Source organism: Hordeum vulgare, chromosome 2H, assembly GCF_904849725.1.
Source record: "Hordeum vulgare subsp. vulgare chromosome 2H, MorexV3_pseudomolecules_assembly, whole genome shotgun sequence".
Classification (NCBI taxonomy): Eukaryota; Viridiplantae; Streptophyta; class Magnoliopsida; order Poales; family Poaceae; genus Hordeum; species Hordeum vulgare.
This window is the reverse complement of record NC_058519.1, coordinates 308,848,702-308,920,790: the sequence shown is the minus strand read 5'-3', so window position 1 is coordinate 308,920,790 and position 72,089 is coordinate 308,848,702. Positions and strand designations below refer to the sequence as shown.

The following is a 72,089-nucleotide window of genomic DNA, read 5'->3' as shown; positions in this document are numbered from 1 at the left end:
TGTTTATACTTATTAAGTTTACAACTCTTGTTCTCTTTATTTTCCTTTTGGATCGTAGAACTTAAGTCCTCATGGACGTATGCACATTTCTTGTGTTTCCCATACTTTGGTGCTATGCTTAAAGTTCTATCTTACGCGCTCAAAGTCGTTATGCACACGCCCATTTTTTATTGTGCATTTCATTACCTTCATAACATCTACTAAATGCATTCTGATTGGATTCCTAGATATAGGGGGAGATCTCCACAATTAAAACATGCCATGTGCTATTGCATTCAAAGAAAAATCTTAAGAAGCACATCTTTAGAAGGGAGCTCTCTATATCTTGTAAACATCATCTCCAAGTTTTTATATTCAAATATTTTATCATCTTTGAAAACTTCAACCAGTTTGTCATGAATCACCAAAAAGGGGGAAGTTGTAAGTGCATCTGGTGCCACCCCTTGTTGGTTTTGGAGTATTGAAGACAAACGTGGTTGAGGGGCTAATGTTTTTGTGAGAGTTCACAGGATAACACTCATAGAAGTCCTCGGAGATTCGGTTTAATCGTCGAAGATGACCCCTAAAAAGTCTGAAGACATTGAATACAGTTGGAGATAATGGTGGTACGTGAAGATATCAACATGAAGATAATGAGACGTGAACACTTAGTCTTTTGGTAGTTTGGTTTCTTCTTTCCTAAGTCATAGGAACCACCGTACTCTTAAGTGGGTTCTAAGTGATAAAAGTCAGAAATTGACTACTGCTCAACCCAAAAACATATGTCTACAAGTGAAGACAATGAAAGAAAATCTCTTCTAGAGATGGTTTAGTCAGCATTGCTTGTATCCCAAGTAATGTTGTTGCGTGTATTATAAATATGACCATTGTGACATGTGTTGGTTGGCCATTAATTGAGGGTCATTTCATTCATATCATGTCGGGTTGCATGTCGGCTATAAATAGCCCACCCCCTGATGAGGACATCAACACCATTGTTACACCCACAGCCCCGGCTGCTATACATACTAGTCCAGTTACTAGAGCTCGCGCATGCCAATTGGAATCACCTTCAAGTTCGTCCGGAGCATGGAGATATCGACCAAACAATATGATGTTGCACCAGAATACGAGTCAAACAACAAGTCCAAAGGTGTTTCATCACCTCCACTTGGGCCCATAGGCCTTGTACGACCTAGGGTTAGTTTTAGGATGTCTTGGGACTTCCTCCCACCTCCTTGGCCGCCACCCCTTGCTCCTATATAAGTAGATCAACCTAGTAGCTTTTTGCTTGGGATGTGTTTAGTTAAAAGTTAGCCGTTGCAACTTTTTGTACTTCATTTGTGTCCAACGACCATACTAAGACCGCTTTCGGATCCCCACCCTTATCAATACTTCATCTATATTCGCAGTATTCAGATTGCAATATCATATTCTTGCTTGTTCTTCGATTGCTTGCATGAATAAACCTTTGTGGTCAGATTGATCGTGCTCCGGCGTCGTCAATAACCTCTTGGAGATTGGTTTACCGATTGCTAAGGCGCAACGTTGTGCACGTTTGTAGTCGGATCGTCGAAGTCGTCTCCACCAAATCGATAGTTATCATCTCATCGAAAGATCGGGACACCTTCACCTATATCAAGTGGTATCAAATTTCCAGGTTGCTCGGTGAGATTTTACCAATTTTTCGTAGTTAGATCGCATTTGTTCTTAATACCTATAGTCCATGAAAAAGCCATAAAAATGAGGGTTAGATCATCATATCTGAACCAATCTGAGACTTTGGATAGTCTTCTCAGTAGTTTGCTTTGTTGAATTTGCGGTTAAATCATCGTGTCGAGTTGCTCATCTTAGTGTCTAGTCCTTTAGAGTTTCGAGTTCTGTTCATAGGTTGTCACGTCGCCGCTGCACCGTCTTTCATCACTGCCATATACCACCTCCACGCTACCATCATCGATGCTGCCATATAACACCACCACGCCACCATTATACTTGCTGCCATATACCACCACCATATATCCACCACAATCCTAGTATATGTCCTTTCCGACTTAGGTTAATTTCGATATACTTTTGCTTTCGGTTTCGCGTTTCCTTACCTGAGTAGGTTTTGGAAAAAAGAGTCTGGCACGCTTTTCAGAGCACTTTTTAGGCCAAAATTTTGAGGGGTGAAAAAAAATTCCCTATCGATTTGTTAGGCTTTTTAGAGGGTTTTGAGACACTCGCCATCATAGTGATTTTTGTCGCAATTTTTGGTCCTTGCAGCCCCGAATTGCTCCAGGAAAAAAGTGTCAAAAAAATCATGTTTATCCTGTTTTTGGTCCTTCAGAAGAGTTTTGACACACTCGCCATTATAGTGATTTTCTGGAGAAAAAAAACGCAAAAAAAGAGCGCAAAAAAGAGGAAAATCTGAGTGGCTCTTCCCTTGATTACGTGTCGTTGTGACTTTGTTGGTGTTCTAGGCTCGCGTCTCTAGTACGGTCTAGCCTAGGACCAGCACGGTACCGTCGTTGAGCGTCTTTTCAACTTTGCTTCTCTGAACTGATTATTGCTGACCCTTCTTGCTACCATATTATAAGTCTTTCCAGCTCCACATACATCTACATCGTGTGTTTGACACCACCTCGCAATCGCTCTATCCAAGCTTTGAGAGTTTTGACTACACCGGTTGCCGATCGCCACCTGCTGCTGGGTAAGAATTGGTAAGAAAATGAGATTTGCTTGAAGGATTTCTGGCACACCACCACCGCCACCACCACTTCCTAGTATTATGTAGGTTCATTTTCTTGTGTGTTCCTATTGCTGCTAACCATGCCAGGATCACACAACGAGGAGATCAACTTGGAGAACCTGACCAACTGGGAGCTCCATGATAAATTTTAGCAAATGATGTCTGACCAGGTACAGGATTTCGTGACCACCTTTGGAGAGGCCATGGACAAGCTCGAAGGTATGGAGAAGAAATTCGACACCAAATGAATGCCAAGTTCAATGAGGTGCTTGCCCGTTTACCACCACCAGCTGCAGCTTTTGTCCCTCTTCAACCACAACAACAACGCCTACGAGCGCGACGTGTGCGTGTCGGCCAAGTGCAGAATTTTGGTGTTGTTGCTCCTCCTGCTACTGCAGGTCCTGCTGCTACTACCGAGGTTTCTATGGATGAGTAGAATGAGGATTATGATGGTGCTTACAATGATGAGGGAGAGGTTGCTCCAGTTCCGCACCAGGAACAACAACCACCACTACAAGTCGCCGGTCGTCCACATGGATACAATCGAAATGGTAGGGATGCACCACACCCTCAGGTACGGGATCATGACCATCTCCCTAAACTTAAATTGAATATTCCTACTTTTGATGGTCGATATGTTCTTCATATATATCTTACTTGGGAGTTAGACATAGAGAAACGTTTTACATGCTTGCAATTTCCTGACAATAGACGTGTTGCTACTGTTGTTTGTTCATTCACTAGTTTTGCTTGTGTTTGGTGGTCTGAATATTGTCGAATACAGCATGCTAATATTCCAACTACTTGGGCTGCTTTGAAAACTGCTATGCATACTCGTTGGGTTCCACCATATTATCAACGTGAATTACTTCAAAACTTGCAACGCTTAAGACAAGGAAAAAAAGTCTGTAGAAGAATATTATGAGGAATTACAAACTAGAATGATTAGATGTGGTATTGTTGAGGACAATGAAGCTATGCTTGCATCTTTTATGGGTGGATTAAATAGACATATTCAGACTATTCTACAATATAAGGATTATAACACTATCACTCGTTTATTCCATCTTGCTTGCTAAGCTGAACGTGAAGTGCAGGATCGACAGGCATTGGCGAGAACTAATTTTTTTGTAGGTCGCACTTCCTCATGGACACCATGACCCACATCTACTACCACACGTCCTCCTGCATCAGCATCTTCAGCCGTCAATTCCACCAGAGATACCAGGAAACAGGGCCCTACACCACCCTTCACCAAGAGCAAACCTTCCGGGGCCGCACAGAGCTCTTCTTCATCCATGGCATCCACAGGGCAAATACATGAGGTTATGTGTCGTCGTTGCAAGGGTGGAGGTCATTATGCGAGAGTGTGTCCATACAAGCGTGTGATGATTATTACTGAGGATGGTGGATATGAATCCGCTAGTGATTATGATGAGGAGACTCTGGCTCTTATTGCAAGTGAAGAACAGGGTGTAGATGATATTAAACAAGAGACACAATACATGGCTACTGACTACGCTGACAGGTATGAAAGCTTAGTGGCTCAACGTATTTTAAGTGTGCAGGTAACACAGGCTGAGCAAAATCAGAGGCACAACTTGTTCCATACCAAGGGAATGGTAAAGGAACTTTCTATTCGTGTAATCATCGATGGAGGGAGTTGCAACAACTTGGCTAGCACGGAGATGGTGGAGAAGTTGTCTCTCACCACCACACCACATCCTCATCCTTATTATATCCAGTGTTTCAACAGCAGTGGCAAGGTTAAGGTAACACGTACTGTTCGTGTGCATTTTAGCATTGCTACATATTCTGATTTTGTTGATTGTGATGTGGTACCCATGCAAGCATGCTCCGTCTTACTTGGTACACCATGGCAATTTGATTAAAATTATATACACCATGGTCGAACAAATCAGTATACTCTTATTCATAAGGATCAAAATATTACTTTGCTTCCTATGTCTCGTGAACAAATTATGAAAGACGACATTGCTAGAGCTAGTAAAGCAAAATAGGACCTACATAAGTGTAAAAATCATATTGTAGCAAAGGAATTTGAGCAACACAATAAGCCTAATAAACCATCATCTAGTGTTGCATCTGAAATAAAACTGATGAGTGGTTAGTTATGCCTTTTGGATTGACTAATGCACCTAGCACTTTCATGAGATTAATAAATGAGGTTTTATGTGCTTTCATTGGACGATTTGTGGTAGTCTACTTTGATGATATACTAATTTATAGTAAATATTTGGAGGAACACTTGGATCATTTGTGTGCTGTTTTTATTGCTCTATGTGATGCACGTTTGTTTGGTAACCTTGGGAAGTGCACCTTTTGCACTGACCGAGTATCTTTTCTTGGCTATGTTGTTACTCCACAGGGAATTGAAGTTGATAAAGCCAAGATTGAAGCTATTAAGAGTTGGCCGCAGCCCAAAACGGTCACACAAGTGAGGAGTTTCCTTGGACTCACCAGGTTTTATAGGCGTTTTGTGAGAGATTTCAGCACCATTGTTGCACCTCTCAATGAGCTTATAAAGAAGGACGTGCCTTATGCTTGGGGTACCACACAGGAAGAAGCCTTCGCGATTTTGAAAGATAAGTTAACACATGCTCCTTTACTACAACTTCATGATTCTAATAAGACTTTCGAGCTTGAATGTGATGCTAGTGGAATTGGGTTATTACAAGATGGTAAACCAGTTGCATACTTTTCTAAAAAATTAAGTGGGCCTAGTCTGAATTATTCTACTTATGATAAGGAATTATATGGTCTTGTTCGGACTTTGGAAACATGGCAACATTATTTATGGCCCAAAGGATTTGTTATACATTCTGATCATGAATCTTTGAAACATATTAAGCTCCAGCCAAGAAGATGAGCTTTCGTCAAGGACGACTTCAGTTCAAGAAGGGGAGGATGATGAGGACATCAACACCATTGTTACACCCACAGCCCCAGCTGCTATACATACTGGTCGAGTTACTAGAGCTCACGCACGCTAATTGGAATCACCTTCAAATTCGTCCGGAGCGTGGAGATATCGACCAAACAATATGATGTTGCACCAGAATCCGAGTCAAACAACAAGTCCAAAGGTGTTGCATCACCTCCACTTGGGCACATAGGCCTTGTACAACCTAGGGTTAATTTTAGGCTGCCTTGGGACGTCCTCCCACCTCCTTGGCCGCAACCCCTTGCTCCTATATAAGTAGATCAACCTAGTAGTTTTTTGCTTGGGATTTGTTTAGTTAAAAGTTAGCCATTGCAACTTCGTGTACTTCGTTTGTGTCCAACGACCAGACTAAGACCGCTTTCGGATCCCGCCCTTATCAGTACTTCATCTATATTCGCAATATTCAGATTGCAATATCATATTCTTGCTTGTTCTTCGATTGCTTGCAGGAATAGACCTTCATGGTCAGGTTGATCGTGCTCCGGCGTGGTCAATAACCTCTTGGAGATTGGTTTAGCGATTGCTAAGGCACAACGTCGTGCACGTTTGTAGTCGGATTGTCAAATTCGTCTCCACAAAATCGATAGTTATCATCTCATCGAAAGATCGGGACACCTTTGCCTATATCACCCCCTCCACCAAAATTGGTGGCTGATTAGAGTTATTATACGGCTTCTATCATTTTGGAGCAACTCGTCTCAAAGACATTGAGAGAGAGAGAGAGAGATCTTGGAGGATAAATCCAAAAACCTAGAGTCAGAGTGTTAGAGCATCACCAAAGTCATTCTGTTCTGAGAGAACCAAAGAGTTGTTACATTTGAAGATTGTGATCTTCCATACGGTTAGCCGTCGGGATCTAAAGCATCCAAGAGCCATTGTGGATTGTCGGGTGACCACGTTTGTGAAGATTTTGGAAATCTACCTTGAAGACTTACCAGAGTGATTGGGCGAGGTCCAAGTGACCTTGGCTCAAGGAGAATAAGGTGAATACTAGGCCTTCAGAGTTCAAGCTCAGCCTCCCCAACCATATGTAAAGTTGTCACACCAACTCGAACTAGTCCAACTAATCCATTGTCTTCGTCGAGCTTTTGGTTCTATCTTTACTCTCCTTTACATATTGTTTTGTATTGTGAGTGAAGTCATTGCTTGCTTGTCTTGTGTGAAGACATTCATCTAATTGTCATTTTTCTTCGTGTTGTCTAAGTTTATGTTTGATACATCTATAGTTGCATGATGATTATGCCTTTATTACCTGTTTGTCATCATTATGTTGCATGATTAGCATGGATCCTTGATTATAATCCCTACCTGATCCTGATTCGCTTTTGCATACTTCTAAGACATTTATTGTTTGAAAGCTTTTCATAAAAATCGCCTATTCCATAATAATCCCTTCCCTCTAGTCAATAACTAGCACTTTTAAAGTGCTTTAACGAGGCCTAGTCAGTAAGAATGCCGAGGAAAGCCTCACACAGTTTCACGAAGCCGGAGAGGTGAGCAATGGTGTTCGGCACGAGGTGGTGGAGCTGCAAGAAGCACGACACCTCGTAGAGAAAAGGATGGATGAGTAGGCTCAATCCTCGGTCCAGGTAAGATGTCAGGAGCACCCCGCCCGCACCCTAGGGGGCTCTCGCCCACGCCCGTATAGCACCCGCTAGCCGGTCTCCGGCAACCGATGATCCCATGTGTAAGCATGGAGGACACCCTCTGTGATGATGGACGGGGGCCAGTCCGCGCGCTCCTAGTCATCAGCAGTGGTCGCCATAGTGGTGTCCATGTAAAGCTCTCCAGCCATAGAGGAAAACGCACCACCGGCCGCCTTGGCTTCTCAAGTTTTTAACTCGAAGACATGGTGATCTGGAGGTTGGGGTGAGTAAGATGAACTACACCGGTGGTTGCGGAAGGTGTGGGGACATGCGCAATCCCCTCACAAATGGTGGAGTATTCATATCGGAGTCCACGTAGGATCTTCAGGCTGGTTGTAACGGGGAGTATCATATACTAATATGATGCATATGATACTAGTTTATGATACTACATCTGTAATGCATAGTATCATATGTCAGTATCATAGGATATGTTATTTATTATCATGCATGACACATAGTAGCACAACATTTAATATGATACTTAACACTTCCTTTCTTCATTTAATTCTATGACACCTCATGAAAATTACCTAGTTGGCATGCATGATAGTACCTATAATACAACCATTAGGTTGGTTGATACTATTATATGATACCACATCCGTAATGCATAGTATCATATGTTAGTATCATAGAGTAGTTCATTTATTGTCATGCAAGACACATAATAGCACATCATTTAATATGATACTCAACCCTCTCTTTCTTCATTTAATTTTATGTTACATCATCGAAATTGCCTAGTTGGCATGCATGATACTACCTATGATACTCCCCCATTACGGGCAGCCTTACGACTAGCCTCATAAGAATCCCGCATGACATGCAATAGAAGCAGAGGTTGTGGTGTCAATTCAGCGCGGAAATCCAGACGGGCAGGCATTTATAACCCACTATGCCCGGAATCGTCACTTGGATTTTAGACACACGATGCACGTGACCCGAAGAGCCCACTCACGCGAGTGGTCAGGCGGGAGCTTGCGTGACATGGAAAAGATATCGATGTGATGACTCACGAAGATCTACAATGATAATTGCTAACGTCCAGACTTCAAGTCAGCTGACGATCAACCTTCCGGTCGATTGGCGAACTGCCTTCTGATCTGCTGACGATTTAACTTTCGGTCGGCTCACGATTCATGTTCCAATTGGATGAGAAATACAAATCAAAGTGGGAAGGGGGGTTGCCCCAGGACAAGAAAACCCATGCCTAAGGTGTGGTAATTACTCGATTGCCCGTCACTCAAAGAAAAACGAGTGAATTGTTACTCGTAGCAGATCCACTATGTGTAAGACCAAGCGGCTCCCGAGATATCCCTTGTGGCTCGAGTTGGATTCCCCTTCGAGGGAGACGAATATTCGGGTGCGTGGACTTGGTTCCGCAGAAGATCTTGCGACGGGCGTTCCTCTCGAAGGATATTGACTAGTGACCCTTGATCCAATCAAGCCCACGCACCACGAACAACCACTCGGAATTTGATGATACGCCTACAATCGGACCACGAGCCATCCTCTCGAGAAGAGATTGAAAAAGACGGAAAACACTATTTGACACTCTTTGCGTCAAATAGTCGGCCAAACGCACAAGCGCCCGACCAACTGGGTCGGCCCATCTCCCTCTACACGTAGTTTCAGTTTTGCTTCTTTTTTCTCTTTTTTCTTTTTTCTGTTCAGGTTTCTTTTCTTTTTCTTTTTTATATGGTTATTTTTTAAAGTAAGTTCATGATTGAAAATTGTTCCTGAAATTCGGAAAACGTTCGTGGTTTAAAAAATTGTTCACGCTTCCAAAAGAATTCGGGTATTTTGAAAATTGTTCTCCATTACAAAATAAATCTTCCAATATTCAAAAAAAATTGTGCTTTAAGTAATTGTTCGCGTTTTCAAATTTGTTCAGCAATTCTCAAAATTGTTCACTTTTTCAAAAAAAACTCTCAAGATTCAAAAAATGTTTGTGCTTTCAAAAATTGTTCACGCTAACAAATTTGTTCAGGATTTATCAAAATTGTTCTCGGTTTCAAATTTTGTTCTCAAGATTCAAATAATGTTCCGTCTTTAAAAAATTGTTCACGCTACCAAATTTCTTCAGGATTTATCAAAATTGTTCTCGATTTCAAATTTTGTTCTCAAGATTCAAATAATGTTCCTGCTTCAAAATTTTGTTCGCGCTTTCAAATTTGTTCGTGTTTTTTTAAATTGTTCTCCTTTTTAAAATTTTGTTCTCAAAATTCAAAAAATGTTCATGCTTTCAAAAACTTGTTCATGCTATCAAATTTGTTCAGGATTTATCAAATTTTGTTCTCAAGATTTAAAAATGTTCCTGCTTTAAAAAATTATTCACGCTACCAAATTTGTTGAGGATTTATCAAAATTGTCCTCGGTTTCAAATTTTGTTCTCAAGATTCAAAAAATGTTCCTGCTTTAAAATTTGTTTGCGCTTTCAAATTTATTCGCGGTTTTCCAAAATTGTTCTCCTTTTCAAAATATTGTTCTCAAGATTCAAAAAATGATCGTGCTTTAGAAAATTGTTAGTGCTTCCAAATTTGTTCACACTTTTCAAAAAATCTCGGTTTCAAAATTCAAAAAATATTCGTTCTTTAAAAAGATTTTCGTGATTCCAAAAAATTTCAAGTCTTTTTAAAAATGTTCTCGGTTTCCAAATTTGTTCTCCAAATTCAAAAAATGTTTGTGCTTTAAAAATTTATTTGGACTTTCAAATTTGTTCGGGGTTTTTCAAAGTTCAAAAAATGTTCATGCTTTAAAAATTGTTCGCGCTTCTAAAAAATTTCATGTTTTCTAAAAAATGTTCTTGGTTTCAAAATTTGTTCTCGAAAGTCAAAAAATGTTTGTGCTTTAAAAATTTGTTCGGTTTTTTTCAAAATTGTTCTCCTTTTTAAAATTTTGTTCTCAAGATTCAAAAAAAATTCATGCTTTAGAAAATTGTTCGCGATTCCAAATTTGTTCACGATTTTTTCAAAAATTTCTTGGTTTCCAAATTTGTTCTTAAAATGCAAAAAATGTCCGTGCTTTAAAAAATTGTTCGGGGTTTTTCAAAATTATTCTCCTTTTTCACAATTTTGTTCTCAAGATTCAAAAAATGATCGTGCTTTAAGAAATTGTTTGCACTTCCAAATTTGTTCGCTTTTTAAAAAAATTGTTCTCAGTTTCAAAAAAAATCTCAAAATTCAAAAAATGTTCGTGCTTTAAAAATGTGTTCGCATTTTCTAATTTGGTCGGGGTATTTCAAAATATGTTCCTATTCTTTGAAAATTTGTTCACAATTGAAAAAAAATGTTCATACTTTTATAATTTTGTTCATGAATTTGGAATTTGTTCATGTTTTAAAATTTGTTCACAATTTGAGAAGTGTTTGCGGTTTCAAAATTTGTTCACTATTCAAAAAATGTTCACAATTTGATAATTTTGTCATGAATTTGTAATTTGTTTGCGTTTGTTAAAAATTGTTCATAAATTCAATAAAGTGTTCGAAATTTGAAACACTATTTGCAATTTTTGTAGTAATGTTCACTTTTCTCGGTTAAATTTAGTTCTTTAGAATTTTCTTTACGTCTTATGCAAACGATGCTTCATAGGTGGATTGGTTAGCCAGGTACATGCACTTGTATTTCGGCTGAGTTCGAATCCGAGGTCGGTTGTTGCTATTTTTCTCATTTTTCGACCGACAACTTTCTTCAAGCCAGTCTACCATGCCATATGCGACAGGTCTTCTATTTGTCGCAGAATGCAGCGAATAGGAGTATCACCAAGTCTTCTACCTAGTTGCTCGCTACAACGCCGGTCGAGGGCATGAACAGACGTCTGTCGAGATCCCTCAGTTGCACCTCAAGCTCGTCGATAAATCAAACATCTTGCTAGAAGAAAGCACTCCGTAATTCTCGAGCGAGACCTCAACTGGCTCGGAGGCTACTATCGGGTTTACAAATACGGGAGCCCAAGTATACGAGTAGCCCATCAATGACAGTAGCACGTACAGGACACGAACCATCAGACTATGGACGGGGGGCTCACTAGCGGCCCAACGGAGACAAGGAGGGTGGCATGGGACCGCACTAAGTCCTAACAGTCGTATACCAGGCGATTGTCGACCGCCAGCACTCTGCCGAAGACAAGGAGTACAGTCGGCTACCATCAGTCTGCGGCTACCTAGGTTGCCTCTTGGCCATGATGCCATAATGGCGACAGTTATCCAACGGATGTATAATGTAGTTAAATATGGTTGTTACTAGTAGTAAATGCTATGAAACAGTCGGACGCACCAAGGCCGTGAAAAGCATTGATACTTGCCCCTTATGTACCCCTACCTAGTGCACTCTATATAAGTCACGAGGGAAGCCGTGTGCAAGAGGTTGAACGGTCTCACATTGTATCCTATGCCAAGAGTAAAGAGCGCCACATGAGTAGGGCATTACCTCCACCACAGAGGGCCCGAACATGTGTAATTCCTTGAGCCTACTCCCAACCGCATCGTTCGTTAGATACGATTGCCTCTACATTCATATCCCCTGGTATTGTCAGGATTATATCAACGACAAGCTCCATGGATCCCTTTAAGAGTTTTAAAAATCTTATTTTGAAGTATCAAAAAATCTAAAAAATATCACATGCTTATGAGTTCATACGAATATATAGTACATGTATATAAAATTTGAAGAAGATATACATTCTGGTGAGACCTATACAAAAAAGAGAAAATCATGATTATGAAATGGTGAATGGTACATGCATGATTCATTAAAAAATGTACGAAATTGTTTTATTTGTGTAGCTCTCACCATAATCTATTTCATCGTCAGACCATATACACATGTAGAACACGTCAATATGAATGTGTGTGCTTTCTTTCAGAACTTTTTGAAACTTAAAATATGATTTTCATTTTTTTCAAAAGAAGTGCTCCATAGAGCTCATCCTCCAAAATGCCCTACTCATTCGAAACCCTCTATTAATTGATGATTGCAGCGAATCTTTTCCCTTTTCAAAAAATTATAACATGCACGTGGCACGACAATTTTCTTTCTTTCTTTCTTGTATGTAAGGCACGCATGATGTTGTACGAGCTGACAAACAACTGAAACTCATTTTTCATAACTATGGTACAGAATATATCTGATTTCATAGGCTTGAGTGCTTTTCTAATTCAGCCAATCCGAATACAGCAAGCTGCCATTAGTGTTCTTTTTTTTAACTGAAACACCTTGCATTCCAAATTTACGTCAGACCGACCAAATTGGCTGTCACTGCGACTGTTACATTGGGAGGGAGATCTGATAGCCAGATACGTTGGCCCATATGATCATCTTTAGTAACGTTGATGGCCTTCAAAAGGGCAATAGCTTCAGCGTGTAGAGCCACACCACCTCATCCTGAGGCTCCATCGATATTACTTTCTCTGTACCTAAATACTTGTAGTTGGGGAGAACTAGATTAGTTCTTTACAACTACAAGTATTTAGGTATATAGGGAGTTGTTTTTACCATGTCCACATTCAGTTTGGCCCACTAGGGTTGAGTGAGCAGCCTTACTTTCCCTGGACATGCATAGAATTCGCGACATTCAGGTGTGTCTCTATTCTGTAGTGTTCCCCACGACCAGAGTTATCTGAGCATGTGTCCACAGAATCTTTATAGACAAGTGTATAGATATTGTTGCTCTACTGCCTAGAGCGGTCAATTAAGTGCTTCCATTGTTTGACTCGATACAGCTGTGTTGCACAACTACAATGAAAAGATTTGTTGATGATGGTTATTTCCCCATTACAAACTGGAATACATCTGAAATGCTTGCTCATGGAAAAACAGAAACGGTTTCTAAGATCATAGCAGGGAAAGTGATTCGTGAGCCACAATGCAAAGAACGTAATCATGTTCAGGTTCAGGTTCATGACCAAGCTGCTGACAGCCTTTAGGGAGAAGAGACTGGATGCCGACCTACTCATGGAGGGCACCCAGTTGCTTCATATCCTCCAGGAATGCCATGTAGGAGTCATCAATGCTTTGTGGCTTAGAAGCTGAGGGTGAAGGCTGGGCTGCAGATTTTATGGGGGTTACTGAAGGCGTCAGAGCAGAATATGATGGTGCTGATGACTGCTGCTGCTGCTGCGCCTTTGGTTTTGGTTTAGGGAGAGCTGATTCTCTCTTAACTCGAACTGATGCAGGAACCTGCAATAGAAATTAATTTGAGCTCAGTTTTGATGCAACAGCTATTTATTACAAAACTCTGAAAGAACAAAAATTGACACGAATATACTAGGTACTGTTCAAACTTGAGTGCCCAATTTGTTTCGGGTAAGACAACATAATTCCTTTCCCCATGAGATACCTCGGCCTCCCAATCTTGTTTAGCAGCTCAGACGCATCGACTTTCAACACCTCAAGGACAAAATTGCGCCGATAGTTGTGCCTTGGGAGGGCTTACACATGACCAAGGGAGCCACGACACACTTGTGAAGTCGGTTCTCACCTCGCAAACTATTCAGTGTTAGGAAGTATTATTGTTAGTTTAGGAGTCCTTATTAGTCTATGTTTTACTTTCCTTGCACTTCAAGTCATGTGTAATATATACATTTCCCTTGGGCCTTCAATAGACATAAGTTGCTTTCATAACATGGTATCAGAGCATAGGTTATTTATTTTTCTCGCACGCCGCAACTCGTGCTTGTACAGATTGGTTACGTATCAATCTCGTATTTTTCTCTCATCCAATCTCCTCGCTGCCGTGATCTCCTCACGCCTGGCTGCTGCTAGCCTATCTGCTAGCTTATCTCTTCTTCTGGTCACGCCTTGGCTGCTCTTCTCCAGCTGCTCATGATGTTTGCCCGATTCCAATCAGCCGCCGGCCTGGCCTCTGCATCGGCCAATCTGCTGGTTCACGGGCTGCTCCACTCAGATCCATGGGCCTATTGTCCGGCTGTGCTTCCGATCTGGCCGCTGGGCTCAATCTGCTGCTCGGCCGCCGCTGCCTCCTTCCTGTGCGTGGGCTGAAGCAGCCGCCGCCCGCCGCTGCCTCCTTCCTGTGCGTGGGCTGAAGCAGCCGCCGCCTTGATTTGAGCCGCTGTTGATTCTCGCCTGCAGGTCCACGCGAGCCGCTGTTGATTCTCGCCTGCAGGTCCACGCGAGCCGCCGCTGATTGCGTTCGGCTGTTTGTTCCTTCGGTTGGGCTTCTTCGCTGTTTTGCTGCTGGACTAGTTTGTGGCTGCTTAGTTGTTCCAAAAAAAGAGAAAGAACAAAGAAACAGGTGCTATGTATTTGCCGTCGGGCTATATCGTCATCCCTCGCTGCGCGTTGATTTTTTATGATACTAACTACACCAAGTTTGTTGCATTCTTTCACATTCATGTGTGTGACATTCGTCTATGAGGCGTTCTATCTGGCAAGGTCTCTTGTCCGTCGTGTCTGGTTCCGCCTGCGGCTCTTGCTCCATCGACATCATCGGCTCTTGCTGCGGATGCTCCCTTGGCTGCTAAGGACACAGCTAAGCTTGCTGATGAGACTGCGACTCGTGCTTATGGGCAACAGGTTTTGATCTATGAGGAGTCTCTTCACTTATACCGTAATGCTCTCTCTGCTTACACTCAATGGTTTGATGAAGATGCTCGTGATGTGGCTGTTCTCACTTCCAGTGTTTTGCTTCAGTTTGCCTCTGAGTTTGTGGGCCTTGTTACCGCCTTTGTCATGTGGACATGTTTTTGTCTGCGCTATCAGCCCTCCGGTGATGCCTTATATCTATCTGTGGTTCGCCAGATGCTCTTCAACAGGGCGACTCCACTATTGATGATTTCTACACACAGAGTTATGCCATTTGGCGTTAGTTTGACTCTATTCACATTGCTGGTTGTCATACTTGCCAGTGTTGCCAGGCTATGCAGTCAGACTTGGAGTTTCATTGTGTCTACGAGTTCTTGTCTCAACTTCGTCCGGAGTTTGAGCCACGGCGTGCTCGGTTGTTTGCTCGTGGCCGTATTACTCTTATGGAGGCGCTTTCTGAGATTCGGGCTGAGGAAACTCGCCTTCGTGGTGCTGGTTTACTTGAGGTTCCCTCTGCTCTTGCTGCTCGAGCTCCTACTACGCCGTTTGCTGCACCGACTTTTCGCTCCAGCCCGCCACTCCTTCCCACTTCTTCTGGTGGTGGTAAGGATCGCTCTTGTACTCACTATGGCTACTGTAACACGGATGGTCACTCCGAGCCTGATTGCTACTTGAAGAAACGACATTTACACCAGGCGCGCTCATAGACTCCAGGGACCCGCACTTCCCCGACTCCTTCAGCAGTGTCTCTGACCGAGGAGGATATCATGCAACTTTAAGTGTCTGCTCTGCTTGCAGCTTCAATTTCTTTTTCAACGGGTTCTGTCGGTCTTGTTGTTGACTCGTCTAGCTCAGAGAGACCACTTTCAGGATCTTGGTTTTAGCCTTCACCGCCATGATTTTTTTCCTTCCGCTGCCACCATCTATAGTCTAGTGTGTTTTCTAGTTTTTCTTGCTTTCCGCTGCATCCACCAAATCCGTTGATATTTGTGCTTTTCTTGTGCCATGCAAGTCCACCATACCATGGTCCGTCAGCCTTTCTCCGGTCCTGATCCTTTCTATACAATATCTGTGGCCTACTTGCCCTTGTTGTTTTCTATAGGATTTTCTGGACTACTTTTGCATTGTCGATCTACGCCCATCGTGCCTTAACCGACAAGCTTCTTTCACCGTCGGTTGGCGTGGACTATGATTTTCTGTGCAATGCTTTATTCTCTTCTTTTGGCAACCCATCTTCTCTTGATACTTTTCTTGTACTCCCTCCGTCCCAAAATAAGTGACTCGAAAATGACTCAACTTTGTATTGAAGTTAGTGCAAAGTTGAGTCATTTTTGAGCCACTTATTTTGGTACGGAGGGAGTATCTTCTATTGATGCGGCGTCTTCCTCTGATGTGTCATCTCTTCGTTATCCCCTTTGGCGACTCGACAGGTTTTGAAGACCATTCATGCTACGAGGACACTCTCAAGATGCGGATTTGGATTATCATTTTTTTTCTAGTTTTACACTTTAGGGGGTTAGGAAGTATTAGTATTAGTCTAGGAGTCCTTAATAGTCTATGTTTACTTTCCTTGCACCTCAAGTCATGTGTAATATATATATATATATATGCCCCTTGGGCCTTCAATAGACATAAGTTGCCTTCATAACATTCATCACCTCACGCCACTTGTCATCGTCCCAACCGTCCTTAAGAGCATCAACAAGATTGGGCAGGCTTCCTTTGGGTCGGAACTAATAAGGTGACGGGTGGAAAGTGCAAGGTAAATTGGGAAATTGTATGTCGACCAACCCACCTCGAAGGGCTCAGTGTGTTGCACCTTGGGAAATTTGCTAGAGCTCTTCGCTTACGATGTCCTTGGTTTGAGTGGTGCGACCCGATGGAGATTTGGGTTGGTTCGGCAACCCTTGCGATGAAGCGGACATGGATCTTTTTTATGCCCTTACCATCATTACCATCGCCATGGTGTGAGAGGGCCCGGTTATGGGAAGCACCATGGCTAAATGGTTAAAAACCGAAGGATATCCCCCCCCCCTCTGGAAGGTTTCAAAGCACAAATCTTGGAAGGTCAGTGCAGCCATGCACCAGAATGCTTGCATTAAGGCAATTGACATGTGCTCCAGGCTATCTTGGGATCATGCCACCCAATTCATCGAGCTTTGGTCTCAACTTTCAAATGTTCTTCTTGATGACGCCCAAGACCTCATCATGTGGAAGCTATCTCCTAGCAGGGATTACTCGGTCAAGTCGGCTTATAAGGCTCAATTCATGGGAGAAATCCTCACGCCTATAAACGGTCAAGTTCTTTGCGTGGCTGGCCATTCAATATAGGGTGTGGACAGCCGATCGCCTTGACCGGCACGGAAGATAAAATTGTGGCCTTTGCCCGTCGTGCAAAAGAGAGTTTGAGTCCGCCACTCATCTCTTCTTCAAGTGTCGGTACACCTTGCGCGTGTGGAGGTTAATCAAAGCTTGGTTTGGTCTTGACAGAGCAAAGCAATGGCATTCCTCACAATGCTCGCCAATTAGGCTATTTATAACAAGATGAACTCGAGGATCTTCCGGAAGAAATCTACGCCACCTCAAATCATCTTGAACAATATGAAGAATGAGGCAAAGCTTTGGGTCCTTGAGTGGGCGAAGCGCTTGAGTAACTTGGGGGGTGTTTGGTTCGCTGCGTTGCATGTGGCTCGCATCCACATGGGCTTTTCAGCCTGCCCCGGTGGATGCAAAAAGGGGCCTCTCAGCCAGGCTGAGGGGAACGCAGAAATTAAGCGTAGCTCGCGTACAGGCACATTGCTTCGCTTTTTTCTCCCCTTTTTCTATCTCCTCTACCGCCGCGCCCTCTTGAGCCCCACCGCCGCGCCCTCTCGAGCCACACCGCCTCACCCTCTCGAGCCACACCGCCGCGCCCACATCAAGCTCCTCTGCCGCCGCGCCCTCTTGAGCCCCACCGCCGCGCCCTCTCGAGCCACACCGCCTCACCCTCTCGAGCCACACCGCCGCGCCCACATCAAGCTCCTCTGCCGCCGCGCCCTCTTGAGCCCCACCGCCGCGCCCTCTCGAGCTCCTCTGCCGCCGCGCCCTCTCGAGCCCCACCGCCGCACCCTCGTCAAGCTCCTCTGCCGTCGCGCCCTCGTCAAACTCCTCTGCCGCTGCGCCCTCGTCAAGCTCCTCTGCCGTCGCGCCCTCGTCAAGCTCCTCTGCCGCCGCGCCTTCTCGAGCCCCACCGCCGCCGCACCCTCGTCAAGCTCCGTCATCGCCGCACTCTCTCGAGTCTCACCGTCGCGCCCTCTCGAGCCTCACCGTCGCGCCCTCTTCGGGCTCTGCCGCGGCCGCGCCCTCGTCAAGCTCCGCTGCGGCCGCGCAATCGGCAAGCCTCGTCGCCTCCGGCCTGGTCAAGCACCGCCTCCGGCCTCGTTCACCCTTCCCCAAGCAAAGCGAGGATCCGCCATTTGCAGTCATTGAGCCCTGGATCCCGTCGCTCAACACTGCCCGCCTGATCCACGTTCCTTCGTGATTTCAGCTATATTCTAAAAACCTGCGCGTACAGCCAGCCATATCATACAAATTTTACCAAACACTCATCTCGGCTCACCGTTGCATCAGCTCAACCAGGCCACTCACCCAGCATCCCCCATGCCATGCAGCCTAAAGCTACCAGGGAACCAAACACGCCTTTGATGTCAGGAGAGTAACGGCCTTGTATCTTTTATTGGGTTTCGTTTTTTGGCTACCCCTTGTCATAACCTTCTCTTTATTAATGAATAAAGCAAGTCTTTTGCCTCGGTGTTTTAAAAATAACATCTCAGTAACATGTTATAGGAAAACGTTAAAATTCAGCCGATTGAAATCACGGAAGCATAAGTCGCCTCCTCCACATGAAACGTGGATACAGGCCTCACCGTGTTTCCTCCTCTCCCTAAAAACATTGTGAATCTTATTCTCTCCTTTATCTCTATCGTCTCGCTTACTTCTTGTTCTCTCCCGCAATGACGCCGCCACCAGTTGTAGCAGCCGCTGTGCTGTGCTAGCACGGCAACTCAAATCATGTCGCGGTGTCCATGGTCAAAACTGAATCCCTGAGGGGTCAAAACTGAATGCTTATCATCTCCGACGAATCAGTGTGACCACTACTATGCTGCAGTGTCGTTACACTGTGACACTAGAAGGCTCGTGTGTGACACAGACTGAATCGATGAAGGGCCAAAACTGAATGCTTATGCATCGACCATGCTGGAGTGCCAATTCAGTGTGACCACAACAACTCAAACCATGTTGAGCATCACCGGTGTTGCGATGAAGCATTCGTCGGACCACTGGAACATGGCTGGCGTTGTAATCGGGCATCACCAGCTCTGCGATGGAGCATCGTCATGCTGCCCCAGCATCGCCGATGCTGCAATGAAGCATTCGTCGAACCGCTGGAATATCGACGGAGCTGCAAAGGAGCATCATCGGTACTATAATAGAGCGTCGTCGGGCCGTCGAAACATCACCGGTGTTGCAAAGGAGCATCGTCTGGCTGTCGGGGCATCGACGGTGCTGCAATGGAGCATTCATCTGACCACTGGAACATCGACGACGCTGCAAGGGAGCATCACCGATGCTACGATGAAGTATCGTTGAGCCGTCGAAACATCACCGGCGCTGCATCAGAGCATCATCGGGCTGTCGGGGCATCGCCGGTGCTGTGATGGAGCATTCATCGGGCCGCTGTAACATCGATGATGCTGCAAGGGAGCATCACCTGATGATGCTGCAAGGGAGCATCACCTGCGCTACGACGGAGCATCGTCAGGCTGTCGGGGCATCGATGACGCTACTAGGGAGCATCAACGGTGCTATGACGGAACATCGTCGGGACGTTGAAACATCGTTGGTGTTGCAAAGGAGCATCGTCGGGCTACCGGGGCGTTGCCGGCGCTGCGATGGAGCATTCGTTGGACCGCCGGAACATCAATGGCGCTATAAGGGAGCATAACCGGTGCTACGATGGAGCATCATCGGGCCATTGAAACATTACCGGTCCTGCAACGAAGCATCGTCAAGCCGTCTGAGCATCACCAGACACCGCCGCTGTAATCGAGCATAGCCAGGTGGTCGGTGCATCCATGGTGCTTGAAAGATTGGTCGCGGTTGCTGCAACCCCAGAGATCATCGGCGTTGCTGCAACCCCAGAGATCATCGGCGTTGCTGCCGTGGCCGATGTATAGGCGACCGGGACCTGGCTGCTACCACATGCTCTAAGCCGGCTAACTGCTGCTCTCGCTGGAGTTATGCACCTGTGGGGATGTTGCATTGGTGGTTGAAGGATGTGAAGAGACATGTGCAAGTTGGGATGGAAGGCATGTCGTGGTCCGGTCATGTGCGAATCCATGGCTTGAAGCATGCCATATTGGGATAAATCGACGACGGGCAAGACCGCTTATTTTCTCCGGGCATCATCCGGATGACGCGTAGTAGGCGCCCATGTTATATGGACTACCTGATAGTCCAGAGCTAATTCTGCAATTAAGACTATCAAAAAGACACGTGCGTTGCAACGGGATAATAAAATCGTGGTCGTCAAATCAAGTTCCAAATATTCACACTCCATGTATATAAACATATTTGAATATTTGCGCACCAACCGACACGAATGCAGACGTAACACACATGCATTCTAACATGCTCACTATGGATCGATGTTGACTTGATCCTAAATGCGTGTTTCTCCGGTGCATGCTCAATGCTTATATGAGAAGAAAAAGAAAAGGTCAGTCCCACGATGGATTAAAAACTGGAGGGCCCTATGAAGTACGAATAATTCAGGGAAATGCTCTTCTTTTTTTTAACTTTTACGCGTGGCAAGGTGGGTAATTCACTTGAAATTTAGGGGTGGTTTCGATGACAGCCGAAAAATTCAGAGAAACAATAAATTAAGAGTTTTTTTTCACTTACGGGTGGCAGGCTGGGTAATTTACTTCAAATTTAGGGGCAATTTCGATAGCAGGCAAAAAATAAGAGAAACAATTAACGAAGAGCTTTCTAACTAACACGTGGCATGGTGGGTAATTTACTTCAACTTCATGGGTAGCTTAGGGTAGGTGGACAAACCAAAAAATCAGAGAAACACACCGTCTTTTAATATTATTAGGTATAGGTATAGGTATTAGGTATAGATAAGAACATATTCTAAAATTGTCTATTTGTTGGAAAGTTGTTCCCACATTTTGTAAATGGCAGATATAACAATAATCAAAACCCACAATTGAAAAGGCAAAATATATAGTCCAGTGATAGTAGATGATAGTCAGACGAGGGTCAATAGGAAGTTAGAGCTATGGAGACAAACCTTGAAATCGAAAGGTTTTAGACTTAGTAGAACTAAAACAGTACATAAGGTGCGGTTTCAGTACTACTAGGCACGAGGAGGAGCGCAGGTGATGCCTCAGACAGACACCTTTCGATATTTGGGGTCAATGCTGCATAAGGATGGGGATATTAATGAAGATGTGAACCATCGACTCAAAAGCCGGATGGATGAAGTGGCGCCAAGCTTCTTCCATTCTCTGTGACAAGAGAGTGCCACAAAAGCTAAAAAGTTATATAGAACGGTTGTTCGATCCGCAATGTTGCATGGCACTGAGTGTTGGCCGACTAAAAGGCGACGTGTGCAACAATTAGGTGTGGCGGAGATGCGCATGTTAAGACGGATGTGTAGCCACACAAGGAAGAACCGAGTTTGGAATGATGGTATACGAGAGAGTTGGAATAGCACCGATTGAAGAGAAGCTTGTCCGACATCGTCTAAAATGGTTTGGGCATATTCAACGCAAGCCTCCAAAAGCTCCAGTGTGTAGTGTACGGCTAAAACGTGATGATGATGCCAAAAGAGGTTGGGGTAAACCGAACTTGACATGGGAGGAGTCCGTAAAGAAGCATCTCAAGGACTGGAGTATCACCATAGAACTAGCCATGGACAGGGGTGCGTGGAAGCTTGCTATCCATGTGCCAGAACCATGAGTTGGTCGCAAGATCTTATGGGTTTCACCTCTAGCCTACCCCAACTTGTTTGAGGCTAAAGGCTTTGTTGTTGCATCAGGTCATCTTTGGTATATGTGTTTCCTTCGAATGTTATACTCAAGCCTTAGTTCATATCACCATTGTACACGGTTTTAATACTCTATTGTTGTATTTGAAAAAAAAATTGGAAAATAAGGAAGCGATGGCATTGATGCAGCAAGTTAATAGCCAGAGTAAAGAACACATACCATAGCTGTTAGTTCAGGAGTATGTTGTGCTAATGGCCTCTTTACAACTGTTGAAGCAGCAGATTTGACGTAAGATGGCTGCTGAGGTAACTGCGGCCTTGGGCCAAAAGCAGCAAATTCGGGTCCTGGAAAAAATGGAGGCCTAAGCATTGTTGGTGGACCAGGAAGCACACCAAAGGGTGCCATTGGCATTTGAGCTGGAGGTAATGCTGGAGGAGGTGGAGGGGGGCAGGCTGCAACACCAGTAACCATAAATGATGGCCTTGAATCTGGTGGTGAAGGTGGTGGAGGAAATCTGACCATTCCTGGACTTAGAATATCAGGCTGTACTGGAGGCATCATTGGAGGCCTTGGAGGCAAAGGCAGTAACTGTGACGGATGCGGTGGAGGTGGTGGTAAGAACCTTGAAATTTTGGCATCTTCTTTCACAACAGGAGTATCCATAGCAGCATTGTCAGTATCCTGCATTTCATTTGAGTTCGGTGGCAACCTAGGGGGAGGTGGAGGTGGAGGTAGAACAACTGGGGCCTGCAAAATGAAATTCAAAGTTGTAACAGGAACTAGCAGACAAACAATAAACCAAACGAGGAGCAACTTGGCAACTGAAATATTAATAAGGATTTTCAGGGAATGCATAAATAGTAACCCAAAGAACTAGCCATGGACAGGGCTGCATGGAAGCTTTCTATCCATGTGCCAAAACTATGAGTTGGTCGCAAGATCTGATGGGTTTCACCTCTAGCCTACCCCAAATTGTTTGGGACTAAAGGCTTTGGTGTTGCTGTTGTTGCATAAACACTTCGGGACTAAAGGCTTTGTTGTTGTTGTCGAATAAATTTGTACTAACTTAGTACTCCTCCGTCCCAAAATAAGTGACTCAAAAATGACTATCTTATTTTGGGACCGAGGGAGTACTAAATTTGCGTCACTTATTTTGGGACACAGGGAGTAGCAACATACTGGAACAGTCAGAAATATTTCAAATAAAATTTAAGTAGCACCTGTGTAGAATCTGCCGAGCTTGCACCCTCTCCAACAGCTTGTTTATTATTAAGCACATTTATACCAGGTAGAGGTGGTGGTTGCAAAGGCCGCTGTGGTGGAGGTGGAGGTGGTGGCAGTAATGTATGATCTAGCACAGGTTCTCTGGGAGGTGCACCAGGAGGAGGAGGTGGAGGTGGCAGCGGCAAGCCTGGTGCTATTGCAGAGCCAGCAGGCTTAGGTGGGGGTGGGGGTGGTGGTGGGGGTAAAGGTAAAGAAGGGGCAGATAAATCTGAAGGTTCTGAAGAGGCTGGCAGTGGAGGGGGCGGTGGAGGAGGGGGCATGGTGGAAGGACCTGCTTCTTCAGATTCTGTTATGGAAGATGGAGCCCCAACACCAGCTGTAGAAGGCAGTGGAATCCTTGGTCCTATTGTCAATCAAGAAACAAAAGTGAGCAAAAACATTTCAGCGAACTGTAAAAAATATTAAGAAAATATCCTACAAGTTATGCTGACCTATCGATGATTTGTACATAGGAGGTTTGCCAGGTGGTGGTGCCCCAGATGGATTCAAGGTTGGGTGATAGTAAACAGAATCCTGCAGTGCAAACCTAGTTAGTATCTATTCTGAACATGCTGTAACATATATCAACGCTCTCTGAACTGTAAATACCATACCTCAGGCATAGGGTTTTTAGCTCTATCGTCTTCGTCTGCTGCAGGCCGTCTCTTTGGTGGTCCAAGATGGCTGGTTGGAAATGAAATACAAATTTAATAAACAAAAACAACTGCATGAAAATTTAATGAATATGTATAACAAATAAAATCTCACCTGAACATAACTGGTTGCTCACCCTTTACTTTCATCTTTTCTTCATATTCCTGGCCAAGATATGAAAAGGCAACGAGGTACCATGTACCCAAAAAAACTAATTATAGCATGTCCCGTCAAGAAGTTGTACAGAGATTAGAAGATTAATTCAAAGATCCAAATAGGTTTACCAAGTACCAACACATCAAAAATCACTAGTACTGTGCCATAATGTGAGGGGTATATAACTCATGAATAAGATAATAACAGTCCTCAGTTAGATTGCATAACAGAGTCGATACAGATGATTCTATAAAACGAATGATCCCTTTTAGTTGTAACTTTCTGCTTGTTACCAAAACCAAATGTTTCTTGTGAACACATCAGAATACGCTATCATAATTCACTAACAGCATGAGACATTCAACAGAAATCCTCCAAATATCATGTTCCTGAATCTTGAAGAAATCGTAACAAGTTTTTTTTTCTTTCTTCTTAAGCTGCCATTGGAATTTCCTCTTAAAAAAAAGAGTTCCAGATAAACTTAAAAGAAAATACTAGCAAAAGATTGTACAAAAGAAAGAAAAATATGCAACCATAAATAGCAAACAAAACCTAGGGCCAGTTCTTCTGACTCAATTCTGAAGAATTACTGCCCGGAAAATTACAATCGCAAAAGAACTCGTTTCTTCCGAGGAATTATCTGAGAATTACCAGAATTACTAGTGCATTTCAGAATTGTGAGAACCTGGCAATTCTGGCAATTCTAGCCAGCCCCTCAAAAGAAAACCTTTCGTTTTGAACTGCTACCCCTATTGGATGACGATATTACGCTCAAATTGCCACTAGGGCCAAAACAGAGCCTCCCGTTTCGTTCCCCCACCCCAGTGTCGCCGCCGCCTCCCCGGACATGCCACCCTAGTCCTGTGCAGCCAGGCCGCCACCGTGCGCCGCCGCCGCCGCCCCTTCTACTCCTTTCCATCCCGCTGGGCCGCCACATCTCGACGCCTCCCCGCTCGGCCACCCTACTCCTGCGTCGTCGAGCCACCACCCTGTGCCGCCGGACCGCCACATCTCGACGCCTCCCCACCCGGGCACCCTACTCCTGCGCCGCGACCGCCCCTTCTCGTCCTCTCCATCCCGCCAAGCCGCCACATCTCGACGCCTCCCCACCCGGCCACCCTGCTCCTGCGTCGCCAGGCCGCCACCCTGCGCCCCCGCCGCCCCTTCTCCTCCTCTCCTTCCCGTCGGGCCGCCACATCTCGACACCTCCCCGCCCGACCACCCTGCTCTTGCGCCGCCAGGCCGCCACCCTGTGCCGCCGCCGCACCTTCTCCATTTCAATCTAGGGGCGTTTCGGACATTTCTGTTAGGAAGTATTACTATTAGTCTAGGAGTCCTTATTAGTCTATTAGTATTAGTCTAGGAGTCCTTATTAGTCTATGTGTACTTTCCTTGCACCTCAAGTCATGTGTAATATATATATGCCCCTTGGGCCTTCAATATAGATAAGTTGCTTTCCTAACATGGTATTAGAGCCTAGGTTTAGGTCTCCGGACGCTGCAACTCGTCCTTACGATCCAACTTTTTTTTCCTTCTCCCTCTAGATCGATCTCGTCTTCCACTGACGTTCTCAAAGCTGCACGAGGCACCTGCCGCCTAGCTGCTTCGCTCGATCCAAGCCGGTGACAAGTGCGCCCATGATGCACGTCCGCCCGTGACGTGCGCCTGCCCAGCCGTGATCGCCCGCACGGATGACAGCCCTGCCTCGGCCTGGTTGGCTACTGCGCTGCGTTCACACCCGTGCGCCGGATCGGGTTACCTCGTCCAGCTCCAAATCGAGGTCGCCTCGACCAGCTCAAGGCTGATGCCACCTCCACCTCCCTGGCCAGGATGTATGTGCTGCTCCACCCGTGTGTGCTCCACCTGGTTGGCTCCTGCTATGTTCCCGCACTTCCACGTGTGTGTTGCTGCGTTGATAGTTGATACAGCTCTGCATGGGCTCTTTACGTATTGATTGCATGGCTCCGTGTTGACCCATGTGTTGCTTGCCTACATGCCTGCTGGATCTTTTCTGTAGCTACTACCGCTGCTCACATGCTGATCCTTGCAATGCATCTTCGTTTTGTATGTGCTTTCTAGCTTTCTAGTTTTCTATAATTTCCGCTGCGTCCACCAAATCCGTTCATATTTTGTGTTTTCTCATGCCATGCGAGTCCACCATACCTTAGTCCGTCAGCCTTTCTTCGGTCCCGATCCTTTCTATGCAACTTTCGTGGCCTACTTGCCCTTGTTGTTTTCTATAGGATTTTCTGGACTTCTTTAGCATTGTCGATCTACGTCCATCTTGCCTTAACCGCCGAGCTTCTTTTACCGTCGGTTGTCGTGGACTATGATTTTCTGCACGATGCTTTATTCTCTTGATGTGCCATCTTCTTTTCACAACCCATCTTCTCTTGATACTTATGTTGTATCTTCAAGTGATGCGGTGTCTTCCTCTGATGTGCCATCTCTTCGGTGTCTTCCTCTGATGTGTCATCTTCTTTTGACAACCCATCTTCTCTTGATACTTATCTTGTATCTTCAAGTGATGCGGTGTCTACCACTGATGTGCCATCTCTTCGTTATCTCCTTCGGCGACTCGACAAGTTTTGAAGACTCTTCATGCTACGACAACACTCTCAAGACGCGGATTTGGATTATCATTGTTTTTTAGTATTACACTTCTTCAAATGCAATGCTATTGCATACGCTTTGCATTTGAGGGTGGGTGTTAGGAAGTATTAGTATTAGTCTAGGAGTCCTTATTAGTCTATTAGTATTAGTCTAGGAGTCCTTATTAGTCTATGTGTACTTTCCTTGCACCTCAAGTCATGTGTAATATATATATGCCCCTTGGGCCTTCAATATAGATAAGTTGCTTTCCTAAACAATTTCAACATACAACTCATACAACAATTACATGCTAGAATTACAGAAAAGGACTGGAGAATTGTCAATTCTGTGGCCAGACGATTCGGTGAGCAGTTTCCAGCATTATGATTCTGAAGAATTATGAGGTGAAAAGAACTGGCCCCTAATGTGCTGCCCAAAATGGTCCCGGGCCTGTTGCGTGCGTGGAGTTGGAGGTGGGAACAGGGATCTGATCAGAGGGAATAGCGAGGTTCACCATAGGCACACATAGGGGCTCGTCCCTTGCCGTGATGCTGGAGGCTCTGGACTCTCAGTTTGGGGCAATTTTCCCTGTTTATTTATTGATAACCCTAATGCAAACTATCCTCCCTTTATATAGATCAGAGAGACCACGTAACTTGGAAAGCAAACCAAATATGAACTGTTTGGAAAGTAAAGACAACTTCCAAATAGAGATATACTCCCTCCGTCTCAAAATAAGTGTCTTAAGCTTAGTACAAATTTGTATTAGAGCTTATACAAAGTTGAGACAGTTATTTTGGGACGGAGGGAGTATTTCCTAGGGATAAACTTGGGACTTCTTGGCTGCCAAGGATTAGTCATGTGCCTGCCTAAGGACCAACTGTTCGTATTGTGGTTACGAACTCTGCAGCAGGTTTGGGCCTGCGGCTATAGTGCTACCCCAGTACTCTTTGTAACACTTTCGCACGCCTAGAGAAATAGCTCGTCCTCAAGCTGGGAATCTGGACAGCGAAGTTTGAAGTCTTCCAGGGGCAGCCATGAAGTAGCGAGTCAGCGCCCTGCCACTAAACCAATACTTCAAGGACTCCCTTGAACAGACGTGAGCAAACTACAGCGGACGGACTTGGAACCACTCTGCCATGTAAAGTGTCCGGTAATGCAGGAGAGCTGTCTCGGGGCTGACCATGATTTTTTTTTAGGAACGCCACAAGTAATACATCATGAATCCATGCATGCGGTGGAAGTCGCAACCAGTATGCCACCTTACCAATGTGCTCAAGAATTTGATATGGTCCAAAGTACCATGGGGCGAGTTTGGCACTGCTGTGCGCGCCCAAGGATGCCACAGGCTGATGCTGAAGGCGAAGCCAGACCCATTTTCAAATGGTGAAGGCAATGTCGCGGTGCTACCCATCATGCTGGATCTTCATGGTATTCTGAGCTTGGAGAAGGCGATCACATATGTCAGCAGGGAACTCATCACGGTCTGAGACGGTCCACAGCTGATACTTTTGCAAGGCCTGGGTCATAAGACTAAGTGTCGGGGGTGAACGCAGTAGCTTTTAGGGACGATCGCCCACTAACATCGCAAGTACATGCCAATAAAGAGGTTCACCACTTCTTTTTGTCCGTCGGTCTGGGGGTGAAATGCAGAACTTAGTTGTAGTTTTGACACGAACGAGACGGAAAAGCTCGGTCCAAAAATTGCTGGTAAATACTGGATCAAGGTTGCTGACAATTGACATGAGAAATCCATGTAGATGGACTATGTTATCAATGAAGGACTTGGCGACAGAACAAGCTGAGTATGGATGTCCCAAAACAGCGAAGTGGCTACATGTCGAGAAACGGTCGACAACAATCAAGATGACGGGCGTGTTAGAGTTATAATACAAGTCATGTACCCTTTTGTATTTATCCCAATATATAAGGGGTTTCCTGCATATAGTCCATCACCTGTACATGTATATATACCGGCCTATGGCCTCATGGGAATACAAGTTGCTTATTCCTAACATGGTATTAGAGCCTAGGTTCTTTTTGCACGCGCAACTCGTGCTCTTCCCGATCTAATCTTCCCGTTCGTCTCGTCGTGGGTTCGCGATCACCACAGCCAGATCGAGGCGTCTCCTGGTTCCGCTCCTGTGTACGACGTCCGCTCCTGGGACGCGGTTCCCATCGCCAGCGCCAGCTCGAGGCCGCTCCCTCCCCTGGGACGCGGTTCACCAGATCGAGGCGGCTCCTGGTTTGATCTCCTGGTTCCGCTCCTGTGTACGTCGTCCGCTCCTAGGACGCAGTTCCCATCGGCAGCGCCAGCTCGAGGCCGCTCCCTGTCCTGGGAGGCGGTTCCCATCCCCAGCTCGAGGCTGCTCCCTCACGCGGCTCCTCTCAGATCGCGCCGCCCCTGGCCCAGATCGGTCTGAGGCTTTCCAGATCAAGGCAGGGGCCCTCCAGAGCGATTCCAGATCGAGGTCTCGTCGCTCTCCCAGATCGAGGCGGCTCCCCCATCGCCAGATCGAGTCCTGCTGTCTGACGCGGTTCGTTGACTAAAAAAAAAGTCAGCTTCATCCAGCTAAGTTGTTGTTCCTCGTTGTCCGGTGATCTTTGATGGTACTAATTACACCGAGTTTATTGGCTTCATGCGCATTCACATGCGTGGCATCCGCGTATGGGGTTTTCTTTCTGGCGAGGTCTGTTGTCCGCCATGCCCGGTTCCTCCCGTGGCTCCCACTCCGCCGACCCCACCGGCTCTTCCTGCGGATGCTTCTCAGGCCGCAAAGGATACGGCTAAGCTTGCTGATGAAGCCGTTGTCCGTACTTATGATGAGAAGGCTTTGGCTTATGAGGAGGCTCTTCAGACGTATCATGGTGCTCTGTCTGCTTACACCAAGTGGCTTGATGATGATGCTCGTGCTGCAGCTGTTCTCACTGCTAGCGTTCTGCCTCAGTTTGCCTCTTAGTTTCTGGGCCTTCCTACTGTGTTTGAGATGTGGACTAGCCTTCGTCAGCGCTATGAGCCCTCGGGTGATGCCTTATACCTCTCTATGGTCCGTCAGGAGCATGCTCTTCAGCAGGGTGACTCTACTGTTGATGACTTCTACGCACAGAGTTCTGCTATCTGGCGCCAGCTTGATTCTCTTCGCAGTGTTGGTTGTCGCACTTGCCCCTGTTGCCAGGCTGTCCACGCCGATTTGGAGTTTCATCGCGTCTACGAGTTCCTGTCTCGGCTCCGTAAGGAGTTTGAACCCCGACGTGCTCAGTTGTTTGCTCGTGGCCGTATTTCTCTCACGGAGGTGCTTTCTGAGATTCGTGCTGAGGAGACTCGCTTACGTGGTGCTGGTTTGCTGGAGGTTCCCTCGGTGCTCGCTGCTCGGTCTCCTTCTACGCTACCTGCTGCACCGACACCTTCTCGCTCGAGTGCTCCGCCGCTCTTGCCCACTCCTTCTGGAGGCTCAGGTCGCCCCCGTCCACATTGTGGCTACTGCAATAATGATGGTCATATTGAGTCCCACTGCTACACGAAGAAGAAACACTTGCGCAAGGCACGATCATCATCTACAGAGACTTCGTCATCTACCTCGACAGCTTCCGCCATCGCTTTGACTGAGCGGGATATTCTGAGACTTAAGCGTCTGCTCGCTGCTTCAGGTTCTTCCTCGACGGGTACTGCTGGTTCTGTGACTGAGGCTTCCCGCACTGAGCAACCACCTTCTACACAGTCAGGTACATCCCCATGGGTTCTGGACTCTGGAGCTTCCTTTCATATGACTTCTAATTCTTCCACTCTGTCCTCTCTTCGATCGCTTGATTCTCTTGTTCATGTCCTCACCGCTGATGGTACTCCCCTTCATGTTGTTAGTAGAGGCAATCTTACCACTCCTTATTCTGTTCCTGATGTTGCTCATGTTCCTCGACTTACCATGAATCTGTTTTCCGATGGTCAACTTGCTGATTCTGGTTGTCGTGTCATCCTTGACCTTGACTCTTGTTCTGTCCAGGACCGTCGCACGCACACTCTGGTTGGGGCTGGTCCTCGCCGCCGTGATTCTGAGGTTCTTTGGGGGTTGGACTGGCTTCATGTTCCACTCTGTCGCCAGTTCTTCTGCTTTGGTCGCCTCGGCTACTGGTTCCTTCCAGCAGTGGCATCATCGACTTGGTCATCTGTGTGGTTCTCGTTTGTCGTCGTTAGTTCGTCAAGGTCTTCTGGGGTCTGTCTCAGGAGATGCCTCTTTAGAGTGTCAGGGTTGTCGTCTTGGCAAGCAGATTCAGTTACCATATCCACATAGTGAGTCAGTGGCTAAGCGTCCTTTTGATTTAGTTCATTCCGATGTATGGGGTCCGGCTCCCTTTGCTTCGAAAGGGGGTCATAAATACTATATTATTTTCATAGATGACTTCTCTCGTTACACATGGCTTTATTTCATGACTTCTCGTAGTGAGGTGTTGTCCATTTATAAGCGTTTTACTGCCATGGTTCATACTCAGTTCTCTTCTCCCATTCGTGTGTTCCGTGCTGACTCCGCTGGCGAGTATATCTCTAAGATGTTGCGTGGTGTTCTTGCTGAGCAAGGGACTCTCTCTCAAATCTCTTGTCCTGGTGCTCACGCTCAGAATGGCGTGGCTGAGCGCAAGCATCGTCATCTTCTTGAGACGGCTCGTGCATTGATGATTGCTGCCTCTCTCCCGCCTCATTTTTGGGCTGAGGCCGTCTCCACCTCCACCTATCTCATCAATTTCCAGCCTTCTGCTGCTCTACAGGGTGGTGTTCCTTTCGAGCGTCTTTTTGATCGTTCTCCCGATTATTCGATGCTTCGCTTGTTTGGTTGCGTTTGCTACGTTCTTCTTGCCCCCCGCTAACGCACCAAACTGACCGCTCAGTCTGTTGAGTGTGTCTTCTTAGGCTATAGTGATGAGCATAAGGGCTATCGTTGTTGGGATCCTATCGGTCGTCGGATGCGTATCTCTCGGGATGTGACTTTTGATGAGTCTCGCCCCTTCTACCCACGCCCATCTTCCTTGACTTTTTCAGTGGAGGATATCTCTTTCCTCACTTTTCCTGACACACCTATCACACCCGTCGAGCCTTTGCCTATTCGTTCCAATCTCTCTGCTTCTCCACCTCCAGTCGATTTGTCGCCACCATCTTCCACGGTCTCGTCTACACCGGATTCTACACCTTCATCTCCGGTGACTTCTTCGTCGCCACTCCCCGATTCTATCTTGGCGATTCCTCCTTCCATTGTTCCATCTTTTCCTCAGTGTTACACTCGTCGTTCACGTTCTGTGGATGCCTCTGTGGATGTGTCGTCATCCTCTTCTCAGCCTACTTATGGCTTGCGTTCTCGTCCTCGTCCCCCTATTGATCGCTTTGGATTTTCCACCTTTGGTGTTGTTGTTGCTGTTCTTGAGCCGACCACTTATCATCAAGCTGTTGTTCATCCTGAATGGCAGTTTGCGATGGCAGAGGAGATTGTTGCTCTTGAACGCACTGGTACGTGGGATCTTGTTTGCCTTCCTCCCAGAGTCCGTCCCATCACTTGTAAGTGGGTCTACAAGGTTAAGACTCGCTCCGATGGTTCTCTTGAGCATCACAAAGCTCGTCTTGTGGCTCGTGGTTTTCAACAGGAGCATGGTCGTGATTATGACGAGACTTTTGCTCCTGTGGCTCATATGACCACTGTTCGTACACTTCTTGTCGTGGCCTCTACACGCCACTGGTCTATCTCTCAGCTTGATGTTAAGAATGCTTTTCTTAATGGTGAGCTGCGTGAGGAGGTGTACATGCAGCCACCACCTGGGTATTCTGTTCCTGATGGCATGGTATGTCGTCTTCGTCGCTCTCTCTATGGCCTTAAGCAAGCCCCACGCGCCTGGTTTGAGCGTTTTGCCTCTGTGGTGACTGCCGCTGGTTTTTCACCCAGTGTACATGATCCAACATTGTTTATTGACCTTTCTCCTCGTGGTCGGACTCTTCTTCTCTATTTTGATGACATGGTCATCACTGGGGATGACCCCGAGTATATTGCCTTTGTCAAGGCCCGTCTTAGTGAGCAGTTCCTTATGTCTGATCTTGGACCTCTTCGATACTTTCTTGGGATTGAAGTCTCTTCTACCTCTGATGGCTTCTTTGGCAAAATGGACAAATTTAACCTCTTTGCTGAATGAATTCACGGACTGAACCTAGTACAAAAAAAATTCAACGAGCTGACCCTTTTGTGTGGCGCCCGACGCGTAGGCGCCACACTACACCGTGTGACGCCTAAGCCTTCGGCGCCACACAGAAGGGCCACGCTGACGCTGCAGGGCCCACCCTGGCCGTGTGACGCCTAAGCCTGAGGCGTTGCACATGCTGCACTGTGACGCCGAGCGCTTAGGCGCCACACATGCAGCTCCGCTACCCTGTGATCCCGGTGACGACAAAGCAGAAGCAGCAGCCTCCCGACCTGCCCGCCACGGCGAAGAAGCTCACAAAGGACAGCTTCTCCGAGTCCAAGATCTGGATGGTGCCGCCGGCGTCGTCCAGGAAAGGGGACACCGACGCGGGCGGGAGGCGCATGGTGTCGTTCCGGTGGCCGATGAGGAGCGGCAAGGACGGCGAGGAGGAAGGAGGGGTCGAGCAGAAGAGCGGGAGCGAGGCGGACTGGGGCGACGTGGAGACGGGCAGCGGCGGCGGCAACAGCGTGGTGTCGTCGCTCGCGGGGGAGCGTCCGTCGTTCGCGCGGCGCACCCTGCTCTGGGGCGACGTGGAGACGGGCAGCGTCGGTCGGCAGCTTCCACAGGTCCATCTTCCTCCCCCGAAGAGGCTCGAGGTTGCCGATGGATTGAGCCGATGCTGGAAGGCAGGGGATAGGCGTGGCTGCGGACGGTTTGGTCAAAACCGTCTTTGAGCCCAGGTCGCGCTCTCATCTTGGACCAGGCCTTCTTGGAGCTTTGCCCGTCGGGGCTCTCCCCCACGGTCCTGATGCTGCCAGTGGTGATCTGGGTGCCTCTCTCCAGCACTCTGTCGGAGTAGTTCTCCCCGGCACTCTGCTAACCAGTGGGGAGCAGAGCAGCAATGAATCTTCTTCGTTCAGTGCTCTCACCAACCAACCAACCCACACTCGCTGAACGATCACAGACGATGAATGAATGCATCTGTTCGTGCGAGAGCAAAGCAGGGCATCCAAAGCGTTTCTTCTCCCTCCCTCTGCTTTTGCTTGCTTGTTTTATTGTTTGTATCTTCAGCACTGGCTTTGCTTGCTCCAAGCAATTAACATAGCAGTACTAGTAAGTATTATGACCAAGTCAAGCCATTATATGTATATATTACTTGTAGTATATACTTCATCCATTCTTAAATACCCCGCTCTTCCGCGCCTCTTCCAACAACTCCGGTAAGCAGCAGCTCAGCATGGTGGCTCCCCTTGCGCCATGCCCTCTTCCAACAACTCCGGTGAGCAGCAGTTCAACCTCGTGGCTCCCCGGAATCAATCAAACAACTTAAGAAATTGCCCATACCGACAGCAGCTCCCGCTTTAGAAAAAACCCTATCTCATCAGGCAGGTATACCTGACCAGTTGCGCATCTTTCTCCCCGGGGCATACTATACTATAGTATCACATCGTAGACCCCCACCCCAACTCTATCTTCCTTATCAGTGAACCGGAACATAGTGCATAGGTACTCTTCGATGCTGCGAGGACGAGACGAGGTGACATACTACGATCACGCACTGAAGTTCTGCCCTTCGGCTCGGCATATGGAACCTCTCAGCTGCCTTGCGCCATGCCCTCTTCTCTGTTCTCCATTTCTCTCCCTAATCTCTCCTATCTCTCTCTCTTCCCGCAGGACCTTCTGGCCGCCATGGACGCGAGCTCCCTCGTCCGACCTCGCCGCTGACCAGACCTACCGGCCCTGTCTCCTTACAACAACGCTAGAGGGTGTGGCGCCTAAGTGATCGGCGTCACACTGTCACAAGTGCAACGCCTAAAGCTTAGGCGTCACACTGCTGGAGATGTGGTGGGGTCAAACACCAGCGTGGACGGGGGTGTGACGCCTACGACTAAGGCGTCACACTACACAGTGTGACGCCTATGTGTCGAGCGCCGCATAAAAGGGTCAGCTCCGTGAATTTTTTTCAAAGAGAGTTTACTTTGTGAATTTTTTCACTCTAGGAGTCAGATTTGTCGATTTTGATGACATGGTCATCACTGGGGATGACCCCGAGTATATTGCCAGTGATGACCCCGAGTATATTGCCTTTGTCAAGGCCCGTCTTAGTGAGCAGTTCCTTATGTCTGATCTTGGACCTCTTTGATACTTTCTTGGGATTGAAGTCTCTTCTACCTCTGATGGCTTCTTTATATCCCAGGAAAAGTATATCCAGGATCTTCTTGCTCGTGCTGCTCTTACTGATGAGCGCATTGTTGAGACTCCTATGGAGCTCAATGTTCACCTCTCTGCTACTGATGGTGATCCCCTGCCTCACCCGACGCGTTATCGTCATCTTGTTCGCAGTCTTGTTTATCTAGCTGTCACTCGTCTGGATATCTCTTATCTGGTTCATATTCTGAGTCAGTTCGTCTCTGCTCCCACATCGGTCCACTATAGTCATCTCCTCCGTGTTCTCCGATATCTTCGGGGCACGATATCTCACCGTCTATTCTTTCCTCGCTCCAGTTCTTTACAGCTTCAGGCCTATTCGGATGCTACGTGGGCTAGTGATCCTTCAGATCGCCGTTCACTTTTTGCTTACTGTGTTTTTTCTTGGTGGTTCTCTCATTGCCTGGAAGACGAAGAAACAGGTTGCAGTTTCCTGTTCGAGTGCAGAGGCTGAGTTGCAAGCGATGGCTCTTTTGACGATAGAGGTGACTTGGTTACGGTGGTTACTTCAGGATTTTGGTGTTTGTCACTACACCGACTCTGCTCTTATCTGACAGTACAGGTGCTATTAGCATTGCGCGCGATCCTGTGAAGCATGAGCTCACCAAGCATATTGGTGTTGATGCTTTCTATGTGCGCGCTGCTGTGCAGGATCAGGTTGTTGCTCTTCAGTATGTGCCTTCCGAGTTACAGTTGGCGGATTTCCTGACGAAGGCCCAGAATAGAGCACAACATGGCTTTTATCTCTCCAAACTCAGTGTTGTTCATCCACCATGAGTTTGAGGGGGGTGTTAGAGTTATAATATAAGTCATGTACCCTTTTGTATTTATCCCAATATATAAGGGGTTTCCTGCATATAGTCCATCACCTGTACATGTATATATACCGGCCTATGGCCTCATGGGAATACAAGTTGCTTATTCCTAACAGGGCTTGCCACCCCCCTTCGGCAGGCCCTCCACCAAAGTCCATGGAAATGTCGGTCGAAACATGCCGAGGGACTGGAAGGGGCTGGACAAGACCACCGGGATGAAGATGCTCAGCCTCGTTCCGCTGGCCCATGACACAACACCACACAAACTCCTCCACTACCGCTAACATGCGAGGGATGTAAAAATTGAGCATCTACAAGATTGCAGGGAGGCAAAGTGAGGTCTGAGTGACGTAGACCCGTCCTTTATGAAGAATGAGGCCGTCAGTGACGCTCCAAGGCCCTGCAGTCATCCCTGCTTCAATGGAGTCGGGCGGCGCTGTTAGGTCTGCACTAGTGTCAGTTTTCTAACGCAAGTCATCAAAATGTTGAAACATAGGAAACAAGAGAGAAAAGACAGCCCCTAGCCCCTCCTCGTGCCACCTGGAGAGAGCATCTGCCACTGTAATTTGGTGGCCATATCCCAGCAGCTTGCTTACCCATTGATGTCATGGAATGATGGGAGGCGCGAGAGAGCAGAGACAGCCCCTAGCGCCTCCTGATGACGCCTGGAGAGAGCATTTGCCACTGTAATTTGATGGCCTGGTCAATACTCCACATATCTCAGCAACTAGCTTACCTATTGATGTTGTGGAATGGTGGGGAGGCGCCGGTAAAGCAAGTACTTCGGGCTATAGTGGTCCGCTCTTATTTTGAAGCTCCGGCCCCACAAGTACGGCCTGCAATGTCGAACAGCTTTCACCCCTCCAATCAGCTCACGCTCACAAGCTGCTAGCTTGGCATGGTATGGTGCCACCACCTTGCTGAAAGAAGCGAGAGGTCTGCCCCCATGGTGCAGCACGGCTCCAAAGAACACACAAGAACAGAAAGTCGAAGTCCATTAGTTGCAAGGCAGGTGATGTTGTGAGGGCTTTCTTGAGCGTGCAAAAGGCTGCGTCGGCCTCCGAGGACCACACAAAGCCTTCTTGTTGACGAGCTTGGTGAGTGGAGCTGAGAGCACGCCGTAGTCCTGGATGAACTTGCGATAATACCCAACAAGCCCATGGAGCCCGCTAAGGGCGCGGACACTTCGTGGTTTTGGTCATGCCTCCACCGCTTTCACCTTGGCCAGGCCCATGACGACGCCATCTGCTGAGATGATATGGCACAAATAGACCACGTTGTGCTCCACAAAGAAGCACTTGGAGCACTTCAGGAATAGTTGATGCTGCTCTAGGAGAAGCAAGGCAGCACGAACATGACTAAGGTGTTCTGTCCAAGAATTGTTGTAGATAAAAACATCATTGAAGAAAACGAGTACAAATTTCCAACAAAAAGGACGAAGAACAACAATCATCAGAGCTTGGGATGTGTTGGTGTGTTGGGGAGGCCAAAAGGCATCACCAAGAACTCGTAATGGTCGTGATGCATGCGGAAGGCGGTCATCTTGGCGTCTGGCTAGTGCATGCAAACATGATGATACCCATTGCGGAGATCAAGCTTAATGAAGAAACAAGCGCGTTGAGCTCATCCAGGAGCTCATCGACAATTGGAATTTGATATTTATCCTTGACAGTACCATCATTAAGTTAGAGGTAGTCCACGCAAAACCGACATGTGTCATCGTGTTTCTTGAGAAGAATCGCCGGGGAAGAAAATTCGAAGTTACTTTCCTGTATGAAACCTTTGTTGGAGCATATCCTCACATTGTCGTTCAATCTCATCCTTCTGGAGCTGAGGGTCACGGTATGGGCGAACTGCAATAGGAGATGTCTCCAGGCAGGAGCCAAATGCGGTGGTCGCACATGCGCATCGATGGTAAGCCACACGGCTTATCAAATAGTGCCTTGAACCCTTCCAGAAGTACGGCCATGTGGTCATCGATGACACATGCATGGACCTACAGTGGCCCTCCGGACATGTTGGTGTTGTGCCAAATGACCTGGTGATCTTTCTTTCAGAATGACATGATTGAGTGCTCAAAGTCCCACTGTATATGGCCCAATGTGTGCAACCATTGCATGCCAAGTATCAAGTCAAAACCATCCAAGGTAATGGCATGACAGTCATTGACAAACAGTTCGCCAAGGACATCCGACAAGAGGCCCTGCATGCATCTGGTGCTTGAAACCTTGTCCCCATTAGCCACTATTACTTGGACCCTTTGGCGCTATTCATGGGAAATTCCCATGCGGCTGGCTGACTCCTCACTTAGAAAATTGTGTGGATCCTGAGTCCACTAGAGCCCTGAGACGGCCTCCTGCAACTTAGGTGTGTAGCTACATGGTCTTGACGATGCATATACCCATAAGTGCATGCATCGAGATGGTTGGATGCTGCCAGGGTGAACACTTTCTCAGTTGTGCCAGCTGTTAAGCTTCATGCACTAGCCAATGCAACCAAAAGTCCGAACTGATGGAAAGGGCTAGGCAATCCACATATAGTGTAACACCCCCTCTCACGTGTGACGGGAAGACAAGTCAACACGTGCAACCGGAAGAAAGCTACGGCGCGCAAAGCTCACGTATGACTCAAGAGGCCTCTACGTGGACACAAAGGGGGGCTACCAGCAATTTTTAATAAATTGCGAAAGCCAGGACTTGAACTCAAGACCTTAGCTCTGATACCATGTTAAGCTTCATGCACTAGCCAACGCAACCAAAAGTCCGAACTGATGGAAAGGGCTAGGCAATCCACATATAGTGTAACACCAGCATCAAAGTCGTCGTTGTCTTCCTCATCAGGTATCTCAATCAAAAAGAGTGGGGCACTACGGTAGTCGTGGACGTACTTCTCATCACAGTTAAAGCACAACCCTTTAGTGCGCCGGTCAGCCATCTCTATTGGGGTGAGTTTCTTGAATTGCCTAGCAGGCGGACAGCAGCAGGCTGTTTGGGTGGGGCAACAGACACCGCCGTTGTTTACTTAGTTGCTTTGGAAGACAAAGTCATGCCTGGGGTGGTGTGGTTATGTCCGCTAAAAAACAACGTGTGCTAAGCTCATGGTAGCCTCAAGGTTCAATGAGTACTACAAGTCAACATCAGCACTAATGGCCTTCCGATGCCCAGCAATAAACAACTCGACATGTTGCTCCTCCAAGAGACTCTCGCACCTACAAGCAAGAGTCCATTCTCGTTGTCTCAAGCTTGTGACTTACATTGTATCAGGTTGGTAACAGCTACTATCTCGATAAGAATGAATGTAGTCGGGAGTTGTCTTAGGTCAGATCTCGGGGGCTAGGTCACTTCCAGATGAACAAGTCAGAATTGCCTCAACAAAAATGGATGGGATTGGACCGAAAGAAGGCATTCGGCTTCATTGTTAATTAGGTATCAGTGTGAGTATCAAGATGAATGAGTTAACTATAAGTATCACATATCTCCCCCAATTCCCGTCTTGCTTTCTTTAGAGTATTAAACATTATACTGTAACACTTGATATTTATTGGTTTTTACTAATCAGAATTAGCAGCTTTGTAGGTATCCATCTTTGCAAATCGAGTACCGAGGCCACCTATACCTGTAGGGTAGAGTGGGATAGAAGAGTGGGCCTGTGGGCTTCTATCACATAGTTGATTTTGGAAAATGGCCTGATATAGTTAAGGAACAGATGTGGGCGCTCGTCCACCAAACGCTTCTTCTTTGTCCAGAATTGCTTCTTGTAGTCATGCACCGAGCCTGTTTGTTTCAAGTGTTTAATTTGCACTAGCCGACCAGTCCTGATCATCGGCTCAAAACTGTGATTCAGGTATTTGACAAACTTTGGCCATGGTGGTTCACGATGCATCATCTCCAACCGACTGTACCATAGTGCAGCAGCATCAGTTAGGTGATAGGAGACCATCCACGCCTTGTCCTTGTCCTGTTGGCCCTTGAAGAATCGCTCGACACGGTTCAACCAAAGCAACAGGCCACCCTCACCATTATAGGTAGGGAATTCCAGCTTGTGGAACTTTGGAGCAGCACACCATTCCTCCTGGTAGGCGAACGGTGCAGCCAGTGCAGCAGCAGCAGTAATTGTGTTGTCAATCTCATCTTCATCTTTGTTGTGTGCCTTGCTGGATTCTCCCTTCTCCAAAAGGTTCATGGATACCCTAGCAGATGGTAGTTGTTCCTTCAATGTTGTGACATCATACCGCAGCTCGGGTAATGATTTGAGGTCAAGTAGAAAAGGGAGGGAGGGAGGGGGCAGCCCTGATTCTAAGCTTTCGGTGGTGAAGGGGTCGCCCATGGTGGCTGTTGGTGGTGGGAGGCCAAGGAAGGTACCAAGATGTCGTGTGCATAGAGTTGGAGGTGGGAACAGGGATCTGATCGGAGCGAATAGCGAGGTTCATCTTAGGCACACATAGGGGCTCGTCCCCTGCCGTGACGCTGGAGGCTCTGAACTCTCAGTTTGGGGCAATTTTCTCTGTTTATTTATATGATAACCCTGATGCAAACTATCCTCCCTTTATATAGATCAGAGAGAGCATGTAACTTGGAAAGCAAACCAAAACTGAACTGTTTGAAAATTAAAGACAACTTCCTAATAGGGATATATTTCCTAGGGATATAAACTTGGATTTCTTGGCTGCCAAGGATTAGCCATGTGCCTGCCTAAGGCTCAACTGTTCGTATTGTGGTTACGCACTGTGCTGCAGGTTTGGGCATGCAGCTGTAGTGCGACCCCCAATACTTGTCCGTAACATAGTCAAAGAAAATTTAAGGAACAGTTAAGATCTTGTATGTTTGATGGACTAAAAAGATATTAAAATCACAGTAATGGTAGTGAAAACATTCTGAGACTTCCAAAACAAAAGGTCCAACAAATCTGCAGAAATCAGACTACCTTCCTTTTCTTCACAACAAGATTATAAGTATCCTCAAGCTGTCTTTTCTTATGTTTCCTAGCCTTATCCAGAGCACCATCAGCCTCTGCATCAACCAAATAGTAATTAAAAATCACTCAGAAATACAAGCTTGCCAAAAATCATTAACACACATTTCCTCCTCGCAAACAAATAAATTCAAACAGACAACAAAGTTTCTCCAAGCAAGCAAATCTTCTATATCTAAATAGCTGCCCCACTACTAGATTTTTCTGCACATCTGTGCTTCCACGTCACCTCAATTGTTCATAACCGTTAGATCGAAGTTGTGTGATATCAGCAAGTCATGCATGTACTCATAATTTACCATTTTGCGTTAATCCATGCATGCAAACCATGCCACCTCATCAAGGCTTCTTTTTCCAGGGAATTAAGTCACGCATGTCAGTCACAAGTAAAACTTTTGCGGTAATTTTTGAGTAGTTATGGATGGTATGACTTGATAAGGAAAAATATGCATGTCAGCACATTGTGATTGACATACTTCACATTTTAACTTAATTAACAGGCCCAGCATAGTGTGACTGATATTAGAATTATAATACGTTTCCATGTAGCCTTTTATAGTTTGCCAATAGTACTAGGGGTTTTCTGCATATGTACATTGTATATATACTAGACCTTGGCCACAGGAAATACAAGCTGCATATTTCCTAACATGGTATTAGAGCCTAGGTAATTTTTTAGTACGCACAACTCATGTCTTCGATCCAATCTCACGCCACTGCCATCGTTTTCTCGACTAGTCGTCGCTGCCTCCCCTCTCAACCATGTCCACTATTGGAACTCCTGCCAGGCTGCCTACTGCACCGGCTACCTCCCCCCTGATCATCCGCCACTTCTACCCACTCATAGTGGTGGGGTCGTGCTAGTATACGTTGCGGCTATTGCAATAGGGATGGTCACCCTGAGTCTGATTGCTTCAAGAGGAAGAGGCACATGCGCAGCTCTTCTTCTGGGACTCGTACTCTACTCTGACACTCTCAGTTGTCTCCTTGAATGGGCAGGGTATTATGAGATTTAAGTGTCCACTTGCAGCTTCGGGGTTTGCAAGCTCTGTGACTGTGCTTCTGGCATAAAGAGACCACCCCCTGCACCGTCAAGTATATCCCCGCGAATTTCCAATTTTGGAGCTTCCTTTCGTATGTCCTCTGATTCTTCCACCTTGTCCCCCCTTAGCTCTCTTGATTATCCAATTCATGAAGGTACTCCCCTTCATGTTGCTAGTTGAGGCACTCTTAGCACTTCCTTTTCTATCCCGATGTTGCTCATATTCCTCGACTTACCACGAACCTGTTTTCAGCTGGTCAGCTCACTGACTCTAGTTGTCATATCATTCTTAACGTTGACTCTTGTTCTATTTAGAATCAATGCATGCATAATCTAGTTAGGGCTGGCCCTCGCCGTCGTGACCCTCAAGGACTTTGGGAGTTGGACTCGCTTCATGTTCCTTTCGTTACCACTACCGTCACCAATCTCTCTACTTCGGTCGCCTCAGCTACGGGCTCCTTTCGGCAGTGGCATCATCGTCTATGTCATCTTTGTGGCTCTCGTATGTCGTCTTTAGTTCCTCGAGGTCTTCTAGGGTCTGTCTACGAAGATGTCCCTTTAGAATGTCAAGGTTGTAGGCTTAGTAAATAAATTCATTTACCTTACCATACTAGTGAGTCAGTATCTCAGCGTCCGGACTCCACCCTTCTCTCGTCTGGTTGTGTTTGTTGCGTTTTTCTTGCACCCTGCAAATGGAAAAAAATTGACTGCCCAATCGGTTTAGTGTGTCTTAGGTTACACATATAGTTTGGTTCCTATCGGTAGTCGGGTGCATATTCCTGAGGACATGACTGCTGATGAGTCTCGTCCCTTCAACATGCGTCCATCCTCCTCGACCTTTTGAATGGAGGATGTCTCTTTCCTCATTTTTTTCCGACATAGTTGTCACTCTTGTTGAGCCATTGTGACTATTCCATATCCAATGCAGACAACTCCTATGGTTTCCACACCTCACTTGTCACATGATTCTGCACCTTCATCACCGATGGCTTCCCCGGCTCCATCACCTAAGTCTATCCTAGTGGTTCCTCCATGTATTCTTCCATCTTCACCTCACTATTATACTCGGCGTCATGTGTTGTGGATGAGTCTACTAATGAGCCATCTACTTTTGGTGCGGCATCTTCCTCGTCTCAGCCTACCACTTATGGCTTTCATGCTCGTCCTCACCTCGCAATTGACCGATGTGGTTTTTCTGGCCCTGCTGATCTTGAGCTGACTTCTTATCGTGATGTTGTTCATCCTGAATGGCAGCATGCGAGGCAGAGGAGATTGCTACACTTGAGCACACCAGCACGTGGGATCTTGTTTCCCTTCCTCCCCGTCTTTGTCCCATCAATTGTAAGTGGGTCTACAAGGTGAAGACTTGCTGCAATGGTTCTCTTGAGCGCTACAAAGCTCATCTTATGGCCAGTGGCATTCAACAGGAGCGTGGCCGTGATTACAATGAGACATTTGCTCCTACGGCCCCTATGACCATTGTTCGCACACTTCTCGATGTGGCCTTTGTTCGTCACTCGTCTATGTCTCAGCTTGATGTCAAGAATATATTTCTTAACGGTGAGTTGCATGAGGAGGTTTACATGCAGGCACCACATGGGTATTATGTTCCTGAAAGCATGGACTAGCATCTTCGTCGCTCTCTCTATGGTCACCCCTCGTGCCTGGTTTGAGTGCTTCGCCTTCGTGATGATTGTGGTTGGTTTTCAGCAAGTGGCCATGATCCTGCGCTTTTTGACCATATTTCCGCTTGTGCTCGGACTCTTCTTCTATATGTAGTATTTTAGTTGATATGATCATCACTAGCGACGACTCAAGACACATAAAACTGAGAATGCTAGGCCTCCTACAAACAAAGCTGGTAGGGCAAGTAAATAATGATCTGAGTTCTACATAAAAGATAGGTTTTTAAAATGGTTTGTTTCTAAGACATTGATATAAAGGTCTGAATTTGCCTAGATACAATTCAATATACTTACTCATCTTTTCCAACTTCTCAATCTGATCCTTTATAGCATTTGGGTCCTTTTTCAAAATACCAACCTCCCGTACCTTCTTTCTTTCTTTTTTGTTCTGCGGAGCAAAGAAATTGATAAAGTAGAGAAATAAAGATGGATTAAATTACTTGGTAACAGATTAAATGAATCATAAGTGGTAAACATTTTTTAACATCAGTCTGATATGAAACTGGGGTTAAAAAGAGAAAGTACCGACAAAACTGATAAGTGGACATAACGTAGTATGTAACACTCTGTAATGACCACTATTGCCGCCTTACAGTGTTGGTGCATCTATATCAGGATACATGACGAGGGATACATTTCCAGGTCGAAATGATGTGCACCAAAAAAATGTGACGTATGAAGATGCAATAGTACAGCACAGAACAATTGCAGCAACTGGCTTTGGTCACTTTGACAAACTAGATTGCTCCTGAAATGCCCCATCAGATAAAAATACCATAGAAAACTGGAGTGACGTAACAAAGAAGTACAACTAAGCTGCTAGGCGATAGCATTGCTATTAACCTTTGTTGGGTGGCATAGCAAAAAAGTACATCCAACTGAGCAATAAAATCAAGCTACCACCATATTCTACCTGAGATTGTCTAAATCCAGTCAAAACAACAGACAACCAGGCAATTTTACGTCACATAGCAGAACAAGCTGCAGCTTCAGGTCAAGACTGTTCACAATTAAAATTACGGGTGTGTTTCCCAATTATGACTATCCATTCCATGTGGCATAGTGGTACAAGTGTATGATTGGTCTATCTGCTGCATACAAGCTCTTCAAGTGAAATATCTAGTACTCCCTCTGTTCACAAATATAATAAGATCTTTCAGATATTCCAATACGGACTACCTACACACTAAAACATGTCTGTATACATCCAACTCAAGAAAAGTTAGAACATCTTATATTTGTGAACGGACGTAGTATCTAGTAATGTAAATGTAAATACGCTTGTTACATGCAAGATTGTCACAATGCATTGTCCAACTGAACCAAAACACTGACTAGTTTACTAGGTGATAGCATCTCAATCGACCGTAATGAGCACAAGAGGATCTCGTGTTAAAACGATCAGAAAGCTACGAAGTCATTGCTGAATTTCCACCTTCAGATAGCCCTAACCCGCCCCACGAAACAACAAATCTAACGCATCGAACTACTACCGCTATGGCAACGTACGAGGCTTGTTCAGATAACCCCCCACAAGAGTGCAAGTCGTAGGGCAAGAAACCCTAGGGTTGGAGACTCACCCGCTTAAGCTCCTTCCTGCGCTGCTCCTTGCGGAAGGCGTCGGTGGGATTCATGACTTTCCCTCCCTTGGTCGTCTTCATCTTTCCCCCTTCCTCTCGCGCGACGGAGCGACCGAGCTGCACCGGCGCCGGGAGATTTAGCCAGGAGAAGGGAGGGGGGCCGTCGCGGCGAACGTCGTCGCGATGGGATTCGGGTCCGCGTGCCTTCTCTCTTTCTTTATTCCTTTTAGGCTGGTCGTAAGGCTGCCCGTAATACGAGTATGATAGGTAGTATATCACCATGCCAACTAACCAATTTTAATGAGGTGGCATAGAATTAAATAAAGAAAGAGATGATTGAGTATCATATTAAATGAAATGCTACTATATGTCTTGCATGATAATAAATAGAGATTATTCCATCTGTGCCCCCAATTCCTTATTTGTGCTCAGTTTTCCCCTCACTTCAAACTTTTGCTCACTTTTCCCCTCTCCCTTAGCTCAAACTATCACAAATGTTGATAACATGCGTTTGCCGTCTTGGCCGTTAACTGACTTGTGGGGCCATGTTGAACTCTGTTGACTGTGGATGTGACTTCGCTGGTTGGGCCGTGTTTGTGTTCATAGGACGGGCCCGTTAGTTTGTTGGTAATAAATTAAAAAAACCTACTATCGATGGATGCAGCCTGCTATGCATGCCCGTCTTTGGCATCGATGTAGCCTGCTATGCATGCGAACATCGCCACGCACGCATCTAGTGACCTAGACCTAAACGCATGCATGCACGCCGACACGCACGCATCGATCCGTGTCGCACGGTTGCCAGTGGATTCAGTCGCTCCGCAACGTCGTTTCACGCGTCGCAGGCATACGTGTCGGTGGTAGAAGGGGCAGGCTGCACGCACGCTCGCGTCCATATGTCGAGGCATCAGTTCACGCCGCACGGGCTGCCGCTCGATTCAGTTGTGCCGGTGGCAGAAGGGGCATGCAGAAGGGGCAGCCGTCAACGCACAGCACGCAGAAGGGGGAGGCAGGCAGCCGCCAACGCAGCAGGGGGAGGCAGCCGCCAACGCAGAGCATGCAGAGCCGCCAACGCAGAGCACGCTCGCTTCGATTCACGTTCACACATTGATGATCGCATCGGTTCACACAGCAGCACTGAGTCACGATCTACGTCGTTTGCGCGTGTACCCACTTCGTCTCCCCGGGCTATTTAAACTGCCCTTCATTGCCTCTTCTTCTACAGATCCATCTGCGCCTCCCACTTCTCTTCTTCCCCCAAAAGCCAGAGTGGTTCCACTCAGCGAAGCGTTCAAGATGCAGTTCTACGGCCCAACGTTCCAAGAGCCTCCCACCGTGTCGGAACGGCGGTACCCCGCCAACGTCGTCGTCGAGGAATCGCTCCGCGTGTGGGCGTTCTCACGCTGGAGGGGTAGCACTGAGCTTGCACGGGGGTTCCTCCGTGCGGGCTTCCACCACCTCCCGGCGGGTTCGCCGCCCATGTTCAACCTCGTGGAGCTGCGTCCCCACGCCAACGCTCCACCGGTAGGGCTCGTCGTCCACTTCACCAACAAGTTCGATGCCTACCACCTGCTCGGCAAGGTGTATTGGTGTGGGTGTGAGTTCATCACATTCACCACCTATAACATCTTCACCAACTTCAAGAGCATCTTCCCCGCTCGCGACCGCATGCACAGCCTCCCGTACTACCTCGGCGACAACGGCCTTGAGGAGGAGGAGTACTGAAGCCGGCGGCGAAGAAGACGGTGAAGCCGGCGGTTAAGGTGAAGACGACGGTGAAGACATGGCGGTGTTGCCCTAGCTACCCTATCTAGTATGTAGTATTAGTTTGGTGTGTGTGTTGCCCGACCTAGCTACCCTAATTATTATTATCTATGTAAGAAATTGGTGTCGTGTTATATGTCCTAAGAACTTATGTTGCCCTGGTAACCCTATCTAAGTTAAGTTATGTGTGTTATATTAATGCTTTGTTATGTTTGTATTTTGTTTGTCCCAAGTTTAGACACGGCTAATTGGCATGGAAAAAATTAACCAAACTAACTAAAAATGATGTGTTTATAGATGCATTCTAAAAATAAGAACATATTGTACATTTGTACACGGCTTTGGTTTGCTGAGCTCTATATTTTTTAGGTATTCCAAGAATACTTTGGTTTTCAGAAATATTGAAGTATCAAATACTTTGAGATGTTTGGCTTTAGTCAAAAGTGTAGTTTTATATACTTTAATCCCTACTTTAATATGTAGAAAACTACACTATGTTTGAAGTATGGTTGGACCTCTTTTTCCAATCATGAAGTATAAATTACACTATGTAGAAAACTACACTTTGAGATGTTTGGCTTTAGTCAAAAGGATAAATGAAGGGACCCATAAAGGAAAGCCAAAAAAATTCCTCAATGAGATAGAAGAGATTGGGCAATCAAATTAATGAAAAAAGCAATCAAAAACAAAAAAAGAACAAAGCAAACGTTCCTAAACAAAAAAAGAAACATCACTTGTTTCTGGGCCTCATTTATCCTTTGTGGGCCTATTGCAGCTTGATTCTCTTTGGGCCCGCAAACTAGGTTTTTTTTCTAGCAGAACTCACGAACTCGAGGACAAAAGTTTGGCAAGTGCGAGAGAGAAGAGATGAACTTGATGTATATCCCTCGTGCTTCTCAAGTACTGCTTACTGTCATCTGACGAGCTAGGGTATGACCCAACACTCGAGGTTATTAGCTAACAAAATAATCCTATCACTGAACTGGTAGTTGTCTTCTCTCGAAACTGAAAGTGTCAAAACTTAACAGTAAACTGCATACATTCAGAGATCGACAGTTGCACTAAACAGAGTTGCATTTGAGATAAACAGACGAGGATTGCTAAACAGTGGCAACAATAGTAGACAAACATCTCTAACGAGAGATGGCCATCAAGTAAAAAATTCCTAGAGCAAGTATTCCTAAAGCTATCAGATTGGATTGCTTCTTCAACTCAATCAGCTGCTTGAAGTTCTTGTTCATCTTCTTCAATTCCGTCTTCAGTTCGACATCTACCACCGTCGGGTATTCCGGATGCGCTGCTGCTGCCGGAGCGGCACTGTCATGGGGCAGATTGAACTTGCGGATTGCATCCCCCCTCGAATCCAGCAAGCCCAACCCTTGAAGCCTCTGGATATAATCATCCATCCACTCGAAATGGTGGCATTTCTTCACGATGTGAAAACGAAATCATGTAACCTAAATCCAAATCTGACAGAGATAAAGGATGCGAGGAAAACTCAGATCTAACCTGCCCCTCCGGCTTGCTCTCGCATTTGACGAACTCGCGCCCAAAGTTCCCATTCTTCTCCTCCTTCGAAGTCAACCGCTTCATTGGCGCAATCCGTGGGCAGTCAGTGCATCGAGTCATCGGCACTGGACCATACACCGGCCATGTGGAACGAGGGGCTGACGAGGAGGTCGACATATCGCCCGAGAGGAAAAAACAGAGGAATTGGTCGAGAGGAAGAAGAACGAGAAGATGGGGAAAGAAACAGAGGAATTGCTCGATCTGCTCGATGCCTTTGTCTGTCACATGGAGAAGAGGAGAAGGGGAAGCTATATTGACGATTTGCCACATTGTATTTTGCAGTTTGAATATTTGAACCAACTCTTAACACTCACATGTGGTGGTCATGTGCGAAAAATACAATTTCATATGTAAAGTGGGGCAGATCGTAAAAACCCGAGAAGGACAGTGCAGTAGCCAATCAGGATGCATCACACGGATCGCGCATGCCTGCCTACATCTGACGGGTGGTGTTTGGCGCTAGGGTATGATCCGACGGCGGACGTTCGACGCTAGGGTTTGGAGCATTTCTGCGGGGTTATGAGCGAGTCAACGGGGTTATTAGGGTTTGACCAGATTTCAAATGGCCATAACTAAATTAGAAAAAATCGCAAAAATATAAAACAAACGTAGTTCGTCTGTTTATGAGACCTAGTTACCATAAAAAAATATAAACTCGGTATAGGGGCGTTTTTTTGAAAAGTCATTTTTTGAAGTGACGTGTCGAAATCAAGTTCAAATGTTTTTAAAAAGTTCAAAAAAATCAAAATGTTGTAATTCTTGCGCACATAGCCGTCATATGTGACAAGGTTATGAGAAAAAAAATATAAACTTGGTGTAGGTCATTTTCATGAAAAAAGCCTTCACAAAAATGAGCTACACCTATGAACATTTTCAGAGTTCGTGGAATAGGGAGAGAGGGTTTAGGGTTTGAAAAACAAATTCAAAAAAAAATCAGAAAAATCTCCATAGCTTCATTTTGGAGTGAATAAGAAGGATGTGAACTTACTTTTTCATTTTCATATCTAAAACGTGTTATTTGACGTTTTGAATTAAAAGCATATTTTTTCAAAAAAAATGTACTAATATGAATATTAATCAATAAATAGTGAGACTTCGTTTTTACCCTATATATATGGAACAAGTGTTAATAAAAATATATATGTCTCATTTAGGGAAGGTAAAAAAAACTTGATTTCAAATAGGGCTGTTTACCCTAGCTTTCGAGCTCGTTTCTAGCACATTTCTCATTCGCACTGTTCACCTAAGAATTTTGGACTTGAAATGCTCGATCAAATACACCGCACACAGCAATGAACCTCCAATGTTCAACTTCAACTTTGGCTCGAATCCAAATTTTGGCCCAAATTCAAATATTGATTTAAATTCAAATTTTGATGGAAATTTGAATTTTGACTCAAATAAGGAACCAAAGTAGAAGCAACATTATTACAACTGATGCCAACATTATTACAACTGATGCCAACATTATTACAGTAGCTCAAAGCTACCAAGTTTTAAGATGCCAACATCTTAATACAAATCTACCAAGTTTTAAGCGATCGACTCGCCCTCAAATTGACAACACAAACATTTTCCAACAAATTAATTCAAATTTTTGACTTGCTCCTTGTGTTTGCAGCTCGCTTCACCGTCTTGCTCCTGGTTTCCCTAGTTGAGATGCTCTTTTCTTTCAGACTCTTGTTCCTTTTGATCTTGGGCTTTACTTGGTGTTTTCCCCGTGGAGGTGCTGATGGAGTAGTTCCACTCGCCGAGCACTTGACGACCATTTGACGGTCATCTATGGGTTCAGTAATCTTTAAAGGCACAATTGGAACAATTACCCCCTCCTCTTCCTCTCTTATAGCTTCAAAACCATCAAAGGCCATGGTTTCAAAATCTTCTGCTTCATTTGCTGCTGCATTCTCCACTGCATCTTCAATCTCCATTGCTGCTGCATTCTCCACTGCATCTTCAATCTCCATTGCTGTTGCATTCTCCTCAGCATTGGCTGATGTCCATCTTTCCTCCTCTCCAAATGATGCATCCACTGCATTGGTACAAAGCCTAGCAATATGCCCTAGAACTCCACACTTTTTGCAAGCACGCTTCTTTGGTAGACGACCCTCCTCACCTGCTCTAATCCTCTGGTTCCTTGGTCTTCCTGGTGGTCTAGTAATGACAGGAGCGTGGAGTTTGAACCCTGGATCTACTATCCATTGATCTTTCCCCAATAGTGCAGGCACATTGTCAGCATAAGCAACCATAAATTTGGCAACAGAGAAATACTCAGAGCAATATTGATCAACTTCACCATCTGCACCCCCGATAACGGTCATCAGATGTAGGGCATGCATGCATGGCTTCCCACGGATCTGCCATTGCCTACAAGTACATTCTCTAGTACTTAGGTTCACAGGATACCTCCATACCCTATTTTTAGTGTCAGTATCGGTAACCTCTCCCTCATATGTACCAGATCGAATACATTTCATCTCCAGGCCTCTTGCCTTCAGGTGCAATGCCTTAATCAATGATGGGAGCATTTGATGACCAACATATTGTGTTTCTGCAATTCTTTTGCGAAGAGCCATCTTTATCATGATCATTTGCCTCATCTTGTCAAATGCTTGCCACAACAAGAGCCCTTTCACTGACTTGAACTTTGAATTGAAGCACCCTGCAAGGTTACTGGTCACATAATCTACTTTGCAGATTTTGTTGAATTTGCTTCTTGACCACACCTTACCATGATGTGCATCCATGTACTCCTTCACAAGAGGATTTTGAGCATACAACACTCTCAAATGGTGTTCATGCTTCCTTTTGCTGCATGTGTATGATGCTGGCCATAAGTTCTCATCATAAACTTTACCTTTGAACTTCTTTTTGAAATTATGCGCTAGGTGTCGCATACATTCCCTATGCTCCACTCCAGGGAATACAATTTCCACTGCACTCTCTAAACCCTTGCAAGCATCTGTGTGTATAGCCAAACCTGGGGGTGTGCCTATAATGTTGCGCAACTACTGTAGAAACCAGACCCAACTTTCCTCAAACTCTGCCTCCACCACACCAAATGCAACTGGGAATAGCCAGTTGTGTCCATCAACTGCAGAAGCTGGTACTAGCTGTCCTCTCCATCTTCCAGTCAAATGTGTAGCATCTACAGCCAAATAGGGCCTGCAACCATCTAGAAACCCTTGCCAGCAAGCCTTGAAACAAACAAAAGCCCTTCTGAAGCACTCCTTCTGAAATGACTTCCCTTTTATTTTGAATTGAACTGTATGCTTGTCAATCTCTACAACACTCCATGGACTTGCCATCTCCACTTCAGCTTTGAAAGTGTAAAGCAGCTGAAAACTGTCATTCCATTGACCATTAATTCTGTCAAGAGCCTTTTCCCTAGCATTTAAAATTCTCATGTAAGGAATTTCTATCTTGTACTTCTCAAAAAGCTTCCCATGGAGTGCTGTTGGACCAAGTCCAGGTTCTTCTCTCAGCCAATCCAATATAGCATCTGCCACCCACCTAGTTTTTGCTAGCTTGGTTTTGGCCTTCCCCCCTCCCCCTCCAGGTGGATAGGTGTGCTTGTGTGGGTTTTTCTTTATCTGAAACAAAATAAAAGGGTAAAAAACAGTTAAGAAACCTTACTCAACAATCTGAAACTAAATTACTAACTGAACTTGGATTACCTGAATATATTTGCTCTTTCTCATACGAGATGCATGCAACTTCCACCTACACCTAGGATATGGACAAAAAACTGTGAACCTTGCTGGCTCACTCCTTTTAATCTTATAGGTGTTTTCAGATATAATGCACCATGTTGTCAGTGCATTCCGACAGTCCACCATTGATTAGAAAATGGTACCTACACTAAGCTCAGGTTTTTCCCTGTTCCACTCAATTGTTGGCATGTCATCACCACCGTATTCATCCTCGATTAAGCTGCCCATGTTCTCCACCTTCTCTTCATCGTCGGTGTCATCAAACCTAGCTTGGCTGATGGGCTCCTTCATATATTCGTCATCCACTGCTTGCTGACTGGCTACATCGACCAGTTCAGGAAACATCATCTCGTCTTCATCATCATTTGTAGGCACTGCCTCGTCAGGTTCTGCATCCTCTTCTACACCAACTGCAGAAGGTACACAAGAAGCAGCAGCTGAATCGGAACCACAATTGGCAGCAGGCATGTTGTGGCTCCATCAACCACTTGCTTTACTTGGTGTCGACCTACAAGGAGTGCCGGGGTGCTGGCTATTAGCACATACAGATGATGTCTGAACTCCCTTCCCCTTCACCCGTTCTGCGCGTGGCTGAAGCACATCGATTTGGAGTTTACCAAATCGGCAGCCAACAATCCCAGCAAAAAGCAACGGCATATGATCGTCGCAAGTTAGTGGGAGAAATCTTTGCTCGTCACTGCTGAAGTAATTCAGTTCAACAACATCGGCATCACTCCAGGGATAGGTGTTTCTTAGCTCAGCTTGCAAATGTTTGAAAGATATGCTGGTTTCTACAACTTTGGGATAGAAAAATGATGAAATCAAATGCGGTTTAGTACCACGCAGCACACTAGTTTCCATTCTAATCACCAGCCGGAAAGCCAGCGCGGGATCAATCCTATTTTGTTGAAGGAAATAAAGGCTTCAGTTAGCCGGGTAAAATCGAGCACAAATTCGAACGATTCAAGCAAACAGAAGTCAAATACGGCCTACAATACGACTTAGAACGTGAAGTCGAGAGGAAACAATGCTTACCCAGGTTTAATCCATGAATTATCTGCTGCGGATTCGACCCAATCCTCTCCACGGGCGACTGCATTCCGGGCGTCCTCACTCAACATCGCCATGTAATCCTAGATGGGGAGGTGGGCTATATCTGGCGGAGACGCGACGCCGCCGACAAACGGAATAGGGGCATAGGGTGGAGGAAACAACTGCGGTGGACGCGACACGACGTCGGCGGAGGAGGCGAGGCGGCGCGGTGCAGTGCGGCCTGTCTAGATATGTTTCAGATTCAGACAAGCTGCCCAATACGTGTCTCCTTGCGGTCCCACCCGTCAGCAAGCAACAGTCAGCCGAAGACTCGGCCCCACTCGTCAGCAATTAACGGTCAATGGACGGTCAAGACAACAAACGGCCGCTATGAGCATTTTTGAGAGTTTCAGCTAAGGAAGAGGGGAAAAGTGAGCAAACGTTTGGAGCGTGGGGAAAAGTGAGCACAACTAAGGAACCAGGGGCACTAATTTAAATATCCCTAGTAAATAAACCATCCTATAATACTAACACATGATACTATGCATTACGGGTGTAGTATCATACACTAGTATCATATGCATGACACTAGTATATGATACCACCCATTACAACCAGCCTAATGGGAGTACCATAGCTAGTATCATGCATGCCAACTAAGCAATTTTGATGAGGTGGCATAGAATTAAATGAAGAAAGAGAGGGTTGAGTATCATATCATGATACCGTATCATATTAAATGTTGTGCTACTATGTGTCATGCATGGTAATAAATGACCTATCCTATGATACTAACATATGATACTATGCATTGCGGGTGTAGTATCATACACTAGTATCATATGCATGATACTAGCTAGTATATGATACTCCCCATTACAACCAGCCTTACATGTTTTCTTTTTATTTGTGAGGGTTGGGTCAGCGTGAGAACTCGTCCAGTCACCGAAGGAATTTTCGCTCTTTCTTCCCTCACCCAGCCCATCCAACATCTCCGATAGATTGTTCAAATTTTGGTGGTACAAACCGATAATGGTTTAAATTTAAAGCATTAAAAAGTGTTTTTTTCATTGGTGAAAAAGCTTAACTCCAATAGATGGTCTAAAGATGTAAAAAAAAGCAACTCCAAGAGATGATCCAAAACGAAGATTAAAACGATCAACTAGTACTTCATCTCAACATAGTTCCAACAAGAAATTCAACATAATTTCATACACAAATTCAACTACTAATTTTTCGAACTATTAAATGAAACTACTCCTCGTCGTTGGAGCTATAGAACTGCTTCGAGAACTCGTCCTTGGACGGGTCATTGCACCCCTCGTCCTCCTCCTCGGAGTCCAGTCCTCATCCGAAAACTCGATAGGGATCACAGTCGAGGGGGCGGCCTCATCCTCCTTCTTCACCCCCTTTTTCGTGTCGCGCTTCGAGTAGTGCTCCAGCTCGGTCTGGACATACCGCGGATACTCTCATGCAAACCGATACATCGCCGCCTTGTCGCTCTCACCGGGAGCGATGACAACCGCTAGTCTCTTATTCGCCTTCTTCGTCGGCATCTCCTCCATCCTAATGCCCTGCGGCATGAGCCACTCCGCCACCGCCTGGAACTCGACCTCCGGGAAGTTGAGGTCCGTCTTTGGCCGTCTGGCACGCCGCACTACCACGTCGTAGGCACGTGCGGCCTCATCGGCGCTGGGATACGTGCCGAGCCACCAACGCCGCCCGGCGTCGGAGAACTCCACTCCGAAGTTCCCAGAGGGCTTCGCCCTCACGCCGAAGAAACCAGACTTGCCCTTCGACGTCTTCTTCGACGCCATTGGGGAGCGGGCGACGGCCGAGCGCGAGTCGGGGCGACGGTCGAGCGGGGAGCGGGAGGTGCGGCGTTTGGCGGAGGCGGATGGAGCGGGGCGGTGGCGCACGGAGTCGGGCGGCGGACGGACCGGAGGCGGAGGTGGTCGGAGAGGAGGCGGACGGAGCGGGGCCGGGCGGAGGACGGACCGTAGGCGGAGGCGGGCGGGGGTCTGGATCTACGGCACGACAACATGGGAGAGCTGCGGCAGGGCGGCAGCCAAGCGGGGAGCTGCGGCGGGGAGGCAGCCGAGCAGGGAGTTGCGGCGTCGCGGCGGCGGGCAGGGAGCGGGCGGACGGTCGTGAGGTGGAAGGGGAATGAAGTGGCAGTAGGGCGTTTGGTGGGCACCCGCAATTTTACATCAGTTGCATCTCGTGATGTAAATTTGCATCACAAAATTTTCAAGTTTACATCACCACGAGGCCGCGGTCCAAATTTTTTTACATATGGACCGTCTATTGGAGCAGCGTTTTTTGTCCCTGGGCGGTCCAAAAGTGTTGGGAAACGTCGCATGGGAAACAAAAATTTTCCTACGCGCACGAAGACCTATCATGGTGATGTCCATCTACGAGAGGGGATGTGTGATCTACGTACCCTTGTAGATCGTACAGCAAAAGCGTTAGTGAACGCGGTTGATGTAGTGGAATGTCCTCACGTCCCTCGATCCGCCCCGCGAACCGTCCCGCGATCAGTCCCACGATCTAGTGCCGAACGGACGGCACCTCCGCGTTCAGCACACGTACAGCTCGACGATGATCTCGGCCTTCTTGATCCAGCAAGAGAGACGGAGAGGTAGAAGAGTTCCCCGGCAGCGTGACGGCGCTCCGGAGGTTGGTGATGATCTTGTCTCAGCAGGGCTCCGCCCGAGCTCCGCAGAAACGTGATCTAGAGGAAAAACCGTGGAGGTATGTGGTCGGGCTGCCGTGGAAAAGTCGTCTCAAATCAGCCCTAAAACCTCCGTATATATAGGGGGAATAGGGGGAGCCTTGCCTTGGGGTCCAAGGACCCCTAAGGGTTTCGGCCGAGCCAAGGGGGGAAGGTCTCCTCTTCCAAACCGAATCCAACTTGGTTTGGAAGGTGGAGTCCTTCTTCCCTTTCCCACCTCCTCCTTTTTTTTCTCTTTTCTCTTTGATTTTCTTCCTATGGCACATAGGGCCTTCTTGGGCTATCCCACCAGCCCACTAAGGGCTGGTGTGCCACCCCCAAGGCCTATGGGCTTCCCCGGAATGGGTTGCCCCCCCGGTGAACTCCCGGAACCCATTCGTCATTCCCGGCACATTCCCGGTAACTCCGAAAACCTTCCGGTAATCAAATGAGGTCATCCTATATATCAATCTTTGTTTCCGGACAATTCCGGAAACCCTCGTGACGTCCGTGATCTCATCCGGGACTCTGAACAACATTCGGTAACCAACCATATAACTCAAATACGCAGTAAAACAACGTCGAACCTTAAGTGTGCGATTACGACGTTCGGATACACCATTACGCCGTGGTGTTCCACGCAGTGTCAACTGTGAAACAATTCCACATTGTCTTAAGTGAGCACCAAACTCGAAACTCAGATATTCGCCCCCACGATCAGACCGTAGGAACTTGATCTTCTTGTTACGATGATTTTCAACTTCACTCTGAAATTGCTTGAACTTTTCAAATGTTTCAGACTTGTGCTTCATTAAGTAGACGTAACCATATCTACTCAAATCGTCAGTGAAGGTGAGAAAATAACGATATCCGCCGCGTGCCTCTACGCTCATCGGACCACACACATCGGTATGTATGATTTCCAACAAGTCACTTGCACGCTCCATTGCTCCGGAGAACGGAGTCTTAGTCATCTTGCCCATGAGCCATGGTTCGCACGTGTCAAGTGAATCAAAGTCAAGTGACTCCAAAAGTCCATCGGCATGGAGTTTCTTCATGCGCTTTACACCAATATGACCTAAGCGGCAGTGCCACAAAAATATGGCGCTATCAATGTTAACTCTAACTCTTTTGGTCGCAATGTTATGTATGTGTGTATCGCTATCAAGATTCAATATGAACAATCCTCTCACATTGGGTGCATGACCATAAAAGATGTTACTCATAGAAATAGAACAACCATTATTCTCTGACTTAAAAGAGTAACCGTCTCGCAATAAACAAGAACCAAATATAATGTTCATGCTCAACGCAGGCACTAAATAACAATGATTCAAGTTCATAACTAATCCTGATGGTAACTGAAGTGAAACTGTGCCGACGGCGATTGCATCAACCTTGGAACCATTTCCTACGCGCATCGTCACTTCATCTTTCGCCAGCCTTCATCTATTCCGCAGTTCGTGTTTCGAGTTGCAAATATGAGCAACAAAACCGGTATCGAATACCCAGGCACTACTACGAGAGCCGGTTAAGTACACATCAATAACATGTATATCGAATATACCTGATTTTTCTTTGGCCGCCTTCTTATCAGCCAGATACTTGGGGCAATTGCGCTTCCAGTGACCCATACCCTTGCAATAGTAACACTCTGTTTCAGGCTTAGGTCCAGCTTTGGGTTTCTTCATTGGATTGGCAACAGGCTTGCCGTTCTTCTTTGATTTACCCTTCTTGCCTTTGCCGTTTCTCTTGAAACTAGTGGTCTTATTCACCATCAACACTTGATGTTCTTTACGGAGTTCAGACTCTGCGACTTTCAGCATCGCAAACAACTCGCCGGGTGACTTGTTCATCCCTTGCATGTTGTAGTTCAACACAAAGCCTTTATAGCTTGGCGGCAGTGATTGAAGGATTCTGTCAGTGATAGCCTCTTGCGGGAGTTCAATCCCCAGCTCAGCTAGACGGTTTGTGTACCCACACATTTTGAGCACATGTTCACTGACAGACGAGTTCTCCTCCATCTTGCAAACATAGAATTTATCGGAGGTCTCATACCTCTCGATCCGGGCGTTCTTCTGAAAGATAAACTTCAAATCCTGGAACATCTCAAATGCTCCATGACGCTCAAAGCGACGTTGAAGTCCCGGTTCTAAGCCATACAAGACTGCACATTGAACTACTGAGTAGTCCTTACGTGCTAACCAAGCGTTCTTAACATCCTGATCAGCCATAGCGGTTGGTTCATCTCCTAGCGCAGCATTAAGGGCATAATCCTTCTTCCCAGCTTGTAAGATTAGCTTAAGATTACGAGCCCAGTCTACAAAGTTGCTTCCATCATCTTTCAACTTAGGTTTCTCTAGGAACGTATTAAAATTCAGTGTGACTGTCGCGTGAGCCATGATCTACAACACAAATATATTCAAAGTGGACTTAGACTATGTTCAAGATAATTAGAGTTTAACTTAATCAAATTATTTGCTAAACTCCCACTCAAAAAGTACATCTCTCTAGTCATTTGAGTGGTTCATGATCCACTTACACTAGCTCAAGTCCGATCATCACGTGAGTTGAGTATAGTTTCAGTGGTAAGCATCCCTATGCTAATCATATCATCTATATGATTCATGATCGACCTTTTGGTCTCATGTGTTCCGAGGCAATGTCTGCACATGCTAGGCTCGTCAAGCTTAACCCGAGTGTTCCGCGTGCGCAACTGTTTTGCACCCGTTGTATGTGAACGTTGAGTCTATCACACCCCATCATCACGTGGTGTCTCGAAACGACGAACTGTAGCAACGGTGCACAGTCGGGGAGAACACAATTCCGTCTTGAAATTTTAGTGAGAGATCACCTCATAATGCTACCGTCGTTCTAAGCAGAATAAGGTGCATAAAAGTATTAACATCACATGCAATTCATAAGTGACATGATATGGCCATCATCACGTGCTTCTTGATCTCAATCACCAAAGCACCCGCACGATCTTCTTGTCACCGGCGCCACACCATGATCTCCATCAACGTGTCGCCGTCGGGGTTGTCGTGCTACTCATGCTATTACTACTAAAGCTACATCCTAGCAAAATAGTAAACGCATCTGGAAGCACAAACATTAGTATAAAGACAACCCTATGGCTCCTGCCGGTTGCCGTACCATCGACGTGCAAGTCGATATTATCTATTACAACATGATCATCTCATACATCCAATATATCACATCACATCGTTGGCCATATCACATCACAAGCATACCCTGCAAAAACAAGTTAGACGTCCTCTAATTTTGTTGTTGCATGTTTTACGTGGTGACCATGGGTATCTAGTAGGATCGCATCTTACTTACGCAAACACCACAACGGAGATATATGAGTTGCTATTTAACCTCATCCAAGGACCTCCTCGGTCAAATCCGATTCAACTAAAGTTGGAGAAACCGACACTTGCCAGTCATCTTTGAGCTACGGGGTTACTCGTAGCGATGAAACCAGTCTCTCGTAAGCGTACGAGTAATGTCGGTCCAAGCCGCTTCAATCCAACAATACCGCGGAATCAAGAAAAGACTAAGGAGGGCAGCAAAACGCACATCACCGCCCACAAAAACTTTTGTGTTCTACTCGAGAAGACATCTACGCATGAACCTAGCTCATGATGCCACTGTTGGGGAACGTCGCATGGGAAACAAAAAGTTTCCTACGCGCACGAAGACCTATCATGGTGATGTCCATCTATGAGAGGGGATGAGTGATATACGTACCCTTGTAGACTGTACAGCAGAAGCGTTAGTGAACGCGGTTGATGTAGTGGAACGTCCTCACGTCCCTCGATCCGCCCCGCGAACTATCCCGCGATCGGTCCCACGATCTAGTGCCGAACGGACGGCACCTCCGCGTTCAGCACACGTACAGCTCGACGATGATCTCGGCCTTCTTGATCCAGCAAGAGAGACGGAGAGGTAGAAGAGTTCTTCGGCAGCGTGACGGCACTCCGGAGGTTGGTGATGATCTCGTCTCAGCAGGGCTCCGCCCGAGCTCCGCAGAAACGCGATCTAGAGGAAAAACCGTGGAGGTATGTGGTCGGGCTGCCGTGGAAAAGTCGTCTCAAATCAGCCCTAAAACCTCCGTATATATATGTGGGAGAGGGGGGACCTTGCCTTGGGGCTCAAGGAGCCCCAAGGGGGCCGGCCGAGCCAAAGGGGGGAAGGACTCCCCCCCAAACCGAGTCCTACTTGGTTTGGTGGGTGGAGTCCTTATTTCCTTTCCCACCTCCTCGTTTTTTTCCTTTTCTCTTTGATTTTTCTTCCAATGCGCATAGGGCCCTTTTGGGCTGTCCCACCAGCCCACTAAGGGCTGGTGCGCCACCCTCAAGGCCTATGGGATTCCCCGGGGTGGGTTGCCCCCCCGGTGAACTCCCGGAACCCATTCGTCATTCCCAGTACATTCCCGGTAACTCCGAAAACCTTCCTGTAATCAAATGAGGTCATCCTATATATCAATCTTCATTTCCGGACCATTCCGGAAACCCTCGTGACGTCCGTGATCTCATCCGGGACTCCGAACAACATTAGGTAACCAACCATATAACTCAAATACGCATAAAACAACGTCGAACCTTAAGTGTGCAGACCCTGCGGGTTCGAGAACTATGTAGACATGACCCGAGAGACTCCTCGGTCAATATCCAATAGCGGGACCTGGATGCCCATATTGGATCCTACATATTCTACGAAGATCTTATCGTTTCAACCTCAGTGCCAAGGATTCATATAATCCCGTATGTCATTCCCTTTGTCCTTCGGTATGTTACTTGCCCGAGATTCGATCGTCAGTATCCGCATACCTATTTCAATCTCGTTTACCGGCAAGTCTCTTTACTCGTTCCGTAATACAAGATCCCGCAACTTACACTAAGTCACATTGCTTGCAAGGCTTGTGTGTGATGTTGTATTACCGAGTGGGCCCTGAGATACCTCTTCGTCACACGGAGTGACAAATCCCAGTCTCGATCCATACTAACTCAACGAACACCTTCGGAGATACCTGTAGAGCATCTTTATAGTCACCCAGTTACGTTGCGATGTTTGATACACACAAAGTATTCCTCCGGTGTTAGTGAGTTATATGATCTCATGGTCATAGGAACAAATACTTGACACGCAGAAAACGGTAGCAACAAAATGACACGATCAACATGCTACGTCTATTAGTTTGGGTCTAGTCCATCACGTGATTCTCCTAATGACGTGATCCAGTTATCAAGCAACAACACCTTGTTCATAATCAGAAGACACTGACTATCTTTGATCAACTGGCTAGCCAACTAGAGGCTTGCTAGGGACAGTATTTTGTCTATGTATCCACACATGTAAATGAGTCTTCATTCAATACAATTATAGCATGGATAATAAACGATTATATTGATACAGGAATTATAATAATAACTATATTTATTATTGCCTCTAGGGCATAATTCCAACAAAAAGTTAGGTGTTTTTTTACATTTGGACCGTCTATTGGAGATGCTCTTACCCCGTGCCAGGGAAGGGAACGACGATGATGGAAGATCCCGAAGACCGGGAATAAAAGCATCTCCCCCCACACACACTCCCCAATAGCCCCTAGGGTGATTTTTCTAACGCCGGCGACGAAACTTTGGTCTAGTCGGCCCCTCAACTCCTCATTTAGCACCGGTTTTAAGCCAAAATAACAGCAGGCGAACCCGAGCCGAACCCAGCTCCTCGGGGGGCGCCTCAGGGCGTCGGTCGAAGCCAAAAGTCAAGTGGGTCTGCGCGGTCGGCGATTGACGTGCCTATTCCCGTCGTTTTCTCCTCCCTTTCTCCTTCATTTCCCCCCTTCTCCCCCCGTTGCTCCCGCCATTCTTCTCCCGCTCCCGCCATCCGGCTGCCATGTGTCACGCCCAAGATGCGACCCTATCGTCAATTTGGCACGAGGGCCTCATCAGGGATAGAAGCGCATCTCGTCGTGTCGCAAGAATGGATATCGTTACAAGTACATGTACTGAAAAGAATATATATATATATATATATATATATATATATATATAATTGGCTTACACTCGCCACAAGCTACATCAGAGTCACATCAGTACATTACACAATCATCAAGAGTAAGAGCAGGGTCCGACTACGGACGAAAACAAACGAGAAAAGGAGAACGACGTCCATCCTTGCTATCCCAGGCTGCCGGCCTGGAACCCATCCTAGATCGATGAAGAAGAAGAAGAAGCAACTCCAAATGAGCAATCAACACGCTCGCGTCAATAACCTTTACCTGTACCTGCAACTGGTGTTTTAGTAATCTGTGAGCCACAGGGGACTCAACAATCCCATTTTCAAAGGTATCAAGACTAGCAAAGCTTAATGGGTGAGGCAGGGTTAAGTGGTGAGGTTGCAGCAACGGCTAAGCATATATTTGGTGGCTAAACTTACGAGTACAAGACATAAGAGGGGGATGATCTACGCATAACGGACGTGAACTACTGATGATCAAATGAATGATCCTGAACACCTACCCACGTCAGACATAACCCCACCGTGTCCTCGATCGAAGAAGTAACTCATGAAAGAGACAGTCACGGTTACGCACACAGTTGGCATATTTTAATTAAGTTAACTTCAAGTTATCTAGAACCAGTGTTAAGCAAAGTTTCCAGGTTGCCACATAACCACGGGCACGGCTTTCCGAAAAGATTTAACCCTGCAGGGGTGCTCCAACTAGTCCATCACAAATTACCACAAGCCGCATAGAAATCCTCAATCACGAAGCTCGCAATCTCGTCGGATTCCCTAGTGGAAAACCTCAACTCTGAGATTACCCAAAGCATCACCGGAATCCCGATGCACAAGATATTTCATCAATGGTAAAACTAATCCAGCAAGGCCGCCCGACGTGTCAACGATCTCGATAGGAGCCGCGTATCTCGTTCTCAGGACACGACGGATGAGCTAGACGTCGGGATCACTAAACCTCTGGGTGACCAGAGGGGTGCCGGGCATCGCTCACGTGGGACCAACACTCATTAGGAACACTGGCTTGGGGGTTGATTAAATTTCCTTGGGTTAATTACTCCATATGCAGTTCATTAGTTATTAGGCAAATGTAGTACCAAAGTTGGGCCTTGCCAGATCAGCTTTAATCTAAAACGAATTATCAAGGGGGTCCCCATAACAACCCCGATCGTGTTAGGAGCGCTCAAATTGGAACATAACACCGGTAGCCGAAACTAAGGGGCAAAGTTGGAACAAAACACCAGGCTAGAAAGGCCGAGCCTTCCACCTTTTACCAAGTATATAGGTGCATTAAATTAAATAGCAATAAATATGGTGATATGACAAGGGACCCATGTTATCACATGGAAGCAACTACACCTGCAACTAGCAACGCTAACATGGTTAAGCAAGCAGTAACATAGCCAAACAGTGGTTTGCTAGGTCGAACAGGTTGAAGGTTATCATGGCATTGTTGAGAGGCTGATATTTAACATGTGGTAGGCAACGAGACAGAAACGATAGAAGCGACAAAACTAGCATGGCAATGATAGTAATGGTATCTGGGGAAATGGTCATCTTGCCTGAGATCCCGCTTGGAAGAAGAACAACTCCGTGAAGTCGTCGAACCAACGAAGTCGAACGGGTCCTCACAATCCGACACGCTTGCGGAACTCTATCGAGATGGAGCAAACCAGAAACAAACATCAACACAGATATTCACCACATGATGCACAACATGATGCACAATCCTACTATGATGCATGATCAGTTCAAAGATGCAAGGGATGGCATGGCAATTCACCTCCGCAAACACTACACATTAAGTGAAGCTCGATATGCAACGAGTTGCATATCGACGGAACTCCACGTTTAATTATTTTGTTCACTCCCGTTTAATTTACATAGCAATATTAAATTGTTGTTAACATGGCAAGGGGTGAAGCCGTGATTGTACAAGTCATCCTAGACGGTTAACACGCGGAGCATAGAATGGAGCTACAGCACAAGAGGCAAGCAACACAAGATATATGCCATGAATGCGTCATGCATGCAAGTCATAACAACACAGGCAAGAAGGAAAAGAAGCATATGTCGCCACGGCGAGCGAAAGGGAAACATGGTGGCAAGAAGGAAACGAAGCCACGACAACGTTCCTATCCCGACAACTCAACAAGATATCGTGCCAACGTATAGGAAGCATGTGCGGGACAAGCCAAATTAAGATGGGGTGATCCCGGTTACCGGGTTCCCATGTGTTGAGGGCACGACGAAAAGGAAGATAACGTGCAACGGGCAAACACACGGCGCAAACATACGATACATCTCATACATCATATTCATTCGGTACACGTCACATTCCAACGGTATACCTCGAAGCGTGCATATCGGAGCGGATCGGTTTGTAGCGGACGTCGTGGAAGTCGTGGTCGTCGTCTCGTCGACGGTAGTCGTTTGCTCGGCGTCGGTTCACGGGTCTTCGGCGTTAGTTCACGGTCTTCACATAGGTAGTCGAACACGTTTCCGGGGGTCGTCGAGGACGTCGTGGTACTCGTGAACTTGTCGATGACCCACGGTGGCGGGGATGGTGCACGCGGCGATGACAGGCGGCACAACAGCAACATCAGGCAACTGCGATAGCAACCTAGCGGCATCGACAGCACGCAGCAGCCTGCAGCAACTACAGCAACTAACAGGCAAGCTTAGCAGCAGGAGCAAAGCAACTAGCCTAGCATGCATCTAACAGCAAGGCAAGCAGCAAGGCGGCAGCAAGCAGGCCAACGCAGCAGCAAGCATCGGCTAGCAGCAGGCAATCAGTAGCAGCTAGCAAGGCAGCAGCTAGCAAAGCAGCAACATCTACAGCAAGCAACATCCACAAACAACATCAACTAACAATAGTAGCAGTCGGCAGCAAGAGCAACAGCAATCACAACAAAAGGCTCGGCAGCAGCGGCAACTCGACAACAGGGACAGGCAAGCTAGCTGGCAGCAAGCACCATGGTGGCAGGAGCACGATACGCCAGCAGCAGCAACAGGCAAGCCTCTAGCAAGGCAACGCAAACACAGGGGCGGCAACAGCTACGACAGGAGGAGGCCGGGTCCTGGAGGGTGCTTGGCAGCGGCGCATCAGGCAGCGGAGGCGATCACGGCGCGCGGGGCACGCGGGGAAGGCGGTCTCGGCGACATACGGCAGGGCGGTGGCGGAGGAGAAGCCAAGGGCGACGGGGACTGCACCTCGGGCAGAGCTCCGGCGAGCACGGCGGTAGCTGAGGCCGAGGGCGAGGTGGACGAGCATGGCGACGCGCGGGGGAGGAGCAGCTTGAGGTCGGCACGGCACCGGCACGGGCGGAGACGCAGCACGGCGGCGGGGGCGCGCACCGGCGGCGTGGCGAGGGAGGAGCGGTGGCGAGCATGGGTGAGCAGAGAGGGGCGGCGCGGCACCTACGCGAGGAAGAGGGGATCGGGCGAGGGGGAGAAGATGCTCGGGAAGAAGGGGATCAGGCGAGGGGGGATCGAGGCCTGTGGAGGGGAGGACGGCGCGAGGAGGGAAACATGGGGACGAGGGGGCTCGCTAGGGTTGGGCCAGCTGGGCCTGGGCCGGTTGGCCTGGGCACGCTCCTCTTTTTTTTAAACTTGGTTTTTTTCTTTTTTTAAAAACAGAAACTCACAAAGAAAAGGATTAAATAAAATAAAAAAAAATGCTTTTGACTCCTTTAAAACAAACCCCATCTATAAAATAGATTGGGCAATTTTTTTAAAAGAAATAAAATGGAAACTTTTTTAAAGAATAAAATAAAATCCCTTTTTTTTAGAAATAGAAACAAACTCTAATTTTAAAATAAAGCAAAAGAAAAAAAGGAAACCCAATGGGGTTGCCTCCACATTAAATAAAAGGATTTTTTTTAAAGAAGACGAACCTTTTTTAATAGGGGTTAAAACGGAAACTTTAGCAAAACCACAAAAATGAAATAAGAGGGGAGAGAAGGGGAGCTACTATCGCACTTGAAGCACACACACTCAAAACACCACACGCAACAGATGATGCAAGATGCCATGCATGATGCGACGATGCAAACTAAATCATGATGCCACAAAATAAAATAACCATACGACGGAAATGGAAATAAAGGGGGAATCTTCTGGAATGTCGGTCTCGGGCTGTCACAACTCTCCTACACTACAAGAGGATCTCGCCCCGAGATCCAAGAATGAAAGGGGGGAGAGGATGAGAAAGCAAGAGGTAAAACTTAGTCACTTCTTGACAAACGAGTGAAACCAACGATCCTTGAAGGTTGCGAAGAGATGAGGAATGATATGAGAAACAAGCAAGAATTCACGGAAAATTTCGGCAGCACTTCGGTAGGAAAATGGGACAAAAAATCGATAAAACGGAAGAAATAGGCAATATTCATAACAAACAACTAAATAGAACAAGGGAACACCACAATCTTGACAGAACAAGATGATAGACCCAAAAGAGCAACATCACAATGCCACCGGAACAAGAGAATATGAACTATCTCAAGCGGAAGAAGAGAATGAAGAAAAGAATGACAACTATCATCACAATAGAATTGAAGAGCCTCCGGACAGAGAATTGACGTAGTAGTTGGAAAAACCAACAACGAAGAACAAGATAGTAGTGGACTTATGAAAATCATCTCAACATTTATGAGGTGACAGCCAACCACTAAAAGAAACAAGGATAGATGAAAGCAAAGATATTAGAACTTCTCACACCAAGAGGGTACATTGAGCACTTGGATTAATGACAAACACCATGATAGCAACAATCCACGGGAAAAGCTTTAGGTGAAATCCAACCCATATAGCTCAATGAATAAATCATGGGTTGAAAATATCCCATGAACATAGAATTGGTGGATTTAATTATCTCATACTTGAAAGGAAATCTATTCGAGGCTCCTACACTAACAGAAAGCTATAATACCACCTCAAAGGATAACGGAAGAACAAATGCACTGAAAATGGAAGAGAAAGAATACTTGAGGTATTCCAAAAGGAATCTTGAAGAACACTTCAGAATGAATGAAATCTTGATGAACCACCAAGAAGGACCTCCGTATACAAATGAATGATGCAAAGATATGAAGGTAGAAAAGAATAAGATTACGACCTTGCCAAGATTTAGATGAAGCTTCACAAAGAGATACTTGATAAAACTTGGAACTCCGAAAAAGAAAAGATAAGAACACTTGAGAAAAGAATTGATATCATGAGCCACTCCGGAAGAAGAATTGAAACCATCTGATGAAGTAAGAATAAGAATTATGTTACGCTTATCCTTCATCAAGTTTAATTGATGACAAGCAACGGATTTAGCGTAACACTTCTTCTTCTAGAAATGATTGAGAAGAGAGATAAGCATCACTTGAGGCATGATTAAAGGACGCACCGGTAAGAATTCACAACTGAATGGGAACACCACGAATTAATGGAGAAACATGAGAATGAAGAGCTCATGAGCCACCTGAGAGAAAACTTGAACAAGGCACCGGATAATCGAGAGACGAACGAAGATACAACAATGGAGAAGAATTGAGGATGAAAGTTGAAAGCTGAGAACGAAACATCTTCTAAAATGATGGCCTTCGGAGGATCGAGAATGAAAACAACTCAGAAATGCACCGGATAGCAAGAAATGAATCACTCATGATTGGAAATAATTCGAGATGATGCCAGAAGGCTGAAACGATGAATCATGAAGAGAATGGACCAAGATCCGAGAGAAACACTCCTTCTGTCATCAAAGCTGGAATGATGAGGAGAACACCACCAAGAATTAACTGAGACACTCCGGAATAATGAAGAATGAAAGGTTGAACCAAATAAGAGAATTAATTCAAATAGATCTTGAAGAAGTAATATGACTGATGTAAATCATACTTACGTCATAGTTGAAAAGATTTAGAGGTCTGTGGAAAAGATTAAAAGAGCCAGGTAAGATCCTGGGAAAAACCTGTGGGTTATGGGCCCACTCAAAGAAACCACCATTGAAAGGATTTCTTAGAAAGAGAGATATTGCACCAGTATGAAGAGAACTAGATGAGGTTGAGCACCTCAAAATAATTAAAGATCTGAAACAAGAAACTCTAAGATATCTTCAACACACCGGATAAAAAGAGATGAATGAATAACAGGATATGTTGATAAGAATCTCCAACACCGGAAAGAATAACAAGGATGAATAGGATATAATGAACACAGATATCTGAATTAAATTCACCGGAAAAGATGACAAGAATGAACAAATATGACACGAATCTCGTGAGAATCTTCACAATGAATCACCGGGTAAGAGAGAAAAGAACAGACAGCGAAAGAACAATGAGAAGAAAACTCTTGGATGAAAATTGAATCACTGAAGAAAAAGGGTGGGAGGGCGGGAAAAACAAAGACAACATGGGACAGATGAGATGAACTCCGAAATAAAATGAGAGAATGATCTACAACAATAGGATAGGATTGAATTCACCAGAAGAGAAGCACACCGGTTGAAAAGAATTAACAAGATAACTCCGGTTGACAAGAAATGAAAAGACAAGTTGATTAAGCAAAAGGATTAGCACTCTCATATGAATATGAGAACACTACTTAGAAAAGATCTGAAATCACCACCTGACATCGAAGCAACTTGGATTACCATATTCCAACAAAAACAAAAGGTGCGGCTTATGAAGCAAGCCAGAACAAACTCATGAGAGAGATTTCCGTTCGATATTTGCATGGACAGGATCGCACGGGCTCGAACCTTACAGTAGCCATCAAGTGCAAGGTAGTGCACCCGACATACGAAGCGTCCCCGAGTCGTAGCAAGCTACAAGGACTCTTTAAGACACAACGAGAACCGCTGTAAGTCGACCGTCAACAAACGAATCCACTAGATGTCGAACCCCAACCTAACATCATGCATCTATTGGAAGATTGTCCTATAAGCAACTACTTGAATTCCCACCTAAGAATTCCTGAAATATCTGGTCATGCAATCTGGTACACGGATACAAGGAGTAATAATCACACAACTCCTATACCAACTCGTCACCTGTATCACATCCGTCAACACACAACTAGAATCTCGGACCTTCGTCTACTACTGACCCTCATGAGCACAACGATACAAAGTATGGCAGTACTCCTGAACAATTTGCACCAGTACTGGGGACATTGGGGTTATCTTGCCACTACTAGTATTGAAGAAATTCCGAACATCCTTCGTTCTGAGATACTAAGAAATCTGAATGATAACGATGTGCTCGAGAATCCCCTGGAGCTCGACTCCCCGGAAGAAAATCAAGTTAGACAGGAGGTACGAAGACAGAACTCCGTCACATCGGCATCATATAGATTCCAAGAATATCCGCGTGATCCTAAAAAAAAATTGAGTGAGAAGAGGAGTAGAATAAATTATTACGTCAAGATTCCTCACCAGAGCATATAAGAGGAGAAAAAATAATCCTACTCTCCGATATATAACTAGACTCAAAGTAGTTTTCACTAGACTCGACTCGGCCAAGTTCGATCAATCAAGGGGGCTCCTAGGTCGGTACTACTCTGATATCAACTTGTCACGCCCAAGATGCGACCCTATCCTCAATTTGGCACGAGGGCCTCGTCAGGGATAGAAACGCATCTCGTCGTGTCGCAAGAATGGATATCGTTACAAGTACATGTACTGAGAAGAAGATATATATACATAGAATTGGCTTACACTCGCCACAAGCTACATCAGAGTCACATCAGTACATTACATAATCATCAAGAGTAAGAGCAGGGTCCGACTACGGACGAAAACAAACGAGAAAAGAAGAACGACGTCCATCCTTGCTATCCCAGGTTGCTGGCCTGGAACCCATCCTAGATCGATGACGAAGAAGAAGAAGAAGCAACTCCAAATGAACAATCAATGCGCTCGCGTCAATAACCTTTACATGTACCTGCAACTAGTATTGTAGTAATCTGTGAGCCACAGGGGACGCAACAATCCCATTTCCAAAGGTATCAAGACTAGAAAAGCTTAATGGGCGAGGCAGGGTTAAGTGGTGAGGTTGCAGCAGCGGCTAAGCATATATTTGATGGCTAAACTTACTAGTACAAGACATAAGAGGGGGATGATCTACGCATAACGGACGTGAACTACTGATGATCAAATGAATGATCCTGAACACCTACCTACGTCAGACATAACCCCACCGTGTCCTGGATCGGAGAAGTAACTCATGAAAGAGACAGTCACGGTTACACACACAGTTGGCATATTTTAATTAAGTTAACTTCAAGTTATCTAGAACCAGTGTTAAACAAAGTTTCCACGTTGCCACATAACCGCGGGCACGACTTTCCGAAATGATTTAACCCTACAGGGGTGCTCCAACTAGTCCATCACAAATTACCACAAGCCGCATAGAAATCCTCAATCACGAAGCTCGCGATCTCGTTGGATTCCCTAGTGGAAAACCTCAACTCTGAGATCACCCAAAGCATCACCGGAATCCCGATGCAAATATATTTCGTCAAAGGTAAAACTAATTCAGCAAGGCCGCGCGACGTGTCGACGATCCTGATAGGAGCCACGTATCTCGTTCTCAGGACATGACGGATGAGCTAGACGTCGGGATCGCTAAACCTCTGGGTGACCAGAGGGGCGCCGGACATCGCTCAGGTGGGACCAACACTCATGAGGAGCACTGGCCCCGACGTTGATTAAATTTCCTCGGGTTAATTACTCCCTATGCAGTTCATTAGTTATTAGGCAAATGTAGTAGCAAAGTTGGGCCTTGCTAGACCAGCTTTAATCTAAAACGAATTATCAAGGGGTCCCCATAACAACCCCGATCGTGTTAGGAGCGCTCAAATATGGAACATAACACCGGTATCCGAAACTAAGGGGGCAAAGGTGGAACAAAACACTAGGCTAGAAAGACCGAGCCTTCCACCTTTTACCAAGTATATAGGTGCATTAAATTAAATAGCAATAAATATGGTGATATGACAAGGGACCCATGTTATCACATGGAAGCAACTACACCTGCAACTAGCAACGCTAACAACATGGTTAAGCAAGCAGTAACATAGCCAATCAGTGGTTTGCTAGGTCGAACAGGTTGAAGGTTATCATGGCATTGTTGAGAGGCTGATATTTAACATGTGGTAGGCAACGAGACATAAATGATAGAAGCGATAAAACTAGCATGGCAATGATAGTAATGGTATCTGGGGAAATGGTCATCTTGCCTGAGATCCCGCTTGGAAGAAGAACAACTCCGTGAAGTCGTCGAACCAACGAAGTCGAACGGGTCCTCACAATCCGACACGCTTGCTAAACTCTATCGAGACGGAGCAAACTGGAAACAAACATCAACACAGATATTCACCACACGATGCACAACATGATGCATAGTCCTACTATGATGCATGATCAGTTCAAAGATGCAAGGGATGGCATGGCAATTCACCTCCGCAAACACTACACATTAAGTGAAGATCGATATGCAACGAGTTGCATATCGATGAAACTCCACGTTTAATTATTTAGTTCACTCCCGTTTAATTTACACGGCAATATTAAATTGTTGTTAACATGGCAAGGGGTGAAGCGGTGATTCTACAAGTCATCCTAGACGGTTAACACGCGGAGTATAGAACGGAGCTACGGCACAAGAGGCAAGCAATACAAGATATATGCCATGAATGTGTCATGCATGCAAGTCATAACATCACATGCAAGAAGGAAAAGAAGCATATGTCGCCACGGCGAGCGAAAGGGAACCATGGCGGCAAGACGGAAACGAAGCCACGACAACGTTCCTATCCCGATAGCTCAACGAGATATCGTGCCAACATATAGTAAGCGTGTGCGGGACAAGCCAAATTAAGATGGGGTGATCCCGGTTACCGGGTTCCCATGTGTCGAGGGCACGACGAAAAGGAAGACAACGTGCAACGGGCAAACACATGGCGCAAACATACGATACATCTCATACATCATATTCATTCGGTACACGTCACGTTCCAACGGTATACCTCGAAGCGTGCATATCGGAGCGGATCGGTTCGTAGCGTACGTCGTGGAAGTCGTGGTCGTCGTCTCGTCGACGGTAGTCGTTCACTCGACGTCGGTTCACGGGTCTTCGGCGTCGGTTCACGGTCTTCACATCGGTAGTCGAACATGTTTCCGGGGGTCGTCGAGGACGTCATGGTACTCGTGAACTTGTCGATGACCCACGGTGGTGGGGATGGTGCACGCAGCGACGGCA

The 72,089-nt window shown here is 46.2% G+C and overlaps 1 protein-coding gene across 1 annotated transcript; it reads right to left on the bottom strand.

Annotated features, from left to right (window-relative positions):
- Positions 1-12,978: 12,978 nt before the first annotated feature.
- On the bottom strand, positions 12,979-45,266 carry LOC123426149 (protein EARLY FLOWERING 5). Its single transcript, XM_045109927.1, has 9 exons — positions 45,022-45,266; positions 43,736-43,829; positions 40,667-40,752; positions 23,934-23,983; positions 23,780-23,849; positions 23,618-23,699; positions 23,123-23,529; positions 22,122-22,649; positions 12,979-13,500 (listed from the first exon to the last, which is right to left on the bottom strand). Exons 1-9 carry the CDS (start codon positions 45,100-45,102, stop codon positions 13,270-13,272), a joined length of 1,629 nt encoding a protein of 542 aa, XP_044965862.1. The 5' UTR covers positions 45,103-45,266; the 3' UTR covers positions 12,979-13,269.
- Between the last annotated feature and the right edge of the window lie 26,823 nt (positions 45,267-72,089).

What these genes read in the sequence shown, in the direction of transcription:
- LOC123426149 (XM_045109927.1), bottom strand. Translation starts at nt 45,102, where the DNA reads ATGAAGACGACCAAGGGAGGGAAAGTCATGAATCCCACCGACGCCTTC. An exon ending in GCAGGAAGGAGCTTAAGCGG is followed by an intron (nt 43,830 to 45,021) that starts GTGAGTCTCCAA and finishes TTTGCTCCGCAG; the next exon opens with AACAAAAAAGAAAGAAAGAA. An exon ending in TATGTACAAATCATCGATAG is followed by an intron (nt 23,530 to 23,617) that starts GTCAGCATAACT and finishes GATTGACAATAG; the next exon opens with GACCAAGGATTCCACTGCCT.